We start from the raw sequence: 72,089 nt of genomic DNA on the forward strand, positions 1-72,089 counted from the left end.
TTATTTTTAAATTATTTATTTATAGCATAATAATAAATTATTAAATAAATTTATATAAATATATATTAAAATAACAAAAGTAATTAAAATAATTTGTGACAGAATTAGTGATAGAATTATGACAAAAAATTTTGTGACGGCATTTTCCATCACAAATTCCGTTATTAAATTAAAATAAGATATGTTAAAGGTTAGCAATGGAATTTTCCTTTAGTAAATTCTGTCGGTAAATTATTTCTGATGAATTAATGATGAAATAATGATAGAACTTTAGCGATGAAAAATTTTGTCACTAAATTAGCAATAGAAATTTATTCTGTCACTAATTCACTATTTTTTTTATAGTGAGTATGCAAGATATTCCTATATTGCGAATAGAAACTCTCTAATGGGACTTGAGAGCATGAGAAATAGCATAATTAATGCTTCTATGATAGATGACTCAAGAAAAATTTAAAATATAATTTAATGCTCCTATCCCATGAAAGATAAAAATCAATTAAAATAAATGAATAAATAATTTGTCAACCAATTAGAAAAAATATTCAATCACATCAACCAATGAAATAGTAATATCAATATTAGACTAAAATTAAATTGATTATACAAAAATCAATGGACTAGTAGGATAGAATAATTAACATTTGTGAAAAAATTACCTTCATTCAACAAGATTTGTAGATATATATTGATGATGATGATGATGATTAATGCTCCCGTCTTGTGAAAAGGTAAAATTAATTAAAATAAATTAAATTTTGTAAACCAATAAAAAATTATTCAATTAAATCAATCAAAGAAATAGTAATATTAATATTAGACTAAAATTAAATTGATTATATAAAAATTAACGGACCAATGGGATAGGATAATTAATATTATATTAATGTATGTTGAACAATGGGAGAGAAGAAATTTCTGACCAATCACCTTCATTCTACAAGATTTGTAGATATATATTGATGATTGATTGCTTGATGATGATATTGATGATTCATCAAAGCTAAGGAAAAAAACAAAACACAAAGACCACCCAATGATTTTGAAAACGGCAAGGGTTAGTCTCAGGAATTCCTTATTTAGTAAAAACAAGTATACAGATAAAAACAACCAAAAAAAAAAAACTTAATCGTCACCCAAAACAAAGCACCTAGAGATCCACGTTGCCCATTGCCTATATTCCACTACAATTTACAGATAAACAAACCAAAGAAAAAAGTCATCTTCATAAACTCTAAAGGGAAATATCACCTAAAGACCCATGTAGCTTTTTAAAGACCTTAATACCCCTGTTAAGTGAACATAAAACATAGCTGAATGAATTTCCATTTGTTACTGACATATGATTACTTGTCAATATGAAATGGTTGCTTATTTACTTAAGACCAACATTTGCACAATTATTACATATTGTATCAATTTTTTTAAGTTATTCATGAATGAATGTGTGCTTATTATTTACAAGTGTTAGCTCTGGATAAACAAGCAACTATGTGAATATTGATAAGTAAACATACGTAAATAATAAGCACCTAGTTGTTAATGAACAAAACTTAGAAAAATTAATATGACATGTTTAATTATCCAACTGGTGGTCTTGAATAAACAAAAAACCACTCAGATTTTATCAAGTAATTATACATAAGTAACAAGCACCTATTTGTTTATGAATTACTTAGAAAAAATATAGGACATGTAATAATTATACAAGTGTTGTTCCTAAATAAACAAGCATTCGAGTATGAGCAACTACCTATATATTATTAACAAGTGAATATTCATTCAGATGTGTTTCCCAATAACTTAACAGGGATCATTAGGTCTTTTTCCTTCTAACTATTATTTTTAGTCGAATCCAGGGTATAGTAATATTTCCGAATTAGCGTTCTCGGTTATTAAAAAGGTAATGGTCCTTAGGTAATATTTTTCCCATTTTCGATAGCATATAACTTTGAGCCTCTAGTTTTCAAATTTTCGGCTAGTTGCCACCACGACGGACCCACGTTTATGTTTGTAGCCAAAAGAAAATTATGCAAGATGACCCCATGAAATATTAGTTCTCTCCTTAAAAAAATTTTAATTTTGCCTACCACTTAAAAAAAATCACTGGCCTCCTTAAAAAAATCCACTTTTCCCATTAAAATATTCGTAATCTAGAATTTTATCTATGTACTATAACCTTAAGTAACAACAGTTTTGAAATGGAAAAGAAATACTTTAGAAAAATTAACTTGTTTATAAAAAATTTGTAAAAAAAATTTCTTCCATGCAAAAGACTGAAAGAGGGTATATGTTTGAAATAAGATGAGCTGACAATATAAATTATCTCCCGCAAGGCACTAAAAGTAAATGGTAGATTATATTTGTCAATTTATTTATTTATTTTAAGAATAAATTATACCTCCACTAATTCAATTTTCTAGGTTTATCCCTGCTCATGACCGACTTCACTTTTTCTGTGTCAACAATTTTTTTTTTAGCTAAAGGGCAAATTTGCTATTAAATATTTTTTTTTTTGTCAGATGCAACTAATATCGTTAACTTTTAATTGGCTTAATGTTACCCCCAAAATTTTAAAATGGCACAATGTCACCCTCATATTAAAGTTTGACTCTGAACAATTTTGCCAAGAGTGAAAGAAAAATTTTGTTCAGAAAATTTTTCTGAATGAGTAATTTGTATCATAAACTTTAAATTACTGCAATATTTTTGGTTTATAATGTTCAAACCAGAAGTGAGATTCAACAAATAGTTATCAATTGTTATCAAATTTTTCTGAAGGCCATATCCAAGGTTGACTAAACGCAAGACTAACTTTATACAATAAGCACACGTTACGGACTTTCTCCTAAGCAAAGTTAGGACTTGTCTTTATTTTACCCATGAATAAAGCATGTGTCCATGAGTAGGTTTAGGCTCAATCGTGAACAAATACAAACTTTCTCAAACATTTCCATGGCACATTGACTAGTCCAAGGTGAGAGGGATGAATCAAAGAGATTTGGACTGAATATTTGTGGATCATGGTAATAAGGTCATTTACCACTTTTAAAATAAATTTTCAAGATGCGTTGAAAATTAACCAGTAAAAATTCTGCAATTGACAGCAACACTTGCAAATTTTGACAACTCAATCTCTAGTTATTATAAATCGCAGTTTTGAAATATATTTTCAAGTTACCTTAAAAAACTAACGTATTAGAGTTCTACAATATAATTAACATCAAGTTTCACAAGTTTTTACAGGTCAATATATGAATTTTGAGTAAACAATGACTTGGAAGAAAAATATTTGTCAAAATTAGAATTTTTGTTATTAACATCTGAACACTTAGTTGTAAGCAACGAAACAACATCTTGCGTTTATCTCAGGGGTATTTTAGATTTTTTACATTATAATATGTTTTCGCTACGGTCTTATGGGTTTGCAGAAGAATTTAAGAATTATAAGGGCCCAAAGTGCTATTATCTTCATTGTGGGGCCGCTCAATGACAATCTCCCTCTTTCTTAAATTAATGTTTACGTCTTCACTTGGCCTATCTCTTAAGAATCTTTGGCATTGACTCTTTGGCTAAACAAATCTGCAGGGAGAAGTTGATGAAGCTCAGAGAAATCATTCATATTCAGGCCAAAATCGTCTTCCGCGTAAAGGTATGTACCAGCCCCCACTCTCTATCATCTATATATTTATTCATCTAAATCTTTCCAGTATCGAAAAATCTTTTAATTTCTTGTCACCATTTTGTGTATTTGATTCACCATCTTCAGCGTTTTCTCTTTAAAATGAAAAGAAAACACACACACACACACAGAGAGATTATAAGGACGAAGAACTTTCTGTTCTGATTAGTGATAAATCTAATGAATCTTAGTCTGCCAGCGCAGGATCGAAGTGGTAAAGATTGTTTTTTCTTTGTTTTTTTTCCCTGCTATAACAAGTAGTTGATTTTTAAGACCTATGTAACAGATGTATTCTATGTTATATGAAATAACATCCTTGATTCCTGCAACAAAAAAAAAATGAGGAAGAAATTAATGGTGAGGAAGTTGGACTATCTCATGGATAAAATAGCTTCTTTTTTGTTTTTTGTCTCAATAAATCCTAGTAAGCGTTTGGGCACGATGACCTCTAGAAGAATACTTTGGTGATGAACTATGGATTTTACTACCTTAAAATTTTGCTCCATTTATTTTTAGTTCTGAGGAAGAAATATTTATTTCTTGCGCACAATAGAGGAGCTTGAAGAGCTTGAATACCGAAGGCTTTCCTACCTGTAGTTTTCTACTTCTCTTTCTAGTAAAGCCATGGATTAAAGGTAAACTTGCCCTTAAACTGTAGAGTTAAGAGTGTCTAGATCTTAAATTCATTTTTTATACAATATTTCACTTTAACATTTTAAAATAACACAATATTGTCTCCATTATTAACAAATGTCAACTTTTGACTATTGCTTGATAAAAATATTACAGAAAATGATCTCAAAATTTACAAAAAATGCAATAATTTTTTTATCCTTTTCTGTAATTTTTTATATCCCTAAATGTAATTTTGGCATTTTTGTAATTTTTTTAGTTTTTTATAATTTTTTAATCAAGTAACGGTCAAAATTAATATTTGTTAAAGATAAAGATAATATTACACTGTTTTAAAATATTGAAGGGAAACATTGTAATCAAAAAATATTTTCTGATTCCAGAGGCTTTTGAATCTGTAGTTTTGAGCCAAATTTACCATTTAATCCAAATACAATTTTGTCACCAATTAGACACAATAAATATTCATTCTCTTACATTTTCCCTTTTACAAATAACTTTTCCATGTACTAGGGACCTAGTTTGAAGAAGAAAATTAAAAATGAGGCTACAATATTGTAGGCTATAATTTTCTACAACTATTCCTGTGTTATACAATTTTATTCGATAATACAGATCATTTCATAGACTTCGCATAATTTACGGAAAAACATGTCAAGTTTTATGTTATTCTACATGGCCCACTATTTATATATTTCTCCATATTTAGGGCATATAGACTGCACCTGATGTATGCCTCGAAAACAAAACACAATCGGCCCGACACTTCAGAGACCGGAGGTTAGTATTATGATTTTCCTTTAACTTAAAGTTTATACTTAGTTTTAACAAATCTTAAGGATGTTTTCTCACTTGTATATATAGAACCTTCTAGCACTCTGTTTCAGTGGTAAAAAACAGAGGTCACTTTTATGTGGAGGCCAGTTTTTTGACGAACGACAGTAACAAAGATTCTCAGATTTGTTTTAAAAAAACAAAAGTAAAAAAAGATGCAGAGCACTAGTATTTCTAATGATCAAAAACATAACTTTAGATCTCTATATTTTGCTTGAATTTTGTTATAAATTTCTATACTTTTCTTTTAGTGTTCCAGGTTCCTACACCTTTCTTCATCTGCACCTTAAGTTTCTATAACACCATCAATTGAGGGATTTAAGATGCACAAGGAAAAAAGTTTAGCAAAAAAAAAAAAATTCAAAGACCTATAGCAAAACTCAAATAACAGCAATCCAAAGTTGTGTTTGCTCACTTAATTATAAAAGGGTGCAATATTGTGCTCTCAAACATTTTAAAACAATACGATGTTACCCTAATCAAGATTAGGATGCCATGTGCTCTTCTGCAAATAGTTGAACACCAAAAAATGTTCTTTAATCCCATAAGAATATTATTGCCTTGGTCCACAATATAGGAAGTAACATAATATTTTTTGGTTGGAAAAAAAAAGTTTTGATAAATTGAGTCTCAAAATACTATCAAGACCAGGGCATGCTTTCAAGCTTAATAAACATTTACATAAATACTTAAAAATTGTTTAATAATAAAGTTCTCATATAGCAACTGGATTCAATCTTAGGATCTTGTGTATTGGTCAAATTCTTACTAAGTTGACTAATTGAAACACCTGTAACTTAACATTTTACAGCGAACAGAATAGTTGGGAATTCAAAAACCATTTCTATGACAAATGACAAATGGGCTTGAAGGTTGTTGCTTTACCAAAAATAGAAAGTCTGACAAAATACAGGGCCGAACCCTTTTAGTCATCCAAAAGATTAATATAAATTGATCATGAAGGAATACTAAAATAAATAATAAACTGAATATAAGAAGTTGGATTAAAGTCTTACTAGATTTGGACATAACAGAATCTATCCAACTAACCACACGAGTTTATACTACTAGAATCTAGACTATAGTACATAGCAAATGCACTAAAGAGAGAAGAGAAGAAAAGTAACAATGAATTAGAGTACTGTTTGTTTTGGGGTGTATTCTATCTTCAACCACTTCTCTCTATTTGTAGTGGAAGGAAGCCACATATGAAACGAAAAATTCAATAAATAATAATTTGCCTCATTATAAAGGGAATAAATTGATTGGAGTAGTCACCATTATTGTGGAGGATTAATTCTCTTTTTAGAATTCAAACAAAAATTATTTAAATTAATTTCAGATTTCGTTAACTCATCATTACTGAATTTATGTCACATCTCATTGATAGCTCAACAAGGGCATATTTTATGCAAATTCTAACAAATAATATGTTATCTAGTATTTTAAGTTCCAAAACACAGCCATGTGCCACAACTTATAAGGAGCCCTCTATGGCTCACGTATGTCATGCCTTCCCTTGCATCCTAAGTTCTGCCGCCTTTGAAAATGGTAAATTGATATGATGCGATCAAATTCTAGTAACATTTGGCACTTTCTTAATCATACATTAGCAAACTAGTAAAAACCACAAGTATAAAATGAAGTAAACCCATTAGTTCGTAACAAATCCTTTCTCTCACAAGCATTTGAGGCCAGTTCAAAACTTAGTTTACGAACATTTTCTCAAATTCTTAAATAAATCAATCATATAAAAACTCATACAAGTGATGCATAACTCTAACCATGCATTATATCTCCCTTCTAACTAGGTCTTACAGGCTAAATTCCTAGCCTAATGATACACCCAGCCAAAAGTGCTTATAGCTCACATAACTATACTATGAACTATACTCCTCTCTAAAAAAAGAAGTGCATTATGTCCCAATTCCCAAACAAGGGGAAAAGGCCCTCACTACAAAAGAACAGATTTTTGACGGCAAAGTCCAAAAGTCGCTGTTAAAACTTTTAGCGGTGAAAAGGTCGTCGCTATAACAATCGTTACTAATAGTTTTTGGCAGCAACAATATATACTTTTAGCGGCACCATTTTTTTTTTGGCTGCTAAAAGTATTTTTGGTAACAACAAATGCAGTCACTAAAAAGATTTTTAGTGGTGACAAATAACTTCTTTGAAGAAATAATAATTTATTTTATGCCACATTACTTTGCCATGTGTGTATCACATGATGCCACGTCACTTGCCAAATATACAACAAATAATGCCATGTCACTTGCCATCTTATACCACGTCATAGGCCATGTGTTCAACAGATGATGCCACATCACCTCGTCATCTCATGCAATGTCACATGCCACCTTAAGCCACCTCATGCGCCACATCACTATCACGCGTCATATCACATATTTGTTGTAAAATATGACAAGCTAAGGTTTGAACCCTCAACCTCTCCCACCTCTAACCCTTAAGCCTTCCTTCTTTATCAGTTAAACTGAAATGTACCTATAATTATCATATGCAAAATTAAATATATGTTATGTAACTACATACACATATATCAAACAATATATTATTAAAAAGATATACATATATTTTATTGTATTTTCAATTATTAACATGACAAAATGATTTATATGAATATTTAAATTATAATTTTAATAAAATATTATTTTCTACCAATTAGTATTATTTTCAAAAAAAAGGAATGGATTGAAGAAATAAAGGTAAAAATAAGGTGACCAAAAGGAATGGTGAATTACATTTTTGAGAGAGAGGGGCAATTTAATTCATGAAATTAGGAATCATAATTTATGAGATTTTTAAAGGAAGTAATGATTCTTACACTTATAGTAAATCTTAATGAGTTTTTTTCATGCTTATCATAAGGGATGACGGTGATTTGGTTCATTTTTATATTGATTTTTTTAATCTATTCCATTCCTTTCATTTCCAATAACCAAGCGGGACTGAGATTCTCAATTTTCTCTAACTAATCAAGCTCTAGGACCAATATAACCAAATTCCCATTTGTCCATAACTCCATTAACCATATCTAACTTATAGAATTATTTAAGTTCTTGATTTCCCCAAAATCTCAAATTCTAAATGTAAAGTTGTTCATCCAATTCGTCGAAATGACATAATTTCACTAGCTCTAATCAAAATTCTAAACCGATTAAACTCAAACTCAACTTTCAATACACACTACTAAGCCATAAAACCACAACTTCATTTGCATAAATGTCATTATCTAATTTAAACCACAATAATTAACCAAACCCTAACTCCAATATCTTTCCAAATAATAAAATTATGAAAATATAAATCAATTAAACTCTTGATCTAGTTGCGGTTAAATAGTGCTCACTCATTCTGTTCGTCCCTAGAGTGTTCTATCTTCCCGAGGAAAAGTCCAATCTAGCCCTGAGGATCTTTTATCCTATTACTCTCAATGTCTACCCATTTGGACCTATTTCCTAGCCCTAATTCAATCCCAATCTATCACTACTCGTAGTAAGTTCTTAAAATTAAAATTTGAACTTTACATAGGACACTTCTAACATGCATCATGCATATCAATAAAATTGAACTGTTTTCAAGATCTCATGAAAAATTGCCTTATTTTTTAATTGGAAGAATCACTTCTAGAGTCCTCGGGAGGAAAATAATTGCTCTGCAGGCCTAATACAATATGATTATGCTTTGGAGGCCCAAAGATGAAAGACCTCATATGTCATTAACTTCGAAGCTCAAAAGACTAAACTGTCCCTAGATGAAAATAGAACCCATCAGAAAATAGAAGATTCATACTACCCTTCTCTTCATTTTCACAACCTCATGATTTTCATCTTCAACCTTCATCATCTTCATCAGATTAAATATCGATGTCATTGTCAAACATGAGAGATTGTTTATAGACATCAATTTCTGATTAGAGTCAGAGATACTCGTACTTACAAAAGCATTCTTCGATTACTACCTCACATTTTAATTAGAAAATCATATCGTTTGAGTTAAATCATATCAAAGGTGGTGAAGCAGGGCCTAAAAAGAAAGGGATGAACTTTCTTCCATGTAGGAAGGCCAAGTGTATGTGAGCTAAGTGGCTCTCTTCTCCCTACACTTGGACCAAGCAACCCTCATCATCCTCTTCCATTTTCTCATTCGACGATTCGGAACCGCACACCTTCAAGAAGGTGGATGTGATTGGCAAAGACGACAACGACTCCACGATGATGAAGGACGATTGTGATGAGTTGGAATTGATTTTTAGTGAGTAAACCTCTCTGCTAGAGATTGGTCCTGACAATGAGACGGATCTTCTTGGGAGCATGTATTACCAAAAGGAAATTGCAGAAGATGCAAACTCTAATTTGTTACTGGGTAAAACATGCTTGGACATACTGTTCCCCTTACAGCGTCACGTATCCCCCAAAGCTCATTTCTAATCACACCATCCCCGTGTCATGGAAGATGATGACAATTAGGTAATTTATTTGCTTCTCTTAACTTGATGAAGATGAAGAAGGTTGAAGATGATGACAGTCGGGCAATTTCCACTTGCAAGAATCATGAGACGATGACGGAGGTCAATGATGAAAATCATCATGAGGTTGTGAAAATGAAGAGAAGGGCAGTATGGATCTTATGCTTTCTGATGGGTTCTAATTTCCAGATAAGGGCAATCAGTCTTTTAAACTTTGAAATTAATTGCATATGAGGCCTTTAAGGCTCCAAAACATTATCTGCAGATTGTATTGGGCCTGAAGTTACTTTCCTTCTAAGGGTCCTATATGCGATTTTCCCTTTTTAATTTTACCCTTATCCACAACTAGCACTTACAATTCCCCATGTGTCATTATTTGTGCACATTAACCAATATAAGGGTAAAAAAGAAACGGTGTTTCTTAAAATTATAAAATATTCTATATTTTGAAGCAATAATAATTTGTAAAAATAGTCCTACATTATTGTTCAAATGGAATATGAGGTGGGGATAAATGATTACTTTCTTCTTGCCTGACTCTCTACTTCAGCTCGTATATAGGCTCGTATAAAATTCTATGATGGCAAGGACCATTTCTTAATGAACTTTAGAGAATTAAAAGAATGAATTAAATAAAAATACTACCCCCAGGCCTATTTATAAGAAGTAATTTACAATTAAAGTTTCATATTATTACTTTAAATATAAGTTGTTATATAAATAGGCCTAAAGATAGTAAATTACAAGGATCAAAATAATTATTGAAGTTAATTACAAGGACAATGATTAACTTGCTCCTATATACTATTTGTATGTATATATAGATACAAACTTATCTGCCGACTCACACATTACATAGTTTTTTGGTTCAAGGGAGGGGAAGTAAGTGATTTTAATAGAAGAGAAGAAAAGGAAAGGATTTTAATGTTCCATTATTAAGTTTGGATGAAATGAAGGAGAAAGAGAGGATTTTCGATATTCCTCCAAACCTCCCATTTTAAAGGAAAGGATATTAACATAAAGGGGGGGGGGTGAAGGGCATGTTTGGCTTCTGTTTTTAAAAACTAAAAATATAAAAAAATTTGTTTGGGAAAGTAGTTTGGATTTAAATATTTTTTAAATTGTTCTCTTTTTTGTTTTTAAAAACAAAAAAAATATGAAAATAATTTACAGCTGTTTTTGTTTTCTTTTTTATTTTTAAAGTACACTAATTTGATTATTATAAATTATATTTAGTTATGACTAACCACTATCATAGGCTATCATCATTAATTAACTACCGACAATCATCACTGTTGACCTTTTTTAAACCTTAAAATTGTTTTTAAATTAACATAGTCAAATGAAGTTTCATTTGTTTTATGTTTTGAAAAATAATATTTAAAAATTTGTTTGCAAAATAATTTTTAAAAGCAAGAAACAGAACAAAGCCAAACACAAGCTCTCACTTTTGCGATCAAATTAGAAGAAGAGAGAAAAACCCTTCCCTCTCTAAATTCCCTAACCAAACAAAACGTACGTTAAAGAAAGGCATAAAACAACATTCATTCCACCATGCCAGTTTTTTAAATTATAAAAAAAAAGGGGCCTAACCTTCATTTTACTATGCAGGTCAAGTGGACATTGTACCCGGCCTAGGTGAAAGAATTGCCAAAAAGAGAGATAAGGTAATAATTTTATGCAATATTTAGAAGATACAAAAGTTATTTTCTGAAAAGAAAATGAAAAGTACCTATTCCATTTTCTATCAGATATATTTTTTATTTTTTTAAAAAAGTATTATTTTTTGTATTTCACAATGCAGTTAGTGTTTACTTTCTTTTTCAATGATATTATCTCGAAGTCATTTTTTGAGTTTTTGTTATGGGCACGTTCACATCTTTTAGGAAGTATATATATATATATAACAAATCCAATTTCCTCTCCTGCAACAAAGAAGACCAAGTTCTAGTTTTCTATATCAAAGGAATTTAGTATTTAGTTATCTTCTCTAATTAGAAAATTTTAATTATATAACTTTTGCATTAGCTCATAACCCAACATTATTCTATTCCATTGCTCCTGATCACATATAATTGTATAAAGAAATGGCACCACGCGCACACAAAGGCATAATTTTTTCTACGTGTGTATTAACTTAGCCAAATATTTGCAATATTTTGTAAGTATTTTTATCAATATTTATTTTTTTAATTAATTTATAAATATTTATTAGAATAACAACTTGAGGAGCCTCTAATATGCATGGTAGCCTGCGAAGTTCCACTTCTCAAAATATTACGTTTTAAGATCAACGTTGCGAGGTCTATATAAATTACTTATTTATAATGGGATTGATTAGCATCATGGTAGCGTAAATACTCACCCATTTTAGAAAGAATGTTTAACGAAAACTTTATGTATAGGAATTTGAAATGCAGATATAGTCACCGCTCAAAATATCAAAGTACAAATATGGAACAAAGTTTCCTTGTGAGCATATGGAAATAAACATTATTCTGATATTAATTAACATGATTTATAACATTATTTTTCGGTTAAAATGAAAAATTATATTTATAAAGTGAGCTCTTCATTTGCAGGTTAGAATCAAGTGCCAGATTTGTAATAAGTCAGGAGATGTTGAAGATGAAGGGGATCCTTTTGAACTGACTTTGGGTGAATATAAACATGGCAAAGGTACGTCTAGCTTTCGCCAGCCAGTATGATCTTCAGAACAATTTTCAAAATTGGGCTGAATTGAATTTGTTCCTCTTATTTTAAATTTATCCATTAATTTCTTTACGCAGCCATATATTAAATCTTTAAGGCCATTTAGGCCATTTCATAAGATAAGACCCCCCCAAAATGATTGCTTATGCCATTCTTTGGTTGGTCTTTGTGCGATCTTCCTTTGAATGCCAAAGCCCCTGAAATATTTATAACTTCGTGCCTAAAGAAAGCCATAAGTGCGGAAGAAGTTTGAATATTTTCTATAGTATTAAATCAATGTTTTTCCCTATTGAGAGCTAATTTGAATATCTCTTTTATAATATGCAATTAAATATATTTTTTAATCAAAAAAATTAAAATTTAGAATGATAGAAAACATAAGTACATAATAACTAGGGTTAATAAGGTACATTATTGTTTCTGAACTATTTGTTGAGGAACACCCAATGACTTAAACTATTTGTTGTAGTAATTTCATCCTAAAAGTAATTAAAGCATAGCATATTTACCCTTGACATTAAATATCTTAATTTTGACCATTAAAAACATTGACTAGGACAAAAGTCTAGCCAAAAAATGCCACCTATTATGCCAAGTGAATTAGAGTTAAGGTTCATTACATTTTTGGCCCTAAACTATTTTTGTGGAAAATCCAATGTCTGATGCACACAAAATGTTTCACCGCAAGTGTACGGGTCAAAGTGCAATATAGTAGTGCGTCAAGGTCGATCCCACAAGGAATCAAGCAAAATAGCAATTAGACAATAAAGTTCTCATTTTTGTTCACGTTAAGCAAAACCAACTAGAAGCGATTGATTAAAAAAAAAATTAAAAAGTGAAATGAATAAAATGCAATGAAATTTCCAATTCAACAACCACAAATGTCCAATGCAACCTAGAGTCACTAATCCCTTGCTAGCTTCATAGATCTTGCTTTTTACCCAATTAATTAATTTTAATGCTAATTTTGTTAATCTAGAGCATTAATGGCTATAAGGGTCTTTCAAACCTCAAATAACCCTCTCTCAAATTAATTATGTTATTTCTAACAAAATTCTTCAAGAGGCAACTTTAATTCCAACTCACTCTAATTTGATTATATGAGGCAATTAGGTATATTATTTCTATCCTAGTTACAAATTAGATCATAGTCTAATCTCATATTACTCAATCTAAAGGTCTGAATGAGATTCCCCTTTGTCAAGGAAAAACCCCAACACCCAAATTCATATTTAATGATGGCCAAACATTAAATAGACAAATTAATGCAAGATTGAGCAACCAAAATTAACATTAAGCATAACTAATGGGTAAAAACAAGCTCTAATCTACTAACAAGTTCATAGTTACTATAGGTCAAATGTGTTCAGCCACTAACAGCCATTAAAATAGCATGAACTAAAAATATTCAGCAAAAGATACATCAAAATGTAGAGAAAAGGGAGAAGAAAGCTTAGGAAGGATGATTTCTATCACAAATCACAAGACCCAAGCATTCCTCAAGCTTCTCCAACTCTTTCTCCACCTTAGAATGCTCCTTGGACGTGCAGCTGCTGATTGAAGATGAACTGGAACTGATAGGAGGTGCTTCTAGCCCTAAAATTTGTTAAGAGTCAAAACTGTGCGTTTCATTAAAATTGTGCTTTGCTGCAGCAAAATGCGTTTTTGCTGCAGCGAACATGACCTGTTCAGATTTTCTTTTTAGTTTTAATTTCTTTGACTTGGGCTCCGAAATTCTCTTGTTTGGGCCCCTAAATTGAGCTTCCCTACATGTATAAAATCCAGAATAAATGATAGAATTGGTCCACTAACTTTCAACTTATTTCTAAGCCCATTTTCACACACATTCATCTTTTCAATCATATTTTTGCTAACAAATTTTCAATAAATGACTTCCAATTATATTAAAAATCCTAATAAATTAAATAAAATATTGGAAGTCATCAATGTCCCAAACCATTTGCAATGTAGCAATTTTATCTCTAAAGTAATTAAAACATAACATATTTTTGAATGTCCTTGAACAGTTCAAGTGTATACCTTTTCTATCATTCTTCCTTATTTTTAATTAAAATACTACATTTAATTATGAATGTTCAAAAAGAAGAAGCCATCTAAGCTTTCATGATAAATTGTAGAGGATAGATAGAGAAACAATATGGGAGTACATTAATTATTAGGTGGGACCTCTTTCTCTCACCTTGCCATTCCCATCATCTTAAATTATTGCCAACTTATGCATTCCACTATCAATTAGCCGCACCTATCCATTCCCTCACTAGTGGTACACATGTTTTCTTACAATTAAAAGGTTATCTTCCCTCTCCAATTTGAAGCTGGTAGTTTGGACATGCTGAACTTATTTTTGGTTTGATTAAACTAAAAAAAGAAGGGCAGAAAAGGAATTTGCCTAAGTTATTTATAGATGTTCAGAAATATACTTTATTTTAATTACTTTAGGATGAAATTGCCGTACTACAAATAGTTTAGGACAATGAATATTTCTCAAGGAATAATTCAAGGGCAAAAATATAGCTCAACTTTGATCCACTTGGAATGACAAGTGGCATTTTCAATTAGACTCAAGTGCCAAACAGTATTTTTAACAATCAATTTTGGGGCATTTAACATGAAAAGCAACTATACAACATTTTAATTATTTTATAGGTGAAATTAGAATGACAAATAGTTTAAGATACTAAGTGCTCCTTGAAGAATAGTTCAAGAGCAAAAATGTACCTTAACCCTAATAACTATAGATCATTAAAAACGATGACAGCAAACTCTATCTCACTAAATGAAAATTAGCTACATGAATTATACAATGACATTGTTCAATAACAAACTATTTAGATATATCATTACTAATATATCATGTAATATTAAATAGTTTCATTGAGTGCTCTGTTTTTTTTTTTTTTTTAATCTTTCTTCACCTCTCTTCACCGCCTGTTCAATCATCCTCATCGATGCTTCCATACACCTTCAGTGCCATTTTGTATTATTGATCCCAAATACATGAACTTTGATACTTGTGATATGATCTTCAATAATTTTGACATCCATCCAAATCATTTATAACTCCTGCCTCCTGTTAAAATTATAGTGCATGTATTTCATCTTACTCTTATTCAAACCAAATCCTTTTACAATGCAAGTTTGGACTTCTTCTCTTGACTTTGCAATTAGGACTATATTATTTGCAAAAAGAGCTCGCACCTAGAGATTTCCTCGTGGATGTGCTTATTTAGAACTTTCCATATAACCATATTAAACAATTATAACGACTCACGGATGATTTCTTAGTGTAAACCAATCCTCATGAAAGTCCTTTGTCTCACATCTTAGTGTACTCATACTATTTGTTTCTCTCATTATTCAACACGGACACATTTCTTATGCTAGGATTTTAGTGTTTCGCTTGATTCTCGATTATAAACTCTTTTCATGTCAATGAAAAGCATATGTAGGTCTTTTTCTTTATCTTGATGCTTTTCCATCAACCCTTAAGAGATAAATAGCCTCTATTATACACCATCTTTCCATAAAGTCAAATTTGTTCTAAAAAATACATGTCTCGTTTCATAATCTATGCTCAATCATTATTTCCTATAATTTTATGGTATGGCACATAAGTTTTATTGCTCAATAGTTTTATCTTGTGTGTCTCTGTGTGCGCGCTATGACATTTCCCCCCTTAATTTAGCTTTTTCTATAGTCACTGTGATTTCGCTATCTTTTTTTTTCCCATTATATCTTTTACGTGGAAATCAAAACACCGTATCATATCACGCTCAGCTCTTGTTTTAATAAGATGCTTGGGTCTGCTTTAAAGTAAGCATAAGACAAGCATAATGACGATGCATTAATGCAAAGATAAAGAAAAATTGCTGCAGAATTTGACGAAGGCATCTATGGAATGAAAGTCGACGGAACTAGACAACTTAAGATCCCACCAGGACAAGGTCCTGGAAGTGGAAAAGACACTGGAAAAGTAAGTATTTCGAAACTTGAGTGCATTCATTTTGTTCATCTACTTTATAATTAAACTAGTTCCCATAATACTCTTCTGCTCCTAGTTATAAGTCATTTCTTTTAATATGTTTCACTGAAACTAAAAAAAAAAAATTAGAATTCATTAACTCTACCTAAAAAATTAATAAGTTATCTACTTTACTCCTATTAAATATACATAGTTTAACAACACATTTTATCTCACCAACATTCAATAAAGAGTAAAAGTATAAATTTGTGATGAAAATTTATTGACATAACTTATAAATATGAAAAAAAAAAATCTTCTTTGCTTATAAATAGGACCATAGGAAGAAGTATTTACTCTAATTTTTTTTTATAGGGAGTTACTCTAAATTTTTAAAAATCTATTGACTTAAATTATACTGAATTATGACCGATGAATCAAAACTATATAGAGTACATGATTAAATTGCTTTCTTTTTAATTTAACAATAATCCATGACCAAACTTTTTTTACCCAAACATTCTCTTGAATTTCATTAAAAAAAGAGGAAAGTCCTCGGAACAGTTACAAAGTCACAACGAAAACCAACCAGAAGCAGCAAAATAATCAAGAAATATCCACAGAAATGAACACAAAAACCAGAAAGAAACTAAACTGCAAAGAAACTAAAAAAATTCAATGTTGCTCAACCAACACATACACTCAACATAATTATTCTTGGATATCCTGCAATAAATAACATTTCCTGACTTAACACATGCAAATAGTTGATCTGCATTACATCAGTAAAATTTCCAGACCAGAAAACTGACATTCTTTTGAAACTTGGCCCAACATAATTATTCTAGACGTTTTTCGCGGACTTGACTAGCCTTTCATGATAACAAGATAATGGTTGCTTCATACTAATCCAAAGCTTAATGGCTAAGATTGAGACCGTTGTAAAGAACGAGAAGATAGAAAGGAGGCAAGGAAAAATATGAAAAACAAGAATAAAAAAAGAAATAAATAATAACAGAAAAGAAGGAGGGGAATTTTAGAGTACTATACATACAAGCCCATATGTAATGAAAACAAAAAAAAAAACACAAGTAAAATAGCTTATGATGAATTGTGAGGAAGTAGCTGGTTGGCTAGCTTAAGGTATTTTGATACGATGGCTAGCTTCAAGTACAACTATGAGTATGTTATTTTCCTGTCCGGGCTCAACTATAGTTGGCGATCGATGATATCATTATTACAGGGATAATATAAATTTTAATTCCTAAATTCTTTTGAGATTTAATACTTTAATTTTGACTTAATGTAATTTAGCCTTTGTAGTTTATTGAGTTAAGGAATTTTAGGAATTGAGTTATATCAAGTTAAAAAAATTATAAAAATTGAATTGTTTTGAGTTAAGAAAATACAAGAGTGATATTTGAAAACAAGTTCACGAATACAATTTTTTTTTTTTTTGGCTATCATAAAAAGAAATCTTTTTCACTGTTACTTCATTGCTCCACTTTCCTTCTTCTTGTTTTTTTTTTTTTTTAAAGAAGCTGCTCCCACTTTCCGTGTCTTTTTTTAGAAGGGATGATAATTTGTTGTTCATTTTTATATCTTGAATAAAATGATTCACATGTTCAGGGGGGTTTTAAGACTTATCGTGTGGCACTTCTTGCTATTTTCGATCCCCCGTCAAGTTCCGGAAACTAATCAATATCAAGGACAGCATTAGAGTTCGAAGCCATTTGGTTTTAAGCTTCCTTGTTGTTAATAATCACTATCAGTCATGCAGAGTTTAAGACCTTCCTGTGTTTATTCTGACAGAAGAATTTGGTTAGTATTAAACAAGAGATTTCAATTACAGTCTCCTGAACCAACAAGTGCTTGTTGTTATGATGAAATAAATACATTTTATGCTACACTTGCGACTGGCCTTTATTGTTAGCGAGATATGCGATTTGTGGATATGTAGATATATCTTCTTAGTTAATATTTTATTATTTTGTAATCAGGAACATAAACGATTAGATACTATAGGATTCGTATAGATATTCATGATAGATATAGGAAGATACTCTCTTTCTATATATATATTGTGATCTGAGTACATGAAAAGATGAATTATTCCCTTCCACATTTGACATGATATCAGAGCCAGGTTATGTAAATCCTCTCTGTATTGAATCTCGAACCATCAAATGAATCACCAAAACTACATAGCCATGATGACTTCTCTTCCGCAGCCTCTGTGAGCCCATCGTTGTTAACAAAAACAATGCTCCTTTCCCAATCACCATAACCCTTGACGAGACAAACCCATACACTCTGGGCACAACTGATGGAGATGTGAATTATAACACGCAACAATGGTAGACATTATAATGTCCTTCCCAACATTACCAAACTTATCCACTCATATTATACAAAGGTATTTAGAATATCTTGTATCTCTAAATTACTATTAAACACAAATAAGAAAAATATAAAAATCAATTCTTTAAAAATAGTTGGGATCCCAAAAATTATTTGAAAACAGTTCAAGTCATCCAAAAATATGTATTTATATATAATAGAAGCATATATGAATGCATAAATATCATATAATTGAAAATAGGGGCACAATAATCATTTTTGCCCAAAAGAGACCATATGCTGCAGCTTGTGCCACATGTGCCATTACATATCACACATAGAACCACTTGCATGCCTTTGTGTCTGTAAATGCCTCAAGAGGAGGGTTGAATTGGGCTAATTAAAAATTTAAATAAAATGCGGTAATAATAAGTGAGATAAAGGAACGGAAGCACCAATCACGAAAGTTGAAGGAATAGAGCTTGACATAAATGATTTATCCTTGTTCAACTCCTACCACTTGAGTCTACGTCCAGTCCCCAGGAATCTTCTAAGATTTCCAACTATATTATCAAGATCAATTCAGGCTCTTGGTTGCCATAGTACATAAACAGACATTTTAATAAGTCTGAAACTCTCTCCTTTACAAAGGTAATAATAAATCCCCTTAAGCTCCCTGAGCTTAAGTTCTTCTATTTTGAAGATATAAAACAGGGATAAATAGAGTACAAGAATGAACTACTACTGCTTTTAAACTCTCTTTTAGAGTAGATATATAATCAATGAAGCTCTCTATTAATAAATGATACACAGAAGATAGGTAAACTTTGATAATCAAAATAAATGCAGAATATTCTTGTTGTTCTCTTTGTTCCTCTTCTTCTTTAGGTTTCATAAATGAGTCTATTTATAGTTAAGATTTATAAATGATCTGTTAGACTTATAAATTTTTTCGTTGGAGGTCGCTTGTGATCTGTTTCCTTCTACCTTAGAGTTTCCTTGGATATCCGAGCTTCTTTGAAGTTCTCCAGTGGATTAGCCAATGTAATAGTGCTTTACGACAGAGACTTTCTCTTCTATATAGTAACGACTAAAAACATTAATGCTTCTAAAAAAGTGGTTGAAGCTTATACATTTTGATATAACAGAAAGAAAGCTCAGTGACCAAATCAATCATGAGCAACCAGAATAGCTTTATGGAAATCATTGTGTTAAGATATCATTTGGTAAGGATATAGAGTGAACACAATTGATTTTAGATGAAAAGAAGGATTAAAAAATGAGTTATGATGACCTTCAAAAGACATACAAAAAAAGTACAAAGATTCATAGTAGCACCGGTGTTACTATGATTTAGCACCAGTGTTATAGTCATGAGCAGCTACAGAAAGAAAGTTATAGCACAGGTGTTGTCCTTGTAGTATCGATATAATCCGATACTTAAAAGATGAAGATTTTTGATATTTTTGGAAGAATTAAAATATTTTTGAAAAGATTATTTAGCACCAGTGTTAAAAGGAAATAACCCCAAAGTAACAATTAATCAGATCTCTTCATAGGACAGAAGAAAGGACAGTACCGGTGTTGAGGTGTTAGCACAGGTGTTACACAAATTTAAATAAAACTTAGTACAGGTGTTAATCAAGTAATGTAGGTGTTGACATAATTCAACCAAGGATGTATGAAGAGTAAGACTAATGTTAAAAAGATAGTAACAGTGCAAGAAAAAAGGTTTGAAAAGAGAGACTCAATTGCACAAGTTTAACACTAGTGTTATAATGAGTAGGACTGGTATTATATGAACCATGAATTAATAGAATAGTGAAGATAAAAGAGGTAATATTGGTGTTAAGGCATCCAGTACCAATGTTATCAATACTTCAAAATATTTTTTAACAAGACAACTTCAAGTACAAAGAGTTATATTTAAGTCAAATACTTAACTAATAAGATAGCATACCTTCTATTCGTATAAACTCAGTCAATTTTAATGTTAACCCTATTATTTTAGTTAAGAAAGCCTAAAATGCATAAAACTTTTCATTATTTTATAATTATCAAAACCAGGGTTTAATAATGTTATGCGTCGCAATGTACTTGTCCATGACATAACTTCTAATGTGCACTATTTTTTTCATATGATATCTGATTAGAGTGATTCAAGTATCTATGTAAATCTTATTTCAAATGCTAACTAATGACATAAATTTCATCTCAATCCAATTTTTTTTAATATTTAGACACCCGGATGTACAATAACCATTTTATGACATTTTCAATCACCTGAACATCCCAAACCACAACCTTGTGTCATTAGCCTTTTTAAAGGCTTTGACCATATCCAATAAGACATTTTTCACTTGATTGAGCATATATGACATCAAAAACATAGACATAATCAAATTTGTCCACAAATACACCTTTCAAACACATAAGGGCCCCTTTTTCACATAATCACATAATTTCACATATATGGCCAAATTTCAAACATTTAAACATTTACCCACATAATCTTGCACTCGTACTAGTAACTTAGCATTCGCTATCACTTTTCGCATGAGTTCATGTCATTTCATCTCACAAGGCTAAGATACACACAATATTCACACAAGCGCAACACAATGCATAGATGTATGCATTCCTACGGTTACTTATAAACATATTATTATTACAACAAACAAGTTCAATACACACAACTTGAAGGGCTATCATAGAAGTCTTGCTACTCTTGGCCCAAGTCTCTTGCTTTGTTGCTACCAGTATCAGAACATGTAAAATAGTAACCATGTGGTGAGATAGAGTTCTGGTAACCAAAATAATTCAAAATTATCTATTAATACATAAAACCATAAACAAGTAAATAAAACATTATTATTCTCAATTTCATTATATATATATATATATATATATAGATATTTTCAAACATAATCATATTTGCATGAATGATCATCCTATTCAATAGAACCTCCATACCACCCCAACTGAACCCATAGGCTCTATTGGATCAATTTTGTATGCATTGATCTGAGCACACCTTCAGTGATAGAATCACTTTGCTAAAGGCATTCTGTCCCACTTACAAACTATGGATTCCCCTTATCTCACACACAATTGGGGTGTTGTTACTCTAACACTGCACCCTTTCGGGTATTGAGAGCTCAAATAATGTAATGACTGCTCGGATACCCCATAGTAACAGTCCCTCACATGTTGTCATACTAGATGTCCTATGGTATCAGCTTGATCATATGAATTTTTCACACTGCTTCCCCTAGGGTAAACTCTCACTTTCTATCATGATCATGCCTATTGTCCATAATAAACAATCATATGTTAACATATACCACAATTCACTTATTATTTTTCTTTTTTAAAACAACTCCCTTTCTTAAATTATCTTATAAGTAAAATCACTTTTTCATTCAAAATCATTCAAGTTTCAAAACATGCTAATAAACAATATCATATATTGTATTACTCAAATTTACTTATAGATAGTTAAACTAGCTAATAGACATAATGAATTATTCTAGTTATCTCAACCCTTCTGTTTCTAAAAAAAATTACCTGTGGTACATTTTCTTTCTTTTCTAATACTTTATCCAAACAAACACATGAGCCACATCTATGTACACAATTTAGCACTACAAGTCAATTACTAAATTTTTCTTATGTGAGTTTTCATTTGCTTTCATGTTATGTGAGTTTTCATTTTATTAGCCTTCTAAAAAAAGAGAAAAAATACCTAAAAATTCGTGCAAAAAAAAAAGTGTTAGTGTGTTAAAAAAATCCAAAAATTCAAAAAAAATTAAAATATATATATATTGATTGAGTTGTGACTGTAGAAAAAGACTATTCTTAAACTCCAAGTCACTAAGAGGTTGCCTAAAGAGAAAAGTCAACTTGGGAAGTAAGAAAGTCTTCTACTTTGACGACTTTCTTATTTTTAATTTTTGGTAGCACTTTTCAAATCTCTACTCTCCTATTTTGCTATTTGTGCTACTCTCCTATTCTATTTGGCTTCCTATTTTGTCTTTTAGTATTTGACTCTTTGATGTTCATTTCTTTTTTTCCTATTTTTGATTTTCACGTGTGGTTTTTCCTTTTACAAGCTTGATTTTATTTGAAAATTTTGCTTTCCTATTTGTTTCAAAATTTCAAAAAAAATTGCAAAAAAAAAATCATCTTTTCATCTTGTACTTGTTTTTTAGTTTCCTTAATTTAGAAGATATTCACTTAGTTATTTTTAGTTTCTTGATTTATGTTTGGTTTCACCATTAGATTCTATCCACAAGCTTAGTGAGTGGTAAAGGCAAGTGTGTTTTTCATCATTAAAAAAAGCCATTATTTTTTTGTGAAACATGAGTGACTTTATTTCTCTTGAGAGTAAACACGTGAGTTTGTGTGTGTAAGGATCCATTTTTATCTTATATGGTTTCTAGTGCTTCTGTGAATATGAGTAACAAGGATGAATCCCCTAGTGTTAATATGAACTCTATTTTAGAACTTATTAAAACACAGTTGCAGTAATTTCACTTGGAACTTAATCATAGGTTTCATGAGGAGGATAAAGATGAGGTGGAGAAGTCCTCTTCTAAAGAAAAGAAGTGTGAGACCCCTAGTAATGATGAGGAGTATGAAGAGCCCCCTTCTCCTAAGGGAAAGAAATCCTCAAAGCATAATATTGACTTACCGAACTAGAAAGTAAGGTATCCTTCATTCAAGGGTAGCAACAATTCAAAAAAATGCCTTAATTGAGAAATAAAGATGGATCAAATCTTAATGACTCTTGATTTGTCTGAGTCAAGGAAGGTAAAAACTTCTTTAAATTTCATTGATTATGCTATTTATTGGTGGTAAGATTTACAATACAAAATTGAGAATGTTTTCTCAAGGATCTACGACTGTAGAGGAGTATGTACACGAGTTCAATATCTTGAAGTTTCATGCAAACAGTCAAGAAAATGAACGTGAAGCAATGTCAAAAATTATAGATGGCTTAAGGCCAGAGTTGAGAGATAAGCTTGACTTGTACACTTTTGTGGACAAGGAAGAGCTCATACACAAATCTATAAAGTTAGAGCAGAGAAATAAGAATGAATGTTCCACGTCCTCTTGGAAGGACTCCAAGGCAACTTCTAAATAGAAGGATTCTAAGGCTGAAGATACATCTAAGGCTAGGGAAGAAATGAAGACCAAGTATGAGGTTAAAACTTCTAATCCTAAACCTTCTTCTTATTCATCTAACACTTCTATTAAGTGTTTCAAATGCCATGGTGTGGGCTACATGGCAAGAGATTGTAGCAATAAAAGAGCTATGATCTTGAGAGATGATGGTGGCTATGATAGTGTGCATGAAAGTAATAAAGATGATGCTGACAATATTGATGATGATTCTACGTCCCATGAATCAAATGATGAGCTTAAATGAAATGGTGTAGTTGACTCTATCTTGGTGGCAAGAAGAGCTCTCAATATTCAATCAAAGGAGGATGATAAACGTGAGCAACGTGAGCATATTTTTCACACTAGATGCTTCATCAAAGAGAAAGTGTATAGCATAGTAATTGATGGTGGTAGTTACACTAACATAGCTAGCACTTTACTTGTAAATAAATTTTCTCTACCTTTAATTTCACACCTTAAACCCTATAAATTGCAATGGTTGAATGATTGTGCTGAAATTAGGATTTCTAAGTAAGTGTTAAGGTTTATACTTGTGATGTATTATGTAATGTAGCCCCTATACTTGCTGAACACTTGTTATTAGGTAGGCCTTGGTAGTTTGATAGTAAGGCTACCCATGATGGTTTCAAAAATTGTTACAAGGTGCCTTTTAAAGGTAAGACTGTTGTATTAAATCCTCTTAGACCTATCCAAGCCTATGAAGATCAACTGAAGATTGCTCAAGATTATAAGCAAAAGAAAGATCTCCTTCATTATGTCATGAGTGAGAGAGAAAAGAAATAGAGTATTACTTTACCTGAAAATCAATAAAAGAAGAGGAAAAAGAGTAGTGAGAAGGTGAGAAAAGAGAAAAATAGAATGGTGGGAGTAAAAGAAAATGGTGAAAATAAAATATTATTGTGTGGGAAAAGTGAGATTCAAGAGGCTTTGATGAGAGAGCGAGCTCTTATTGTAATTTCTAAGAATATTTATATTTCTACTGACACTCTTGACCCTACTTTGCCTTTTAGTGTTGTCTCTTTGTTGTAAGATTATAGAGATCTATTCCTTGACGAGATTCATAATGGACTTCCTCCCTTAAGAGGAATTAAGCCTATGATAGATTTCTAGCCCAGAGTTGCTATTCCAAACAAGCCTGCTTATAGGGCTAACCCTGAAGAGACTAAGGAGATCCAATGCCAAGTAAAGGAATTGATGATAAAAGGCTTTGTGTGTGAGAGCCTTAGCCTTTATGTTATCCCTATTATTATGGTGCCAAAAAAGATGGATCTTGAAGGATGTGTGTTGATTATAGAGCAATCAACAAAATCACTATAAAGTATCATTATTCTATCCCTGGACTTGCTGATATACTTGATGAGTTGCATGGTGCTTCTATCTTTTTTAAAATTGATCTTAGAAGTGGTTATCATCAAATTCATATGAATGAGGGCGATTAATGGAAAACTGCCTTTAAAACTAAATTTGGATTATATGAATGGTTAGTCATGACTTTTGGTTTGACTAATGCTGCTAGTACTTTTATGGCATTAATGAATTATGTTTTTAGAAAGTTTATAGGCAAGTTTGTTATGGTTTACTTTGATGATATTATGATTTATAGTAAATTTATGACTGATCATGTGAATCATCTTAAAATTGTGTTTGACACCTTGAGGGAATATAAGCTATATGCTAATTTCCAAAAGTGTTTCTTTTGTATAGAATCTATTATCTTTTTGGAATTTGTTGTTAGATCATAAGGAATCTGTATGGATGAGGAGAAAGTTAAGGCTATTCATGAATGGCCAACCCTTAAGAATGCAAGTGAAGTGAGAAGCTTCCACAGCTTAGCAAGTTTCTATAAGAGATTTGTTAGGGATTTCTCTAGCATTGTTGCCCCTCTTAATGAACTTGTTAAGAAGAATGTGACCTTTATGTGGGGTGAGACACAAAAAAGGGCTTTCCAAACCCTACAGGATAAATTGACTAATGCCCCTTTACTTGTTTTGTCTAATTTCTCTAAAGCATTTGAAATTCAATGTGATGCTTCTAGTATTAGTATAGGTGCTGTTTTAATGTAGGATTCTAAGCCTATAGCTTACTTCAGTGAAAAACTACATGGTGTATCTTTGAATTATTCCACCTATGACAAAGAGCTCTATGCTCTAAAGAGGGCCTTAGAAACATGGCAACACTATTTGTGGCCTAAGGAATTCATTATTTACTCTGATCATGAAAGTTTAAAGTTTCTCAAGTCTTAAGGTAAGTTGAACAAGAGACATGCTCGTTGGATGGAATTTATTTAGACCTTTCCTTATGTGATTAAGCATAAACAAGGCAAAGAAAATGTCATTGCTGTTCCTTATCTCGAAGGTATACATTACTTTCTTATTTGCATGCTCAATTATTTGGCTTCGAGATTCTAAAAGATCTTTATAAAACTGATTCTGATTTTAAAAATATTTAAAAATCTTGTGAAAAATTTATTGTTTCATATTAGTTATTTATAAACATTTATTTTCTTGATTATATCATCATTCGAATTCTTTTTGTATATATTTATTAGTTGTATAATTTTTGATAACCTATAAAATTTCAAAATTATTAGTTTATTTCATGGTTATATTATTGAGAAATTTGTCATTTATTGTTAGTTAACATATGTGTTTTAATATTGCATTGATTTATTTTGAACTAAATTTTATTAATTATTACTTTTACACGTCTTATCTATAATTTAGATCAAGACGTTATTCACCAAAAAAAGTTTTTAGTCTTAGATAATGTAATTGAAACTACACATCTTGCTAATCATTAAGGGGCTTTATTGTTTTTGGACGATGGAAGCACACTTCAATCATTTAATTTAATATAAATATTCATTATATTATACAATGATAGTTAATGCTCCATATATACTGTAGTTAGATTCTAGTTTTATTTCATTGGTACGTAATTTGTTGGTGTGGAACCAGTCTCCTTTGCTGGATTAGTTAACAAGTTTTGTTATTATAGTAATTTTGAGAGGTTCAAATTATAAGGGAGACTCTGTCGAAATTTCTACAAAGTATTTAAAACTTTACCAACTTTATTATTATTTTATATAACTTTTATATCGATATTTTAACTTAATCTTTGGCCAATCAAGGCTTATGAAATATGAATTCACCACATATTTCATGCCACTCATGCCCTTAGTGTCGAGATGTGATAGCTCTTCTATCAGAAACTTATCATCTTCTCTAACTCCATTATCTATTATAAATAGCTAGGGAACTAGGCACAGTAACAACCAGGCTTGTGATCCATTTTACTGTCATTTCACCACTATCACTACCACTTGCAGCCTCTTTGGCCCTTGTAAGATGGTCAAAATGAGTCCAAATACCTTGTTATCACTGTGTGTGAACTCTAAAACTATTTTATGTCATCAAACAATAGAAAAGATGATGAGTCTATGATAGAAGGATGATTTTTCTCCTAAAAATATTGTTTAGGGGAATATTGTCCCACCTTTTAGTATAAGGGGCCTAGCGTTCTAAAAAAAATTAAGGAAAAAAATGAACTTTAACTCTGTAAATGAAGTATCATAACACACTTTTCAAGGTTTTTGGTCCGGCAATCATTCATATTTTATCTTGATAGATTAGGACTTAAAAAACAAGAACTCTTAAATGTTTGAAATCAAATTGGCTATGCATATATTGATAAACAATCAAATTTTATTTTCAATAAAATAAGATATCTAGAGATATTTATATTATCTTGGTTATCTTTATTTATCTCTTTTAAAATTAAGGCTAGGATTTAATATATTATTTTTAATATTTCTAAATCTCTCTAAATAATTTTAGGATTTTTTAGTAAAAGCAAAATTATTTTGATTGATTCAATAAAGTTTTATGCATTTTTCTTTTTCTCCTCCCTCTTCTTTCTCCTTCTGTCTCGACATTTACTCTTTTTCTCTCCCCCTCCCCCCTCTTGTTTCACATAAAATTGGTAGCCAGGTTCCCACTCTTATTTCATAGCTAAACTCGTTCAGGCTGATAATCCTAAACCGGAATTAAAAAGTTTTGAGTTAATTTTGTCAGTACTCATATTTCTTATTTTTAGCATTCATTTTTCACATTTTTAGTAATAATCTTTAGCAATTTTAGCAATGTTTTAAAAATCAAACTAGACAATGAATCAGAAAAGTCAAAGAATCACAGTGTTTATGGTTTAATCATTTAGACCAATAATTGAATAAGTGACATAATAATAAAATAAAAATAATATTTATGTGCACATATATAACATTAAAACACCCACAATATCATTCATGGTTCAGAGTTGTTCGGTCATAACATATTAAATTTTAAATTCCTCATTTTTTTTCATTTGTATGTTTTTTATTTACCTGAATTTTAAAAAAATCAAATGAGTTTTTGATATAATGTCAATAAATAAATTATGCACTCAAGATTCTACTATAAAACCTAGAAGTACATTGATATTGATTAACAATTTCAAATTAAATAAAAATTTTATTATTAACATAAGAATAAAAATTGGTTCAAAACTGTCCAACTAGTTCTTGAAGTTTGAAGATCATTTGATGGTGAAGAGTAGCCATGATGGCATCAGGCTCTTGTTCAACTCTATGAATTTGGATATGAACTTTTAGTCTCATAGAAAGAGTTTTATCGGTGAGCTTGATATTGAAATCAAGTACTATAGTGAAGACCACACTTCCTTGGTTAAGGGTAGTCAACATGGCTCTGATTAAAGCGTTGCCATATGACTTGAAGGTGGTATCCAACAAAACAACTCTGGCTATGGCTGCCATACCCTTTCTTCCACGAAAAGTGAGGATAAGGCAGATAGTTCCAACATGAAGGTGTGTGTAACCATGGTTGATCCGATCAGGGGTTGAGCAATTTTAAGAGTAATGTACTGTTCAGCTATGATGGCAGGAATGCCACACTAATCTAGACTAGAAGTTTGGATTGCCTCCTTAGGTTGAGGTGGATTTGAGTGTATAAGGGTCCTAATACCTCGAGTGAAAGAACTTCTATGATGGCATAGTTTATAAGGGTTAAGAAAAGGAAGTTGGGTAGTTGAGACACGAGCATATGCAAGAACAACAATGTATTCCACAAGGTTTCTTATTTTTGGGTAAGGGTTCTCTTTACAGTAGAAGGAAGACAATCAAAAGAAAAGGATGAAGAAAGATTTATAGGGTCAAGAATAGTAGTAGGGGTTTTTGAAGAAGAACTTTTTAGAAATCCACTCGTAAATATCTAGCATTTGTCAAAAAAGAGTATGGCTCTGATACTATAGGGGTGGGACTCATGAGCACTAGTCCCAGAGATCCTTGTGTCTTAGTGTTACAGGGTATATTGATCCAATTACCTCAAACGCCTCTCCTAGACAAACTCAAGCCACTTTAGGATCCTCAATCCCTTGACACTTTAACCCACAGATCTCTAAGCATAGTGACATAAGCTCATACACATAGATCATTGGTCGAATTATTTTTGATGCACAGGTTCCACGGTGAGGCAAGTGCAGAGAATACTTGAATTTGAGTATGATAGATATTGGATATTAGAGAATCAGGCTTTCAGGAGAGAGAAAGGGCTTATAGAGACATGATTAAGGAACACACAAGATTTTTTATTTCAAAACAAGTTTTGCCTTATAAGAGTAGCTGAATTCTCCTTATATAGACATAGAGTGGAGGATGAAGACAAACATTTCATGATTACAAATAGACAATCATAATCACATGTCTGATAACTTTTGACAGGAAAAAGTAAAAGAAAAGGTAAAACAAACTAACATGACATAAAGTAGATAGCTTTGTCTAAAAGTCAAAAGTGACTTTTGTCAATATTACAAAAAGATAAATACATAAAATGTAGAGATGACTTAAAGCAAATTCCTTCCATGATTAACACAGGCTCTAATGGATGCACTCTTGATCATGTGACAAATTGAGCCATCTTTTTTCTTTTGTTCTACATTTTCTAGCCACAAGGCTGTTACGTCTGAGTTGTTATAGCTGTTCTTCTTCCCAAGAAGTTTGGTCCTTATCTTCTTGAGTGGGTGTTGATGTAAGTGTGTCTTTTAGTTCTGGAAATAACTAGTAGGTTTGGGTCTCTATTTGATATAGGTCTTGGCTGTTTGATGGAGGTGTGGATGATGATGCTCCATAATAGGATTTCATCCAAGTAGAGTATCCTTTTTGCACAACAAGGCTTGTGAGCCATTCAGGAAATCGATATTGGACAGATGGAAAAGGATTACTTAGTAAGATGGGCTGATGAGGGATTGGAACCAGGGAGGTGCACTTTAGATGTGGATCAAGAACAAGATAATTATTCATTTCACATAAAATTTCTTTTAATTCAATTAAAGTAGAATTTTTATGTATTGTCCAATTAGCGATGGTCTTCTATTGGCAAACTTAGTTGGCCACATAAAGTTTTTCTTTACTATTGAGATGATAGGGGTGATAAAGGATGAAGAAGGAATATGCCTTTTGCTCATGGAGAGGGACATTCCATAGTAATTCTTTCTGAACTACTTTAGAGAGTTCTCTACGCCATTTGGAAATAGGTGAGAATCATTCAAGGAGCTTCCACAGGGTTGAACTTTCAGTAGCTAAGTCATACAGATAATGATACATTTCCAAAGGGGGAACAGTTATGACACACATAAAAAGAGAGGATAATGACCAAATACATCACAAGAGTTCTTTTAGAATAGGGCCTCTGATAAATGGGATGGCAAGGTAAGGTGCTTGAATATCAAAATATTCAAGTTGAGGTTGGATATGTGATTTCTGAAGGAGGATGTGAAGTCAGTAGAACAAACTTCTTCTGGCTAATTTTTGGACTTCTGGGACAGTCATTATTGATGAAAGTGAGAAGGAGAACTTTAGAAATATGAGTGGATTTGAAAACCATATACGAAAAAAGAGGATATCTCATGGATTTAGTTGTTCTTTTTACTCCAACATTTCAAATTATCACTAAAAACAAAAAAAAAAAATAATCTGGCATATACTTGCACATGGGCTGGAGCCGTATGAAATAATTGAACGCAATTGTTCTTGATTCTTACTAATTTCTTATGGTCAATAACTGAATATAAGTAACTGATTAAAGGAGAAATTGGGGAATAAAGGATCTGGATTATAGAAAGTAGAAGAAAATGTGCATGATTTTATTATTGAAGCTAACCTGCAGAATATGAAAGATCAATTGTATACTTTGAATTATGTCATTTTTCTCAATTAAATATGTAATAGGGTAATTATCCCTAATGTTCCATTGATTAAAATACAAGTATCGCCGACGAATAAGCGCAAGTCCAGCCATAAGAAGTTAACATGAAAAAATGATAGACGTCTTAAAATTTTGTTCGTTGCCTTAGCTTGGAGGCTTGGACTAAACTACGCGTAAACGCGTGAAGAAAACCGAAAAATGACTTAAATCAATGACCGGCGGTTTTTGTTTAATCAAATCTATATCTATATATTCAAACCTTGAAAGCATTGATATGTAATACTCCCTCAGTTTTTAAATATAACAAAAACTTTATCCCTTGAATTTAGATCCGGCTAAAGTACACCCACTCAACTAGTATTTCATGTGGCACGATAATAATGGCTTGATTCTATTGAATAATAGCAGTTAAAGATTTTGTTATATAATACTCAGAAATATCAAATCTTAAGTTTTTGAAAGAGACATCATACGTAAAGAGTTTTTTGATTGTGAGGAATATTCTAAATATTTTGGAGAATATATCTTGATAAATTTTAAGTATTGATAAAATCTTGTAGCTGTAATTGGTAAGTAGACTTAGGCTACTCACTGAATCTAAATACATGTTTCTTTGTTTTTATTTGTAAGCAAAACTATAAATTTCTAGAAGCGTTTGTCACATTACTTCCTAAATTGTCTCATACAGTCAATATTTATTTTCAATAGACAAATTTATTTCATTAATTACAGGGATAATTGAATCCAATTTTTTTTAATTTCAGCCATAATTATTTTACTTAATCAATTTTCTCAAATGATATGAATAGGCCATTTTCTTCTATATTTAAAAACAGAAGTATAGAAATAAAATATGTTAATGGATAATATAAATAAAATTGATACAGTTGTTGTAGAATGTCTCGTAATATTACCCCAAAAAAAAGTCTTCTTACAATGTAGATACGAGTTTTGTTTTTCTGAGGATAAGTATTTTTAAGAATATTCGGTAAATATTCTGTTACTTTACTTTAAGTTATCATAATTGTACTTGTCAATATATTATAAAAGTACCTTTTCTGCCGTATAATCCATGCTTTTAATCAATTAAACAGGATTAAACTGACCAATTCAAGTCTTCAACATGCAAGTGGCCAATAGTCCAGTCTGGACGTGTATCGAAGCCCGTGCATAAGCAAATTGGTTAATTAAAAAACGGTCAACCTAGGGTTTAATTGGCATTTCATAATAATAATAATAATAATAATAATAATAATAATATCTTTTTTTTTTTGGGCCGAACCACGTACTCTCTCCAATAAAAAAATATAAGCCTTTTTCTCCGCTAATCTTAATTTAAAATTTAAGCAATTCGATAGTTGTAGATTTATTTTTCATTTTATCTATTATATTTATTATCCTAGATTTTTTATACAAATTTATGATGTTCTTATCATTTATCATTGATAATTAAAATCAAAAGTAATATATATATATATATTTTTTTTTTTTGTTGATATTCATATTATTGACTGCTTATATTTGGCACTCCCTTCTGTTTATATATTGCTCCTTTTTAAAATAATTTTCATGTAAAATTCATAAATTTTAATTTTTTTAATTCAAAGTAATGTAATAATTGTACATAAATAATTTTTTAATTATTAAACTATTTTTAAAATCATTAATCTTTTAAGAAAAGAAAAAATTGGTCCCCTAATCCGATGTCCTGGTTCTGCGGCGCAGCGCTAGAGGGGGGAAAAAAATGATAAAACTCTATTTGCCCCGCTATTAAATTAAATTTGCATTTGGCCCATAGAGTTGTTTCTAAATCCATCCCCGCCTAGGCAAACTCATTACCTGTTCATTCTAAAGCTCGAAAAACCTAACATGTTTTTTAAAAGAGATGTTTTGGTGCCACTGGATGAAAACGCCCTTGGCAACCTAGGGTCTAGTTAGTTAGAACCTGAGGTTTACTAGTTACCGGTCAGGAAAAATACTATTTCCAGACTTCTATTTTCGTGAGGGAAATACTGACACAGATCCAAGGAGGAGAAAACACGAATAAGAAACAACAAGAAGTAGAGCCCATCACAAACAATGAAAGGGAAAGAAAACGAAGGAGGAGAAGAAGAAGAAGAAGAAGAAAGAGATAGAGAGAGAGATAGACCGACTGTAGCTTTGTCGTCGAACATTAGAGTATTAAGCACAACGCAGAATTTTACCTCGATCTCCATAGTTTCTGGTCTGATCAGATCTGCGGTATAGTGACATGACATGAAGTGTTGGTGCTTGGAGAAATAATGGCGGAAAGGACATTGGCGGAGAAAGGTAGAAAATGATATGAGTTGAAAGATTAGCGGCTCTGATTGCCTTCTTAGAATGACCACTCATCCATCTTCTACACTCTCCTAAATTCATACATTTCTTTATTTAATAAAAATTAAACTAAATATAATTATATTTCTTTAACTTTAAGCAAGATTTTATTTGATTTAATACCGTTAGTTTCATATAAAAATTATTGCTTCAATATGTACAACTTATACGCCGCCGCTTGCTTCACCGTTCCGTCCTTAGATCCCGAGAACACCATTCCGACCAGCCAGCACTCCGCCCAGTTCACCGCGCCGTCTTGCGCGTTGATCAATTCCAAGCACATGGAATCGGACAGTCTCCACAGCTTTGTGGTTCGGTCCCACGAAGCCGAATACAGAACCGTCTTGCCCATGCTCAAGCACAGACACGGTAGTGACAGGAGGAAGATGTTGTGGATCAGAAGAAGAGGTGGTGGGAGGTTGGTGATAGTAAGAAATTGCGCTGCCGAGCTGAGACTGGAGCTGGTTTTGCTGCTCGGGGAAGGCCTGCATCTGGCGCTGGCGGCTTCAGGATCTGGAACCTGTAGAAGACGTTGGCGTCCCGACGGAATCGAACTTCTTGAGGAGCTTTCAAGAGGTTAAGCACGTGAGGAGAGAGCTGCTCCAGGGTCGTCTTCTTCGGTGGGGTCGAGCAAGAGAGGAAAGAGAAATGGAGTGAGAGGAGAGCCGGAAAAGGGTGAGAGAGAGAATTAAATTTATGGGCTCGCAAATTAACAGAGTTTACGTGAAATTAAGGACCAATTTGCTCGAAGGATTTTTTTTTTTTTTTTACCAGCACTCTAAGTTTAATTGTTCATAATTTAAAATATATCAAACACGACTTTAAAGTTTAAATTATCTTTTAGCTTATAATTTAGAATTTAAATTATCATTTAACCTTATATTTCTATTATATAAAATCACAACCACCACAACATGACAAGTCTTATTTTTCTAGGTTAGTTATTAATAATATATTTTAAAATATTTACATGTCTTGATTTAACCAAAAAAAAAAGATATTAAATATATATATATATATATATAATATAATATGTTAGTCATATACTCTTTCTGTCCAAAATATGGCAATTTTCTTTCAACTAATATTGAATCAAAATATAAATAACCTAGTATTTATAAAATATTTTTGTCATTTTACCTTTTGTATTTAATTCTTGTATCTATGAATTTATAACCTTGATAGTTGATGAATATATCATTGATATATTATTCATGAATGAGGCTTTAGTTAAAAATTAAAAAAGATGTCAAGAAAATGATAAAGCATTAAGACGTATTTACATTAAATTTAAAAGATCAAATGTTAAAAATAAATATAGATAAATAATACAATGTAAAAAAAATTAAAATATAAGCTTATATATTTTTTAAAAAAGTACTTTAATATGTAAGAAAAAATCACAAGAAACAAATAAAACCAAAAAAAAAAAGAGAGAGGAAGAATGCAAAAAATTATGTTGTGAAATATGCTGCCATAGATAATGAAATATTGAGTTGGCAGCTATGTAGATTAATGAAAAGAAGTTCAATTATTTGTGAGGAAGGGAAAAGGAAAATAAACAAAAGATTTTTTAAAAAATAAATGAATACAAAATAAGGGAAAATAAGAACAACAATAAAATTAAAAAAATAAGGGGAGAAAAGGAAGGAATTGTGAATCAAATTATTACTATGCGTTATCACTTAATTGATTAACAATTATTGATTATTGACTTGACTCTAGGATATATTTTATGTTTATTCGGCTTGTTTTGCGTGGAGAAGGGGTGGAGTATTTTTATTCCATTTGCATTTTTTAAAAAACTATATACTGAATTTTGGAAAAAAAAAAAAAAAGAACTAATGTGTACTGAATAATCTAATATATAACAGCGCGATGAGAAGGAGATATGGTCGAAGTGATTGGAAGCGTTGGGAACTCAAAGGTACGCAAGTCTCTCAGCAAACTGATCAGCTATATCTTTTCTACCTGTTCAAATTAAAGTGTTTAAGCTCACCATCGTCCTATTCTTTTTTCATCAAACAAATTTTGATCTTGTCTTTTAGGTTTGTGAGTCTCAATTCTTGTAGCCTTTGAACGTCTCGCTATTATCCTATTACTCTCTCCCTCTCTCTTTCTCCCCCCTTTTTCCCCTTAAATACAGGTATACAGCTAGCTGGTATCTGGGAATAACTCTTATGTTTTTAATTTGCAAGGTTTTAAAGCAAATTAGAAGGGAAGGCTTATACACTTAACGTTATATAAATTTGGTAAGTAAGATTTTAATTTTCTATCCTCCTTAGTTGTACTTGGAGCTATCCGAGTAGCTTTTCTTTCTTCTTCAAAAGCATATATACAATTTTTGGTTTTCTGTTTTTTGCCCCCTTCATTCTTTTCCCCCATATGTTTTTACTCATGGCTAGCTTTTAGGCTCTGATATCATGTTGAGATTTATGTAATATTTAAAGCAATCCGTTAAACAAAAAAACCAAAGCTATTTGGTTGGATTTACTACAAGCATATAAATACCTTTAATCTTTTTCAATCTTTTCATATTCATATTAAGAGTCCCAAATTAGGGAGCCTTATAAGAAAAGTGAAGTATCAAATATAAAGAGAGTCAAGATTGGCTTCGAGTTGAGTAAATCAGATATCTTGTCCCAAGTTACATTCTTCCATTCTTCCTAGAACATGCTTCCAAGAAGATAAGATAAGCTTGTTTATTAGTTTAAAAAACTTTCTCACCCAATGTATGTGATAAGGGACGCAGAAGCAAAATTGTGCTAGTTTAGGGACAGAACCCTGAAACACAGCAAAACACAAGAACAAAAAGAAAGGGGTGAAATTTATGATGAAAATAAAGAAATAAATGAAATAAACAATGGGATAATTATCAAGAATAAGATCTTCTAGAACACCTGCTTCTAGGAACCTCAACCTTCAAAGATACCACAAGAATTAATTACGCTTTTGATCACGTTTGTTTCTCACATGGGATGCCAACACAAGCATTAAGGCTCACAAGATTTATAAACTCTAAAATAAATAATTTCATTCAACTGCTCTTCCATTTACAAGAAGGAACATGCCTAATATATATAGGTTCATAGAGAAGACTATTTCCTAAAATTAAAATCCTAATTTTCTAATAGTAAAAGAAGAAAGAAAATAATATAAAATACATATTAAGCCACATAATTTAGGAGATATGATCTTAAAATTATGGGATTACAAAACTTAAAAATTAAAATAATATAATTAATTCTAATTTTTGACTAGACTCAAAATAGGAAACTATGACTAGTCTTGCTTCTTAAGAAAGAGAGTCAAGTCAAATGACTATTAAAATAGGAGACAATCAAAGGATCATAAAGGATTTAAAATCACGCCACCCTTGACTTCTTCACTAGGGTTTCATACCTCCTTACTTGCAAGAGGCTCAACTTATAGTCTTTCTTACATTAGGCTAAGGTTTGCATTTCTTGGGCTTGACTCTTTGTGGATTTGAATCTTAAGTACATTATGCACACTTAGAGGCTCTCCTTTAGGCATAAGAGGAGTGCCTCAATGCTCTTCAAGCTCTTGGACATTTTATACAAGACTAAACAAGGCTTACTTCATGGCTTTGGTTCAGGCTTTTGTCATTGGACCTCCAATATATTGTAAAGGATCTTTAAGCACATTGGATTGGAGGTGTTAGGCTCGTTGCTCCTTGCCTTAGGCTCCTTTCATGCCACCATACTCATGATTACCTTCCTCAAGATTTGTTGTCATTAACGCCATGTCACTTGTGCCACGAGGTCCATCAGTATGAATTTTTTAAAATAAGCTCTCCATTTAACCTCTTGCTTGTAAAATTGGTATTTTTATTGAGAGGCTAACATCATGAAAAGGACTATCTACAAAAAGTTTAAACTGAGAAAAGTGTTATAAAATAGAGCTATCATAAAGGTCAACTTTTGAACGAGGACATTGTTAATGAGTCTTATATTGAGAAGCTTTTGGTCTTTTGCATTAAAAAAAAATGGTGAACAACAATTAAGTCCTAAAAGAATGAATTAATTACAGTTAGGCCATCAATAAATTTTTTTACAAAATGAATTATAAATACCAATTTAAATAATTATAAATAAAAATTTCTGTTGCAATCTAATAATTATATTTGACATTTAAATACTTACTTGTAATTGAAACTCATGAATTTGCAATAATTTGGATCAATATTTTCAATTTATTTTTCAAAAGAATTTGTCAGAAACTTAACTGGTATTAATTCAATATTTTGAGACCTAATTGTCATTCTCAAAAAAAAGAAAAAAGAAAAATAGAGTTTGTAATTTTAAAAGACTTTCCTACCCAATATGCAAGCCTTCAGAAACAAATTCTTAACTTCTTCTCATAATAATGTGATGTATCATTATTATCTAGTATGATGTTGTTGTTAGTATATGAATGTAATATTTAAATAAAGGAGATTTTAATGAAATATAAGTTGGGACGCTGTCCGCTTACCTGAAAATTTTTCAAATAAGTAACTTACTTCTAACTGGTCCTCTTCTAGTAATGCTTGCTCTTTAAGTCCTAGTGTCCAAGAAATACCATTGTTATTTTCTTTTGTAGATCTCATCATCATCATCATCATCATCATCATCATCATCATCATCATCATCATCATCATCATCATCATCATCATCATCATCATCATCAGTCTAAAATAATTCGGAAAGTAACACAGACAACTCTTAACTTTCAACATTTTTTAAACATTTCATAGACATTCTAATGACTAATATTTTAATAACAAATTGGCTTTTGAATTACTAATTCATAATATTATTTTCAAACTACTCTTATTTCTAATTTCAACTTTTTGTATAGAGAATAATTCTCTTTCATAACAATTTAATTATCAATAATACAATCAACACATCTATTTCCCATCATCCACCAATATTCATCCTTTCCAGCATTTTGTTAAACATCTTATAAGCACCAATTTTTAAATTTTAATAGTAATTTCTTCCTTCAAATACCATCCCATAATTTATTCAACAATTCTACAGCATCAATATAAAATTTAATCTGCCATCTCAAGTTTATTTCTTCAACAAAATCAATATAAATTTAGTTATACTCCAAGCACAAATAACATCTTCAGACAAAGATTTTTGCTTGGTTCAAAAACCTACTACCTTTCTATAATCACGCACAGCAGTAACCTCACACACCAAATAATATTATCTCCACTAAATAGACACACATGCACACAGCCAGCAAAAAAGAAAACTCAATGCTCCTCACCTGGAACCAGCATGACCGAGCAAAGAAGGAGATGATCCTAGGCGAACAAACACGGAGGAGGAAGGAAAAAGAATCTGCAACAGCATGAACGAGAGAGGAGCGAAGATGTTTGCAACGAGAAACAGGGGAGGATGAACAAAGAACAGAGGGAAATGAACAGCTCCTGCTTCCTCGAACGGAAGAAATGGAGAGTTTGTACCTCACTCACCAATACATACGTGTGCACAGAATCAAACTAGAGAGAGGACAGAATCAAGCTTCCATGGCTACCCATGAGCACTGCCACAACGCATACAAACAGAGGAGGAAGGGAAGCACAGTCGTCAGTGATAACGCAGCGGTCGAGGAAGGAGAAGATGCTATTGCACGAAGGAAGAGGGAGAGGAACGAACTCTACTCACAGCATCCAGACGACGCCAACGAGAAAGAGAAAAACAAGGAATCAACAGTGAAGCTTGAACAGAGATGGAGTAGGTAGATCTTGAGCGAAATCTTTACAGCGGCGAACTCATGGTGAACTCGACACCCATGCCGATGATCAATTGAAACGGAGGAGGCGAGAATGCGGTGGAGGTTTGATCAGAAAGTTCCCTCTCACTGGATTCTTGAAGATTCGAGAATGGAAAAAATGAAAAAAAAAAAAAAAAAGTTCGGCATGCGTGTGATTTATATCCGACTCTGTTTCTGTTTCTGTTTCTATTTCATTTTTTTTTGAGAGGCATAATGGTAATATCATGTAAATCAGATAAAATAAACAAAAATAAGAGAAAAAAAATGAAGACTCCCTTTATTCACCATAAGGGTTTGAACATAGAACCTAAAACTAAACATAAATAGTAGTTATTACTGAACTATTAGAGTATTTTGACAAATTTATACCAAAACTAATACAAATACCTTAACTTATCTAATTTTAGATTTTTTTATTTACATTATTTTCCTGAATCATTACAAAATTAAATTCAAAACAAATTATTCCTACCGTTTATGTGTTAATTGCTAACAATTATATACACCAAATTAGCCTAAACGTGGTTCGCCATGGTGAATGCATTGTTGGTTGCGGTGAACAACTCATAATTTTATAAAATAACTTGGTTGCCCTTTTTTTTTTTTCCCAAACAATTGATATATCATACTTTCATATACTTTATATCTCTGATTTATACTTATTTTGAATAATGTTTATTTATTTAATGGTAAAAACTTAAGATCCTATTTAAAAAAAGTTTAAATATCAGAGAATTTTACAGATGATAAATGCGAAAGCTAACAATGTCATCAACGGATTTCAAACCCAAATTAACCAGTTAATTAAAATCTTAAACTTCTTTTCAAATAGAGTCCCAAGTTTTTACCATTAAATAAATAAACATTATTTAAAATAAAATTAAATTAAAGTTATAGATTATATAGAAGCATAAGATACCAATCATTTAGAAAACATTACAAAAAAGAACAAAAAATGTTACTTCACAAAATTATAGATTATTTGTTGTAGCCAATGATGCATTTGTTGTGGCGAATAATGCTAAGTCTAATTTAAACTATATAATAGTTAGCATTCCATATATAAATGGTGTGGATAGTTTGTTCTAAATTTTAAAGTTCAAAGTCTAATATATTACTCACACAATAGTTTAGAATATATAGCGCTCATTAAAAATGACACATTAATAAAAAACCGCCACATCAACATTTTAACTAGGCCCCACTTGATGAAAAGGAATGGCATTAACAATGATTTATTGGTGAGATTTAATTTGTTATAAATTTAAAAATTTAGAATCCGTTTTACATATTTTAAGAGTTTGGAGTCCAAAGCACTTTACGCGCAATACTTCAAGATCTAGAATGCTCATTAACCCTTAATGATATTACTCTTAATATAATGGAAACATCATTATTTGGGAAAAAAAAAATCTTTCAAAAAGAAAACGCGGAAAGGAAATAAGAACTTAAGAATTAGAAAACAAAGAGAAAGCAAGAGATACATGAATCCTGAGTAAATTCAGTAATGTCGTCCTCAAGAAGACCAAGATTTTTCTTTCTTCAAAGGATCCAAGGTGGATTGTTTACAAAACTCCGCACTCCTTTGCAAGTCCTTAAACAACTTCACAATTTTCGATGCTGGGACCTATCTAACATGGCTCTCAATCCCACTAGCCAAATTTGCATATGCATAGAACATACAAAACAACATTGGCCCAGGTTTGTTAATGCGTTTATTAGCTGAAATTTTTCTTTTCGTTTCTCTTCTAATCTTCAGTCTCTTATATCAGCAGTGCAACAATGTGAGAAGTCATGGATGTTTGTTACATGCATTTCCCTGCTCTTGAACTGATGTTCGTGACAGCTCAGCACTTAGTTTTCTCCCTCTACTTGTTGTTACTACACCAAGGTTTTAATTTTTTTATTTTTTGGGATTGGGGGGCAGAGTTGGCACCCAAAACTATCAAGTTACCAAATTCGAAGAAGAGAAAGACCCCTTAACCGTGGTTGATTACATAACTAATTTTCATGATGGAAGGTTTCCACAGATAAAAGCCGAATTCCCAAATCTAGAAGTAATTCTAATTCTTTTTTCAAAAGAAACAAAATCTCAGCAGAGCTATCCCAATACCTTAATTTGGACAGTTTATCACTGAGATCAATCATCATCGTGTAAATTTCAATAGAAGTTCATAAACAAATTTTAGCCACTTGAACTTATAGAGATAGGAAGAGAAGCACAATTGAAATCAAAGTACACAGGTACAACATTATTCTACATCTATCTATTATCAGTTTGTGGCCTTAGAGCAATGGTTTGAAAGTATTTCAACTGAGTCCAAATTTCCCTTAGTCAAATTCCATACATCATAAATCATAATCTAGTCAATCACTGCATCCCAACACAAGCATATAATATAACTAGAAAATTTAGCTGTACATGTCCTGCTCCAGAAGCGCATAACTCCAAAGAGTTTGACTGCTGCCTTCACAATGGCAAAAAGGCACAGCTAACAAAATTCATTTGTAGGAAAGCACTAGATCCAGGACTAAAAAAGAAAGCATTCATGTCGACCAATTCAGTGATCCTTACTTGTAAAAAGGAGTAAAAGCAAAAGGAAAACTCAGATGAGTTCTGAATGAAAAATATTATGTTAAACAGAAATGAATTAAAAAAAAAAAAAGGAAAGAAAGAAATATCGCTGCATATATCTAATTTTAACTATTCTCTATGTCCATACCTCTGTAAGCATGCACCTTTCTTTATGGATACAATTTCCTGACAGAGTTAAAAGCACAAATTTTCAGTTGTCTAGTGGTGGAGCCATTTCTCTAGGAAGTAAATGCATGGCAGAAAAGATTTCAAGCAAAAGATTATGAGGGGGGGGGCTAGTTTCCAGATGTTGATACACTGAAAGTTCCTTAACATAAAAATGCTGCCAGACTACCACATGTAAAGAAGAAAAAAAAGATTTCAGAAGAAAATTGCTTAAACCAAATGTCTTGTTTGCTTCAATTCCTTAGCATCCCAAAGAATAGTCTTTCCCCAAGTAATCGTATGTTCCAATGTAAGTATATTTTTTATGATTTCTTCCAATACAATCATACTTGATTGACCATAACCATATGGGAATAATCTCTCCCATGATAATCATCACCCCTTAAAAATTGGGAATACTTGATACAAGCTAATTCTCATGCCCACCTTTCTACTAGTTCACTACCTTTTTCTTACAAAAATCTATCCATAGTCATTCTAGTAAGCTCAAGCACCTCACTTTATTCCATTCATATCCCTTCTAAAAACAAAACAGGCTTTAAATATAAGTATAATTATAATAATTATAACCAACCTAGCAACAGTAATATATCAAATAACATAACAATACCAGAAATAACGAAGCTCAAAGGAGGATTGGAACGAGCAAACCAGAATTGAAGGAGGATTGGAACGAGGAAGAAGACGGGAAAATATGATCAAACTTCACCAACTCCTTGACGACTCGGACGATTCACTAAATGGTCCTTTTCTCTCTTCTCTGGAATGGAACGAAGAAGGAGGAATAAAGACGAAATCGAAATCAAACATCAAACAGAAAATCAGAACCAAACACAAAAAGCGAAACTCAGACTCCATCACTTGAACTCGATTAATCTAATTCTTAAGGCTACGAAAATGTGAGAAGAATAAATGCCATCACATGATGAAGTCGAGCACAACGAGGAGGATTAGAGATTTAATACAAAAGAAAACAGACAATGGGCCACTAAACCCGTTGGATGAGAGTTGAGGCCCATGATACATGTCGACAGTGCATTACAACCAAACTTGAGATCAAACAAACTTACCTTAAAGCCCACAAGCCGAAGGAGGATCCTCCACGCCAAATGTGATTCACCGATTTGCATCCTTTGATGAGGTTGTTTTTGTGTGGTCTACTTATCACATTTTACATATAATTATAAAAATCAATCTGTTTGAATTTATTAATTAATGTAAATCTATAAACAAATATTCCAACAATCAATGATTGCCTAACTTGTTAGTATTGGAAACATAATAGTTAATGGAAAACTTGATTGTGAATGCGCATGAGAATCTTGAGAGAGTTAGGGTAGTCAATTATCTTAGATAATGTTTGGATTGGTATATGTGGATTTGAATTTTAGATATAAAATCTTACATTTCAAATCTTATATTTAAAATTCATATATTTAAATTTTTTATTTAAGTAGTTTACAAATTTTCCAATGAAGAATAAAGATGAGTAGAGTTACAAAACGAAAATGAAAAATTGAAAGTGATGAATTTACCAATATTTTTTAATTAATAAAAAAATAACGAAAGGTACGAAAGTCATAAAGGCATCCAGTAAAAACACGAAGAGAATGTGATATTTGATGTAATTGAAATTTCAAATTATTAGAGCATAGGAGAAATTTAAAATTAGAAAGGAAATGTAATAAGAGATTGATTTGGAAATCCAAATCCATAAAATTTTATTTATCCAAATAAGGGATTTGATCTAAATCCAAATTCAAACCCAAATTATCATCAATTCAAACATACCATTAGTAAACTTGCCATTCAAACAAGAGGTGAGGCCACGGAGAATGTCCGAGAATTTTTTAGATGTGCTAGGGTGGTAACTAAAATAATATTCAAGTAAAACCCTTTATCCAATTACTTTTGTAATGACTATAAATTTTGAATTAAATAAATTTCTTTTCTAATTGATATTTTATTTAATTATTCCAATTTAACAAGTAGATGGTGGTTACTTATTGAAACTTAAGTTAGCAACTTACTGGAAGATTCAAAGTTCAAATTCTCTTAAGTAATAGACTAATTTTATTTTATCATGGTTATGAGAAAATTTTAAAAAAAAAGGAGAGAGAAAATGCCTTGTCTCTTATATTATAATATATAAAAACTTTGGGTCCATCCTTGTAATTTTCTCAATCCTCCCTTTTTAAGTCAGATTTTTCTTCTTTCTTTGTTATTTTTAACGAGAGAACCAACGAGAGAGAGGGAGAGAATTCTAGAAACTTTCATCTCTATCTTTCTTTGTTCCAGCACGTTCATCGGCTTGGGTATGCAATCACCATGATCAACTGATGCTAAGGGTCCATATGTTGTCTTCTCCATCTTGTTTCACAGCGTTCACTATTGGTAATCTTTGCCTAACTCGTTCGCCCGTTCTTCATCCGCATCGCCAACTGTTCTTTTTCTTCCCTGCTCTTCTTTATTTATGCGACGGCTTCCCTTCTTCTTGCTTCAAGTTGCTGCTACATTCGTGGGTATGGGTGTGGTTGTGGGGGCATCAAAATCTTCCTTCCATGCTTCATGTCACCACTATCATCTCCCCTATTTTGCATCATAGATCGCTCAACTTAGCTAGTCGTCTAACTGGTTCGTTCATCATTGCAAGTGGTTTCGGTAATTAGAGTAGCAAAAAGGCAACTGAGAGATGTTCAAAAGGAGCAAATTTTCATCTTGTGAGCGTTTTAGGTAAGTGGATAGCGTCCCAACTAATTTTTTTTCAATCAAAATTTTCTTTACTAAAATATTACGTTTTTCTGGAAATTATTTTAATAGCATTAATGCGACTATTGGATATTTGTTGATTAACTTTACTTTATTTTGAGAAATTAGCTTTACCAAATTTGAAATGTTATTTGATCAATTAAATCAAGTTTGGACTTTGATTATGAGATTTTTATTTTATCAAATATTAGATTGATACAGAGAATGATTCATGCGAATTTGACTTTGAAATTTTTTTTGATTATTCAATAAATGCAAGCATAAGCATTGGATATGAAATTTTATTTTGGCAAGTTTTAATGCTTAAAAGTATTCATGCGAGTTTGATTTTGAGAATGAGAACTGTATCTTGAAAGTGATGATTTTCTCACATGTTTGAAAATGGTTTTTCTAAAAAAATGGACTTTATATGGAACACTGGTTGCTAACGACAATTCCATTAGCCCTTGGCACGCCATGGTACAACTAGCTAGCAGGGTGTTTATAGGAGGTGCTAGCCCCGTGCGATGGCCAACGCACGTGGAATAGAGGGATGGTTATTCGTGAGCATCATACTCATATTTGTTTTATGGCTTCAAGCCACATTTGGTTAGCATTACCCTCGTGGACTGTGTGTTTACGTTTATTTCATAGCTTCGGCTGCATTTAGTTACTTACCTTCATGGACTGTGTGTCCATGTTGTCTTCGTGGCATAAGCCACATTTGGTTATCTACCCTCGTGGACTATGTATCTATATTTATTATTTGTTCTGATAAGTCCCTATAATTATGAGTTTTTAATTATTTGATAGACCTATTTTTCATTGATTTTGATTAATGACATATTTATAATTATTTTATGCAATTATTTGCTTTATTAAAAGTATATGATAATGATGTTTGATATGATATTTTAATAAATTAGGGATTTATTTAGAGTTACATCAAGTCCTTTTTGACGAAGTTTATTATATATTTGTTTGCAAAAAATTTTATTTCTAGCACACATAATTATGTTAAACTTCTTTTTATACATATTTAGTTATTTATTGTTGGGATACTATTCACTAGAAACTTATTTAGTTTCAGATTCATTAACTGGCATTGATCCTACTGCTGACATTTAAAGGGCGAAAAATTGTTTTGGGTGGTGGTATTTCACTTAGCATTATCTCCTTTTGACATAAACATTTGATTGTTGTATTTTATTTTGAAAGTAAGGTTAGTTAGCTCCACATAGCCTATAGCTAGGTTTCTATTGTGATATATGTTGTTTGCTGGTTGGAAGGAGTTAAGCTCCTGGTTGATATTACTTTTTGTGTAAAATATTGATAGATAAAAAATTTTGGAAGATCTTATTTACTAGGAAGATTCCACTTAAATTTCTATAAAAAATATTGAAATTTTCAATACAATAATTTTATTAAACATGTTATAATTTTTAGTACAGATTCAACTATGTTTTAAAATGAAAAAAAAAATCTCAATTTAGGGCTTAAGGGATGTGTGATATGGTCCACATCCCGTGCCGGTCACTTTCTATTTTCGGGGTGTGACAACTTTATTCATCTTTAATAAGATCTTTACAATCAGCATGCCATTAATGTTCATCAAATCATTAATATGTAATTTAACTCAACCTACTTTAGAAGGGCACCATTTAGTTTGTAATTCTTCTCATCCCAAAATTAAAGAATTCATCCTTGATTCAAGCTTAAGGTTGTTGATTATGTGTTGGGGTGCTAATGAAAGCAATGTTTCCATTGAGGGTGTCATCTTCAAAGCAGAGGCTTTTGCATCCCACTTTTTAAATGTTTCAACAGACATGAGCAAAATTTTCTACCAAAGAATTTCTCATGTAATTGAATTCCATACATCTTTCTTTGCATTCCATGTTATCCAAATGTGCAAGGAAAGAAAAAATAGCTTTAAAAGCTCAACCAATTTTATCTAGATTTCCTATGCTTTTCTATAAGAATGAAAGATATGGATAGAGCAGTCTAGGGAGTTACAGCTAAAAGGACAAGTTCTTTGGTAAATTCTAGTTCATTCTATGCTAATAAATTTGGTTTGAATACAATTCCACATAGCAAAAAGACTTTATTTTATCATAAATAGGCAATGTGGTTTGTATTTAAGCAATTTTTTTAAATTTATTTGTAAATAATTTCTTTACATGGGACATATCTTTAATTTAAATGTTATGAAAAAGTACTAAGTTGAATTTTAGGGAAAAAAACTTATATACATAGTCTTATATATCTAAGGTGCTTGTTTCTAATTAAATCAAAACATGTGAATTTTTTAATATATTATTTATTCTATAAGAAATTCTTGCTTTTTTAAAGTGTTAACATACAATTCGTACCCTAAACTATAGGTACAGAAGTGATTTGATCCATAAACTCATATTTGATACATTATAAACCCTGAACAATTAAATTTAGGACAATTTCATCCTACTATTAAATTAAACTAAACTTCCATTACTTTTTTAAAAAGGGGGCATAATGTGTAGTTTTCCTCAAATTCTATTGAACCAAGTGTTTTGATGATAATAAAACTAAGAAAAAGGTGTATGTTACTTGTGCATATTGAATATCAAGAACCATGCAACAAAACAACAAAATGTTTGGACAATAACTGTCCATGCTTGATTGACACACATATGCAAGCATTTGTGCTTCACATTGCTTCATTCATGGTTGGACAATAAATGGCCATACTTAATTGACATACATATATTGCACCTATGCTTCACAATGCATCATTCATGCTTGGATTGTGAGTGTCCCATGCATGATTGATTATATTTTTGTGCATATAAGACAAAGAATTTCATTCAAGCTTAAACCATAAATGGACTTACTTGAATTAGAGAGTCTAAAGTGAAGATATAGCACTGTATACTAATTCATGCTTGGACATTTCTATGTCCATGCTTGATCAGCAAGAAAGTGTGAAGAAATATCTTGGTTAAACTTCTGTAATCTGATTTAAGCTTGGCTGTTATTTTTCCCACACGTGATTGATCCTAAGTGTCAGCTTGAGATAGGCTTAAGAAGCAATCCACACTTGGATTTGAAAAATCCATAATTGAATTTTGAAAAATTCACACTTGAATGGATGAACTTGAGCACTAAAAAAGCTTTACTTAAAATAAGCCTTAGCACTGAACAAGCTATTCAAGCTTAGTTTAGAAGTGGCCCAAGAGTGATTTTCATCACAAAGAACCAAAATCCTTTTGTATAATCATCCATGCTTAGTACTCAAATTATCCATGTGAGATTGAACTCACATAGAAGCTTAGTGTTTCAAAACACATCATTCACGTTTGATACTTATGAGTAGCCCACGCTTGAATCATTGAAGTGATTGGTGAGTCTGTAATATCTTGATTTTTAGATAATAAATAAATTATAGGTTTGGTGACTTATTGATGATTTAACAAAAGGAATTTATATTATTTTGAGGTTAAAATTAAAGAATGAATTTGTATTTGAGGTTATTTGGGTTAATAACATGGTTAGGCATTTAATTATGGATTAAATATGGCCTAGAGTCATATAAGATATATTTATTATCCTATCTTAAGATAAAATTTAAAGACAAAAATAATAAAATATAATAGGAAATAAAATAAATGAAATATGCAAAAAACAAACAAACAAACAAACAAACAAAACAAGAAGAAAGACAGAAAAGAAATAGAGAGAGGATAGAAATAAAAAAGAAGAAGATTTAATGTAAACAAAACTGGAGAATGTTGGCTGAAGAACCAAAAAGAAAGAAAGAAAGAAAAAATGGATGTAAAAAAAAAAAGGTGATCGTGAGACCCACTTGCTTATTAAATATTCACACCCCATTTGCATTTCAAACATATTCCTTCAATTTTTCGCACCTGCATTTGTCTTCTTGTTCTCTCTTCTCTTTGTTCACATCATCAACCATTTTCAGGTGAGGTTGAGCTCTTTTCAGTTCATTTATAAGTACAAAATGACTCTCATTCTCTAAATTTATTTTATAAATATCTTCTAATCAATAAAAGCTATCTAACCATTGCATTATTTTGAGGAAATAAGCAAATTTTTTGGTTAGGGTTTTTCAATAGGATAGTTAATATGAAGTTATGATGATTTAAAATGAATATTGAGGTTGTTGGAGGTATAATAAATGCTATAAAACATTTCTTTAAGGTTGGAATTTTGATTTTAGAATATTTTAATTTTGAGTTAAACCCTAGATCTATATGATTGAGTTTATATTAAATCTGAAATATGGGGATGAATTTCTAATTATTAAATATTTATTTGAGTCTGAATAAATATTTTTAAGACTATGGAATGATGATTTAAGGCTTGAGGATAATTTTTAAATTTTTAATTTATTTTTGGAATATGGATTGATGAATTTGTGAGATTAGGAGTGATTTGAGACTTAAATATAGTTTGTTAGAGTATGAGAATTTTAGGAGGAATTTTGGAAAGCTAAATGAGGCACTAACGTTGAATTAATGTTCATATTAGTCTTAGGCCTAAAACTTTCTAAATCTTTAAATTAGAGTTATTTATTAATTTCAATGTAAAATTATTATGGGATGATTATGAAGATTGTATTGACAAAGAAAGTGGTGAAAAAAGAGTTGTGAAGAGAAATTTATTGTCCAAGATATAAGGTAACCATTATTAATGTGTTGTGATGGGTGTGTATGTGATTGGTTACGTGTTATTTTTTGCCTAGAAAATTATAATTTATTTGGGAATAAATACTTGTATATAATTGTTTGAAATTACTACCAAGTGGGTTAAAATTTGTATATGTGTATTATGATGAGATATTATTGTTGGTTGTTTAAATTATACATGACTTGTCAGGGTATTTTAATATATGATGCTGTTGGAAATTTCTGTCTAGTTAATTATTACCACGTAGTACGCGCTTATTAGACCCAATTAGTGGCATGTAGCTTAATCTAACTTACTTTTGTCAGTAATTTGGCATTCGGGCATGGCGAAATGAGGATATAAGATGTAGTCATGCAATTAAATATTTGTTTGGTTTTTTTGAAATATTGTTCAGTTAAATGTTCTTATGTGCCCACTTAGCAATCGCATGATTAGTTACATCCACATGTATCATTATATATTAATTTTTGGTTCTTGAGACTTTTAAGTCTCATTCCCTGCGGGTAATATGTTTTTTAGGAGCAAGTTTGGTTAGGGAAGCACCAGAGGCATAAATTTTGGTGTATGGACACCACTTTCTTATTGCCTCTTATTTTGGTTTATACAATGTATATTGTGCCAACTTAAGACATATATTATTTTGTAGAGCATATAGTTTGTAATCTTTAATTCGACACATCTATATGGTTAAGAGGATTTTATCTCTCATTCTTGATTCTGATTTGATTTGAAGCTTATGTTATGAGGATTTTTTTATGTCCCTTAAGAATTTATATGCAAAATATTATGCTTGACTGTGAGGATCCTGTCTGTCTCTCATAGTCTTAATTACTTTTTGGGATATTATTTATATAACTAAATTCACTTGTTGGTGTTGATTAGTTAATAAATGTGTGTTTATGTTGTGGACAAGTCCACATCCTCTAGCTATTTTGAAGGGCGAATAAGTGTTGAACTATGGTGAAATCATGTGTGGACCCACTTTGAGCATTACTAAATATACTATTACTTAGAAGATATTACAAAATTTCAATATGATATACACTTAAGTTATATAGTCATACCAAGAACTTATTTTTAATAATTGTTTGGGATCTTGTCACCTTGGGATAGGCTTCTGTGCTAAATTTTGATTTTAAAACTATTTTCCTTGATGTGAATAGTTGCACATTGTCTTCTATTAAGGAAAAAATTATTTTAACAGTATCTTAATTACCATGATAGAGCTTAATTATTTTCTATCATGGTAGAGTTTAAAAGAAGTTTTGTTATTCACTACTGAAGATCCTTTTCTACTATGGTAAGGGTTCATGATTTAAAAATGGTTCATCAAACTAATAATTTTGTGAAAAATCGATTTGAAAATTAGAGTGTTATATTTTGGTATCAGAGCCTCATGTTTCAAGACTCTATTTTGGTGATATAAATTTAAGCTTTTGTTTGGAAGTAGATTTGTTGTTTAGATTTAATATGTGTTTATTATGTGTTGCTATATCATATGCAATGGTTTGATTAGTATTTTATTAGCTATGACACATGAAACACATTGGTAGACCTGCTGACTAATGCCAATTGATAAGCCATTAGTACAACCTTCTTTAAAAACTCAAAAGGACCCCTATACCAATGAGACAACTTTTAGACCAAATCGAGCAGCCAACGCACGTCAACGAGGAAATCTTGGAAAACACATGATCCCTAACCTCAAAAGATAGGTCCTTATGATGATTATCTGCATACCTTTTCTATTTACTATATTCTATAAGAAGCTTTTATTAGATCAATTTAATTTTCTCTGTGGTCCCATCTACCACATCTAACCCATCAATGTCCTCTTACTCAACTCATACCAACAAAGAAGTGATCTACTCCTTCCACCATATAGTACCTCATATAGAGCTATCTGAACACTGGCATGATAACTATTATTGTAAGCAAATTTCACCAGAGGCGAATACTTATCCTAGCTTCCCTAAAGCTTTAGGGCACATAATCTCAACATATCCTCTCATGTCTGAATCGTCCACTCAATCTATCCATCTATCTATGGATGATAGGACCTATTGAACTTCAAATCCATCCTTATAGCCCTCTATGTAGCCTACCACAAATTTAATGTAAATTGAGGATCACGATCTAAAACAATATCCTTTAGTATCCCGTGTAGTTGCACAATCTCCTTAATATAGGTCTTGGCATACTCATCAACCATATAAGTGGTCTTGACTAGTAAGAAGTGTGCTAACTTAATCAAACAACCTACAATCACCCAGATAGTGTCAAAACTAGCCTGATTTTCGACAGACCATATACAAAATCTATTAAAATATTATCCCATTTTCATTTGGGAATCTCTAGAGGCTGTAACAACCTCGACGACTTCTAGTGCTCTATCTTAACCTTTTGACAAGTCAAACATATTAATAAAGTTTGTGACATCCTTTTTCATGCCTAGTCACCACCACTAACACTACATGTCATGATACATTTTAGTAGTACTAGAATGAAGGGTGTAGCTACTATAATGCGCTTCATCCAATGACCGCTTTTGAATAGACTCATTGTTAGGAACACATACCTTATCTTTGAAAACCACATACCCATCATCACTAAACTAATAGTCCATTATCTCACCATTCTCAATATCTTAACTTATCTTTAACAAATTGAATCTTTAAGTTAAGCATCCCATATCTCTTTCCAAAATTCATTGAAAATATTCATAGTCTTAAGACCATTTAAGGACTTAGTCATATCGAAGAAGTCTCAACCAAAGACTCCATCAATTTATGCTCTCGAACCATCAGACAAGCCACATACAAAGTTTTGTGATTAAAGCATCCACTACCACATTTGCTTTCCCGAGATGATATTTAAATTTGAAATTATAATCTTTAAGAAACTCTATCTAATGTCCATGTCTCATGTTCAGCTCTTTTTGATCTACTAGGTACTTAATTTTAATTTATGATTGCTTAATTTTATGATTGCTTAAGACCTTCAACTCCATTCTATAACGATAATGACGCTAGATCTTTAATGCAAAGACTATTGTAGCCAACTCTAGATCATGCATAGAATAATTCTTCTCATGCGGTCTAAGCTACCGAGACACATATGCCACTACTCTCTTATATTGCATCAAAACACACCCAAGAACTTTATGAAAGGCATCAGTATATACGTCATAAGGCTTCTGAGGATCTAGAATCACCAATATTGGAGATGTCATTGACCTTTCTTTCAACTCAAGAAAAGTTGTCTTGCACCTATCATCACAGATAAACGGCATATCCTTCCTTATGAGCCTAGTCAAAAGCATCAAAATTTGGGAGAAACCTTAATAAAATGCCGATAATAACCTGCTAACCCTAGGAAACTATGGATTGCTATAATTGGCTTTAGTATCTTCTATTGCAAGTCCGCTTCAGCCTTATATGGATCAACCACAATACCATTTGCCGACATGATATGTCCTAAAAATCAAACTTCTTTCGTCCAAAACTTACACTTACTAAGATCTTGCAGAAACCTTAAGACAATCCTTAAGTGTTTGGCATTATGCTCCTTATCTTTGGAGTAGATCAACATATCATCAATAAAAACCACTACAAACTAATCTAAGAAAGGCCAAAAGATATGGTTCATATAGTTCATGAAAACTATAGGTGCATTAGTCATGTTAGGAACTCTTGTTATGTTTGTTGGGTGAAAATAGTACTACATAATCTCAAGAAACTAAGCCAATAAATAGTTAATACTCCTCAAATGATGATGCTTCATTTGGTTTTATTACTAATGTTATTAGTCCCTCATGATTATTGTATTTGTTGCAGTACTCTTGTTCCCTTTTGGTCCCACCTTATGTACTCCTTATTCTATTAGTAAAATTTTACATTCTTGTTGTTTATTTTTTACAATATATATATACTTCGTAATTTGATACAATTGAGTATGAAATATAAATGTTTGAATCTTAAGAAAATTATGTGGCATATTTTCTTGCAAGATAATTACTAATTGAAAAACTAATTGAATATGTATAATACATTGATTTATATGTTAGGCAATAGGTAGAACTTGAAACTAAAAATACAAAATTCAATAAATCATTGCCTTCCAAATATTATAGCAATTAATGATTTTTGCCATTGGTTAAAATCTATAAAAAAATGGCAATGGTAAAAAGTTGTTGTGTAAAGACTTGGCATAGCAAATAGTTAAAAATTGTAAGTATAGCTTGGCAATAATAAAAATTGTTGCCTATTTTTGAATCCTAAAATTGTTGCCTATTGTTGCCATAGACCAAAAATGTTGTAGTGCTCTGTGTCTCCCTGACTAAATTTGTAGGTTACCAAAAAGGATCAATTCCTAGTAAATAGTCCTAAGTTCACCTTCAATGGAGGGAACTACCCAGCCAAGGTCATCCTTTACCATTTTAAGACTATGGATTCCCCTAACCACAATTTAGGGTGTCATATGCACCAAACCTATCAAGTGCTTTTTAATTGATTTAGCACATCATTGATCCACCCTTATTCAATCATATCTACTCCCACCCTTATTCAATCATGTAATTCCCCTAATGTAACACTTTGCATTTTCCCTAAATAGTTAATATAAATCCCTCATGTAAAGTCCCTTATCTCATCTGGACTTTACCATCAAATTCATACACATCACAATACCATAACAATACAACATTAGAGTAATAGCCCTCAAATTGTTTTCAAAATGCGGGATCCCAACTTTATAAAAAGATATATTCAAATAAGATGGCTAACAAAAGTGCAACATAAAATTCATGACTTAAGAAACACAATCATTTTTCCAAAAAAAAGGGTCATGCACTGTGGCTCTCAACACCATGCGTCGCGGTATATGGTACAGAGCCACAAGCTCTTTCTTTTTTATGCCTTGCACTACAGCGTGACACACAATATGGCACAGTGCATGTGACAACAACTTTTCTTGTCACATTACAATTCACAGGGCTAACTTCCATCATGTGCCAATTCCATATTAAACATCCGATTTGATTGATTCAAGTGCCCACACGAAGCTTATAACATATTCTATCTAATGAGATAAGTTTGGACATGATCCAATGGTCTGATATAAAATTAGACACCCAGAGTGCAAAAAGCTACTTTTTCTTTTAAAACTTGCACCCTAAGTATTCAATTCTTATTTCTTATCCTATCGGACCACTTCGGGCCTTAAACACAATTCAAGAGGACCATATACACTAAATTAATACATCAAATCACATATATCATATCAAATACTTGATTTGACCTTTCAACGCCATATTACATACTTGTGGGCTTATATGAGACACAATACATATAACTACATACACATATATACTTATTTCACTTCAATCGTCTGACTTCCTCATATGGGGCTAAGCCTCACTATATTGTTGGGTATCATAAATATACTCGACTCCTGTAAATGGAGCTAAGCCTCACCATTTGGGTCAAATTCTCGCATATATACATAATTTCACATAACAAAATCACATTCAATACAAATGGAACAAGTTATACGATAGCATACACTTGCTTGATTGGCATCTAGGCCTACCTACTATTATGGTACCCTTGGCGAGATGCATAATCATATACACAAGTAAGTTTTCAACCACAAAACAATACATATTCATATATTTATATTCATATATACTTATGTATTCTAGTTGGCAACTCGAATTTTTATTTATAACTTTATACATTCATTACATATAAGTGGTTATACCACTACCAATTGAGACTACCCTTTCCTCGCTTCCTTTCTCAGCCTTCTCATGCACTCTCCACTTATATACAAAGGTAACGGAGTGAGACATACATCCCAATAATTTGAATATAACCCAAATACTGGTTAGTGAGCAAAATCATAAATAAGAGATAAAGTAGTATCATTTTATAAAATAGTAAAGCATACATTCATAAGATATCATTCACAATGATAATATGCTTATGCACTCCTAGTTCTTCCAAGTAAAGTAAGCTCTATGTTTAAACCAAGACTTCCAGCCTTATATGAAACAGAGCCCACCATACCTTTGTCATGTTAGACCAGGTATCCTTATCATGTATGAGTGGTCTCTTGAGTCCTACCTAGTAGAGCATTCTCAATACTTGGACTATTAGGACTTCTTAAACTTACACAAAGTAGGACCATGACCCCCTACCCTAACTAGGGTATACACGTGGATCATTATGTTAGGTCCTTCCTAGCGAAGTCAAGCTCTAAGCTTAAGACCTTTTGGATCTCCTAGGTCCTTCCTAGTGGAGTCAAGCTCTATGCTTAAGACCTTCAGGACTTCCTAGCCTTGCACAGAGTAGGGCCACGACCCCCTACTCTAGTCTAGGATATACTCACGGATGCAATGCACATGTCTCTTCACATTCATTTCATGCATTACTCACACACCCGCTTGTGTATTCCTTTCACAATATTGCTACTCTATTAGTTCATAAATCACAATGCATATAGTTTTACAAAATAATTGTAAATAATTTTATAAACGAACAAGTAAAAAGATTACTCCAGTTACCTTTTTACCCTTTTTACTAAGGGTACCAATCATATTAAGCTCCCAAGGGTGTAGATTCTCATGAGCAACATCACAATTGATCAATCTACGCAATATAATATCCCTCACTCAATTCTCAACACTCAATAAAGGCATTAATTTAGCTAAGCTAAATTCCTTAATACATAAAATAGTTTAATTAAAGTCTTTTGAATCTATATAATCCATTTACCATAGTCATTGGCCATATAGGCTATTTAAATGACCTAAATACCCTCCTAAACTCATTTTACAACTTAATTTGTCCTTTTTAACCTAGTCCTTTAGGCTAAGTTAAGCCTATATCCTTGAGGTTTAACCATTAAACTTTAGACCAATTGTAAAACCTTAGTTTCACATTCAAAAGCCTTTTTTAAACCATTCCCTTAGATTTCAATTCCTTAAAATTTCTTGATTTAATTTCTCTACTAACCAAAATTAGAGAAAATAGGGTAGAAATGTCATGTAGGGTTGTACAATACTTACCTGATAAGTCACTGGCCAAAATGAACTCTCAATAGCTGGATGATTCGAGCCTTAACAAATCCAAACTCCTTATCCTCTCCAGATACATTTTTCCTCTCCCTTCCTTCTAATTTCACAAGCTGAGACTAGTTCTTAAGTAAAATTTTATGCCGTGTGCCACGGCACATGTAGCACATGCCGCAGCGTATGGAACAATGAGACAATTCTCACTGTTGCTCCTACATTACATCTAGAATTACCGTTTTATGATTTAATCCTGTCAACATAACAACCAATCGACACAAAATATCAACTTAACATCCAAACCATAATTAATCCACTAATTACTATTTTACCCCTGATTTTAGCAACAAGTTTTCCTGGATTGAAATTTAGGATGTTACACCTCATATCTCATACTAACCAAATTTTCCTTATTTATTTAGTTTGATAAGTCCATTTTCAAAAACATATTACAAATCCTTAACATACCAATTCCATTATGATCAATTTTGTCATAAAATCCTTAGCACACTTTACAAGTTTCTAAAAATAATTATTACATTTATTTAAAAATATTTTTTGCATATAACTTGCAAATAACTATACAAGCCAATAAACCATATGATTAACTATAATGTCCACTTGACGTTACCAAATTATCACACTTAGTCCGCACAATACAATTAGAAGTTCCACAAACCTTTCGTGTTAGCAAAGTAATAATTATGTAAAGATATTGAAAATAAATACTTTTAAAATACTCGAGATTCCAAACCTTTGAAAGTATATTTTATTGCTTAACAGAAGCTTATAAGTTGCATAAGTATCACATAATGTAAAAACCAAAGCAAAACAACACATTACAGGAAAATGGCCATATGCTGCAGCTCACGCCATACGTACCATAGTATGTGGTATAGAGGATGTAATCCACGCTTTATGACAAACACCATGGCATGCACACCATGTGCCACGACACAGATATTAAATTTTGTTGTCAGTGATATTGCATACAATATGACCACTTTTTACCATTTTCACCTACCTCGAGTGTCCCAAATTTAACTCATGCACCATTAGTCACTTTTGATAGCTTGACCATATCTAATGGGACATATTTCACCTAATTAAGCAATAATATCAATAAAATCACACATTCACACAAATTTCACCATCAAAATGCCCTTTTTTAAATGATGGGCTTATTTTCACAACTTTATATATATATATATATAGCATCCTAGCCAAATTTTTCACACAATGACCATAGTCATAAGCATTATACATTCATATTCTTATCTTAGCTCAATAAGTTACATTTTACCACATATACACACCATAGTTCTAAGATACATGTATGGATATGGTGTTGGAGAAAATAGGCTAAGATACCCCAAGCCTCTTTGAGTATGATCATAATTTTAATTAGCTTGATGAGTTTAACAAGTTTTCTTTCTTGTCATAATCTTGCCAACTTGAATGCATATGATAGAATCTAGTTGCTCTACCTTAAGATTAAAATTAAATCAACCCTAATGCAATATAGGGCCAACCTAGGTTATCTCTTAAGGAGTGGTTTTAGCTTAATCAAAGGTTACCTAATGCAATAAATCGCCTAAAGTTGGAAATTGATTACCTAATTGTCTATCTAATTAACTAGTTGGCAAGTAATTAAAATGATAGCTAAGTAAATGGAATGGACTTCCCTTTTAAAGTAGGAACCCTAGGGTGTTGTTCATGGAAGACTCCTAGCCTCTAATTAATTATGGCAGCTCACTCAACTCCTCTTCCTTCATTGAAAATGTGTTTACTTAAGATAACCATCTCAAGTAACCTAGCTTCACTAATTCAATTCCTAAGTGCTATTACAAACCCCTTAGGTAACTTCACTAGCTTGGCTTAAGAATTAACTGAGTGTTTAGTTAAGATTCATCCTTAATTGCCATGGCTTAAAGTTGTACTTAAGCTCAAGACTATGAAACTCAAGCAACTCATTAAGCATTCACCACACAATTACATGCTAAGTCAATACAAGACATTCACCAATTGAAATCATAAATTACAATGGAAAATCACAAAGTGGATGAAATTCCAGCAATGAAAAGGAAGTAAAATTTAAGTCAACAATCTTGTTTCAACATTAACAATTACAAGCAACAAAGAAACTAAAGTCAAATTAAAGTAAGTTCAAGAATAAATTACTTTTGTTAAATACTCTCTAAAAAGTTGATTCACAATCAATGAAGCTCACTAAAATGAATATAAACATAGAAAGTTGGTGAAATAATAAATGAAATGGCTGGTGTAATAACTTGATTGTTCTTTCTCATTCACCATCTTCATAAATGCATCTTTATATAGGTTATTAATTAAAAGATCTGTTAGAGTGATGAATATAGCCCTTAGAGTCATTGTCTTCACTCTTTTAAGCTTTCTCCGTAATAGAGGTAATGACACAGTGTTTTTTGGTAGAATTTCTCTCTCATTGCAAGTAAGGGAAGTAATCTTTCTTTAAAATAAATCTTCTGATAGAGTTAGGTGAGAGATTATTTCTGAAGAAGAAAGCTATTTAGGAATAAGAATTTTTAGAGTAAGAGTAAAAAGTGCTCAATCCAACACAAAGTTGTGTTTAAAATGATTCTAGGATGTTTAACTAACTAACACAACTTACAAAAAGTGAAGGGAATAAGAATTAATGAAGCTTTGAAGATTCCTAAAGCACATTGTGAAAATAGGCATGAATCTTCATGCATATTTTAGAATAGAAAGTGTATTTTGAAATAGTAAAGAATAACCTAATAGAGTTTGCAGAGAGGGTTCTTTTAGAGTATAGCTCTTATATCGAAATAAGTTTATGCATACCATTAACTGAATATCTTTATTAGAAATAAAGGAAGTTATTCTTGAATAAAAGGATGTTTCAAAATGGTGTATTAAGAAATAGCTTTGAAAGGGAAAATACTATTTCTAAATAAGGTCAACTAAAAAGGAAAATACTACTTTTGAATTAGGACAACTATTCCCAAAAAAGCTACTCCTAAAGATGCAAAATGTAACATCTTGATTTCCTACATTTTAAAACTAATTGCAAATTGAGGGTAAATTAGTAATTATTCAGTAATTAGGATTGTGGATGACAATTTGGTATTTTGACTCTTTGGAATGTTAATTAAGCAGATAAGGGTGAAAGGATCACATTTTAAAAAGAAGCGTGTACGAACGGTGAGGATTTTCCTTATTGTGCCATACGTCACGGTGCAAGCTACCTGCGCCACAGTGCACAGTATATGTAATGACCCAACAAATTTGGTAAAATAATAATAAAAAAACTATGATAATTAAGATATTTGATTTGAATTTTTATTAATTCTAGAGTTATTACATCAAGTGGGAATGTTGGTCTAGTGGAAATTGTGTTATCACTCCCCCGTCAAGTCTTAAGTTCGATTCCTTGAAGGCTTAAGGTAGGAATTCAAATTTTTAATAATACCTGTCAGTTCTTGAAATTACCAAACTACCCAGCTCCTGAAATTACTAAACTGCCCCCATTCCATCAGATTTTTATTTTCTCTTCCTTACTTCTCTCTTCTGCGATTTGTGCTCTTGAGTCGGTTCTACAGAGTAAGAGAGAGGGAAATAGAGAAATCTAGAATTCTGGCATGAGTCATCTCTCCGTCCTTCTGTATCTTCATTTCTCCTATCGTTCCAGTGGTCGTCGGTGAGCAAGGAGGATCATCGCAGCTCTAGAATGTTTAGGATGTTTACCTTCATAGCTCCCATCTCTATTCTTACTTCCGTTTTCTACTCTGTCTGTGTTGTCGTGCTTGAGTTGCTACTGGAGTAATAAACCAAGTCACTGAAACTGTTACTAGTGCTATCATAGGTTGGTCTATTGCTGCTGACATAGTTTTTCTCCTTTTTGGCGTGCTGTATTCGGTTCTCCCTCTCCTCCGTTCAGCGTTCAAGAACCTCCTTGCTCCTCTCTGTTGTCCGCCACTGTTCAGCCTTGCTAAGTTGAGTCGGTGGAGAGAGCTTGAGTATTTGGTACCAGAAGCTTCGAAGCCTCGTCTAGCTCCTCTGGCCTCTCTCATCATCTCTGTCGTTCAGCTTGTTACCGGCAACTCCATGAATGCCGGAATCTTCATTATGGGAATGTAGAAAATGGGCCGTCCGTTGCTTGTGGCTATGAACTCGTAGGAATTTTTTGTCCTCTTCTTGTGCTGGAATCATGTAGCAGAAGAAAAAAAATCCTTTTCCTTCCCTGTTCGTGCATTGTTGGTCTACTAAAGGTAAGAAACGTGATCTCTTTTCCTTTCCTTAGAGAATTTCTGTGTGTAAGTGGGTGAAGTCATGGATATCAAATTTCAACTTTTCTCTTCCGGTTCTGCTACTGCTGTACTGAAAAAAATGAAAAAAATGATGATAATGAAAATTCAAGGTTGAGTTAGAAGTCTATCTTAAAGTTTATATATATGGGTTTGAATTTTTAAGCTGAAGTAATTTCATTTGATTGATTGATTTTGAAAATTTGGTAGGATAAAATTGTAAGAGAATGGCTTAGGCATGAAATTTAAGATCGGTGCTTATAAAGTGTTCAATAAAATGCTTGTGTGAAGAGTTTTGCTTGGTTGGGATTTTCCTGAATTCTATTTACTGTGATGAGAGATATGACTAATTCCAACTATATATAGGTGAGTTTTAATTTAAGCATTGCAAAGGATTTGATTCTTAAGTTATCGTATGGTTAGTTAAAGTGGTGTTTTATTATTTGATTCTGAGGTTACATTTAAGGTGCTTGAAAAATGGGTAAAAGAAGTGTGATAAGTTTAATTATAGGTAATTTAAAATTTTGCTCACAATGTATTCGACATAAGGTATGAGAAAACCATATCTCATTTAAGTGGTGCTTATGATTAGAATGTTATGGGATAAATTGGTGGTAAGTGATGATGCTTGGGAAATCATTAAGATATGAATATTGGTTTTTGGGATTTTGAATGCTTCCAATTGGTTAGAATTGTGTTGGTGGTGAAATAAAGTTTATATTACTATAGGAAGCCAATTGAGGTTTCATTTATACATATTCTTATAGGGTATGTGGAGGATGCATCCCTTGATAAGAATTGAGGAAGGAAATCATTGGGATTAAAATTTAGTAGGTAAGTGAATAGCACCCCAGTTAATTTATTAGTAAAAATCTTTCATTAAGATTATTATAGTTTTATGTATATTGTTTTTATTAGCAACCATGATATATATATATATATATATGTTGGTAATCTTGTTAATTAAATTATCTATTTTTTTATTATAGAATGATGTTAATGGATACTTAAATTATGATTTGTATTAGTATTTTCCTTGAAAAGATATGCTTTTAAGGTTGATGAAAGAAATTTTATTTATTTATTCATCGAATTCTTGAAAATTTTAGCTACTCAACAAATGCAAGAATGGACATTATTTATGAAATTTTATTATGACAAGTATTGAATTGAAGTGTAAAATAATTCATGCGAGTTTGGTTTGAAAAAGAAAAATTGTATTTGAAAATGATTACTTTTTCGCAAGTTTGAAAAGTAAACTTTTTAGAGGACTTTAAGCAGAACACTATTGCTAACGTCAGTTCCGTTAGTCCTTGGTGCGCCTTGGTCAAAAACTAGCTAGTTTGTTTTGTGGGTTTTGTTCTCACGTTTGTTATTCGTGGGCTTTGTATCCACGTTTGTTTCATGGCTTCGGCTGTGTTTGGTTAGCATTACCCTCGTGGACTGTGTGTCCACGTTTGTTTCATAGCTTTGGCTGCGTTTGGTTACTTACTTTGTGGACTGTGTGTCCATGTTCGTTTTTGTTGCATAGGCCACGTTTGGTTATTTCACCCCCGTGGACTGTGTGTTCACGTTTGTTATTTGTTCTGCAAAGTCCTTAAATCATTGGCTTTTGATTGATTTGTGCATACACATTTCATTGATTTTATTTAAGAAGGGATATTATTTTTATTTATTTACTAAATCCATTTTATTTTACAAGAACAAAGCGTTAAGACATGTTTTGTCATTGTAAATTTAATGGTTTAGTATTTTTGAAGTTACATGGAATTTCTTAATTTTTAAGTTCATAATTATATTATATCGATTGTTTTCAGTTTAGTATATTTGAATTTTCAATGTATGTAGTTAGTAAGTTGTTACCTTTATTTAAATATGAATAAATTATTCTCTTTAAATCTATCAAAATCAAGTAATTTTAAGTCCTTTATGCTTTATTATTATAATTGATATCTCTAAATTTTTAGAGTTATTATACTGAGTTATTTTCCTTGAAATCATTTTATATAATGGTGAGTTTATTATTTTGCTCTTTAAGATTCTATTTTGGGGATGCTATTCACTAGAAAATATTTTGGTCTCATATTCATTAGCTGATGCTGGACCTCCTGCCGATTATTAAGGGCTTGCAATTGTGCTGGATGAATAATTACCTTTGTAAACCTCTTCTCTTTTGATGTAAATATTCAATTATGTGTTTTATTTTGATATTTACATTTAGGTGCTCCATGTTAACTATAGCTAGGATCCTGATTTTTGTTTTATTAAGTTAACTGTCTGTGGTTGGGGAACATAATTCCAATTTGTTGAATGCACATTATAATATTTTCTATTTTAGAAATTTCAGGAGATCCTATTTATAAGGAAGGCTCTGTCGAAATTTTTATAAAATATTAAACTTTCATTAAAATAAAATATTATTAATTATGTCATAATTTCAATCAAAAATTTAATTATGTTATTGAAAATGAAAAATTTTCTTGATTTAAGGCTTAAGGGATGTATGATTCAATTCATGTCCTATGCCGGTCACTTTATATTTTTGAGGCGTGACAGTATAAAAATTAGCTAATAAAAACATGGTCAACTTGTGAAAAATAGAGAAAAGAAAAGAGGAAGCATGAAAGGAGATGAGGAGAAGACAATTCTCTACTAAGGCAAGAACTCCTAAAAGCTTGGGAGTCATTTCAAGCCAGTAGCTTGCCGAGTAAGTTTCATAACTGCCCTTAGCTCCAATTTTACACTAATTTCTCTTAGTTTAAGTTATAAAGAAATTGAATAGGGGAATTTTAAGGGGTTTATTTCTTACCCTTTTGTAATGAAAAGGTTCTTGGGAATTAAATTTAAGGTTTTACAACTAGTTTAGTGTTAAACGATAAAGCTTTGAAGTTGTAAGCTTAAATTAGCTCTAAACTAAAAGAGAAATAAGAGTGAAGTTGTGAAAGTAGTGCATTAAAGTTGATAGAAGTGATTAAAAAGGCATAATTGGTTTGCAATGAGCCTAAATTGCTAAGTGAAAGGAAATGAATAATTAAATATGGTTTTAGATGATAATTAGGGCTTGTAGTCAATTTGATTAATTGACTAAATAGTTCTAATTATGTGTAGATTGTGGCATTCCGTATATTACTAAGAAAAGAATCGAGTGAAGACATTGATTTTATGAACACTGTAAAGTCCTTACTCAATTCGCACTTTACCATCCATAAATAAACAATTGTCAATCAATAATCAATTAATATCAGAGTAATAGCCCTTGATTAATTTTTCAAAATACGAGATCCTAACTTCATCAAACTATGTTCAAATAAGAGGGCTAACAAAAGCGTAAACACAATTCTATGACTCGATGAAAACACAACATTTTTCCCTTGAAAAAAGTACTATGCATCGTGGCTTACACCACCATGCGCCGCGACATGTGGCACAGAGTAACGTGCTCTCCTCTTCTCTGTGCCATATGCCGTGGTATGGCACACAATGCATCCTGACGCATATGACAGCAACTTTACTGTCAAATGACAGTTCACAAAGCAAACTTCTACTATGCTCTATTTCCACATCTAATGTCTGATTGGAGCGATTCAAGTACCCACATGATATAATGCATTCTATTTAATGAGACAATTGGACTCGATTCAACAGTTCGATCTAAAATTGGATACTCAGGTGCAAAAAGCTACTTTTTCTTTCAAAACTTGCACCTTAAGTGTTCAATTCTCATTCCTTGTCTCATTAGACCACTTTAGGTTTTGATTCCCATTAGACCACTTTAGGCCTTGAACTAAAGTCTATAAGGACTATGTATACCTGATTGACTCATCATAATACAAATATCACATCCAATATTTAATTTGACCTCTCAATGCCACATTACACAATTGTGGACTTATATGAGGCATAAACAAACAAGTACATGTACACATAGACTTGTTCTACTTTCAACCATCCAACTCTCACATATAGGATTCTACTTCACCATATGGTCAGGAATCACAATATACTCAACTCTTTAAAATGGGGCTCAGCCTCACCATTTATGTCAAGTTCTCATATATACACATAATTTCACATAACAAAATCACATTCAATATAAGCGAAACAAGTTATACAATAATATACACTTACTTGATTGGCATCTAGGCCTACCCATGTACCCACCACTGTGATACCCTCAACGAGATGCAACATCATATGCACAAGTAAGCATTCAATCATAACCTATATGCACATTCACATATTTTTTTTTCACATATACTTATACATCTTAGTTGAAAACTTAACTCTAACAACACATTATACATTCATTTACACAATTGGTAGTTATACTACTACTATGTAAGGCTACTGTTTCCACACTTCCTTTCCCAGCCTTCTTGTGCTCTCTTCACCTGTGTACAAAGGTAACGGAGTGAGACATACGTCTTAGTAACTCAAATATAACAAATACCTTTCAGTAAGCAAAATCATAAATAAGATATAAAGTAGCATGTGTTTTAGTAAAAACAATATAATATGCATATATAAGAATTCATACATAGCAATCCTTCATGCTCATGCTCATGCATTTCTAGTTTCAGCTAGTAGAGCAAGCTCTACGCTCAAACTAGGACTTCTAATCTTACACAAAATAGGGCCCACCACACTACTATTTAAACTAGGTATCCTCATTGCGTCTGGGTGGTCTCCTAGATCTTTCCTGGTGGAGTCAAGCTCTACGATCAAGACTTTTAAGACCTCCTAGCCTTACATAGAGTAAGACCATGACCCCCTACCCTAGTCTAGGGTTATACTTATGGATAATTATCCTAAGTCCATCATGGCAAAGTCAAGCTCTATGCTTGAGACCTTCAGGATCTCTTAAGTCCTTCTTGATAAAGTCAAGCTCTAAGCTCAAGGACTTCTTAGACTTACACAGAGTAAGGTCGCGACCCCTACCTAGTCTAAGGTGTACTCGTGGATGAAATGCATATGTCTCATCTCATACATTTCAATCAATACTCACATACCCGCATGTATATTCTTTTACAATACTGCTACTTTATTAGTTCATAACCTAATATACATAGTTATATAAATACTTGTAAACAATTTCATAAATGCACAAGTAAAATGTTACTCCAATTACATTTTAACCTTTTTATCAAATGTTACTATTCGCATTGAGCCTTACAAGTTAGTCTAGCTTCCTCAAGAAACCTTGGATGCTCATCTACCTAATAGATGTCCCTTAGTCAATTTCTAACATTTAGCATAAGCATTGATTTGCTAAGCCAAATTCCTTAAAAACAAAATAGTTCAATTTACATCTTTAGAATTTATAAGTCCTTTATCTATAGTCATTGGCCCTATGTACTATTCAAATAACCATATCACCCTTTCAATTAACCTATTTACCAATGTCCTCAATTTCACCCTAATTCTTTACGCTAATTTGAGCCTAAACTCTCAAAGCTCAACCATGTAACTCTGGACTAGTCATAAACCTTAATTTCATAATCGAAAGCCTTTTTTGAACCTTTCTTTTAAACTTCAACACCTTAAAACTTCCTGATTTGATATCTCAACTAATCAAATTTAATAAAAATGGGGGTAGAAATGAAGCTTAAGTCTATACAAAATTTACCTAATAAGTCACTAGCTAAAGCAAACTCCTAATCACTAAACAATGTAAGCCTTAGCAGAGATAAACTTCTTCTCTTCTCAAAACACGTTTTCCCCACTTATCTATTTTTAATTTCATGAGTTGAAGACATAGCTTTTAAGCAATTTCTGTGCAATGTGCCATAGCACATATAGCTCCAGCCACAGTATATGGCACAATGAGTTTAATCTTATTTATGCTCACACGTTTCATCATGAATTACTATTCTACCCTTCAATCCTATTAACATAACAATCAACCATATCATATATCCATCCAACACTTAAACTATAATCAATCTACTAATTACTAATTTATTCCTGATTAGTAACTAGTTCCTTGAATTAAAATTCATGATGTTACAACATCCATAGGTAACCCTTTCTTGTGATAGAAGGGTTGAGGTAGCCAAATAACTTTCTCTATATGATTATCTATTGTAAATATTTGTGAGCATTATAGCTATTGCATTAAATGGCTTTAGATTATACTTGTTTTGAGAAAGTAAATAGTTGTACATGAAAATTAGTTTTAAAGAAATGGCTTTCAAGGAAATCAAATTATACAGATATACGACTGTATATATATATGGATTTTAATACAAATAAGTAATTTATATGTAAGCATGATTATAAAGGGTGGAAATTCACCCATAGGGAGAAGTGGTGAAAAGTCAATATGACATTATTATCCTTAGTGCTCGGCGGGGTGCAATGTTGGAGATTTTCTCCTTAATGCCCATGTGGGGTAAGGTGTTAGAGATCTAAACTTCTTAGCATCTGTGTGATGTGATGTTAAAGTATTGACATCTTAATCATGGTGTGATAGGTGGAAACCATAGTCTGGAAGTGGGACAGAACACCTTTGGCTAGGTGATTCTACCACTAAAGGTGTTGTTTAGGTTAATAAGTGTATGTTGGCCTAGGCCTATAGTTTCAGTCAGAGTAATATAGAGGTTTGAATGGTAGTTGATCATGTTAGAAGTGATAATTAGTTGTGAAAAGAGATTTTTGAAGTGAAATTATATTATATGCTATGTTTGATTATGTATATGCAATACTTGCTTATAATTACTTGTGATAGTTAATGGTAATGAGTTATTTTGTTACTAAGATTATTATCTCATCCCATGATTATATTTTTCAGGTCAAAGTAGTGAGCCGAGCAAGGGAAAAGACACCAACCTGTGTAGTAGTACTATAGCCATGTGCTCTTCAAGTTTGTATAATGAATTTGTTTATTTGTATATTGTAAATTAAAAGTTTCCATAGGACACATATGCATATGTTTTGTTGTGAAAAGTGATTATTTTGAGAATTTTGGTCCTATGTGTGTAGAAATATGATGCATATAGAGAAATATTTGATAAACAGGTTATGATTTGATTGTGAATGTGTTATAAATATGTAAGTAGTGATTTTGTAGTGAAATTATGGTGAATTAATGAATCCTAGCGCAAACATGATTTGTTTAACCCTTTTCTTATACTAGATTAGTGGCGGGACTACTGCTTGGTATATAGGGAGAGGTTACACAAAAGAGTGGTTACTTCTGAATAAGGATCAGATACACGAATAAGCTATTCTAGAATAAAGGAGCTATTCCAAAATATATACCTTGATACTAAAAAAATTACAAAGGCTCTTAGAAATTGGATTTTTGATTCCATGATCAATTGAGATACCTTTCAAGTAATACAAAGTATCTTTATGGAATTAAGATCAAGGAAATACTTAATTTTTTTTAGAAAGAAACTTCAATTGGAATAGATACTAAAATAGTTTAGGTTTCTTGGCTATTTAGGAGTAAGACACTTATTTGGAAATAAAGGTACTTATTTGGGAATAAGTGTATATAATGTCTACCTAACAATACTAAATTATCACGCTTAATTCCCATATAATACAATTAGAGATCCCTTAAACCCTTACTATTATCAAATAATAATTGTTTAAGAATATTGAAAACAAATACTTTTAAATATTTAGGATCCCCCAAAACACTTCAAAACCATTGAAAATCCTTTAAAAGTATATTTCATTGCTCAGCAAAAGCCTACAGGCTACATGAGCATCATATGATACGCAAACATAAACAAAACAATGACTTCAGAAAAAAGGCAATATGCCATGACATGTACTACAAAACAATAAGCCCACGCTTTGTGACATGCGTTACACACATATTAGTTTTGCTATTAGTGATAACTCACTGATATCAACTTTAGATATGCACTGTTTCTTCATACGAAGTTTGATTGGAGCGATTTAAGTGCCCACATGAAGCTTATTCAACAAGCTATCTAGTGACACTAGTTTCATTTCAATTCGATGTTTAATTGAAAAATTAGATGCAAAGTGACTACATTTTGTCATTTTCACCCAACCTGAGTGCCCTTTATCTAACCCTTATGTCATTAGCCACTTTTAAGGGCTTGACCACATCTAATGGGGCATATTTTCACCTAATTAAGCATTAATGACAATGAAATCACACATTCACATGAATTTGGCTAACAAACTGCCCTTTTTTGTACAATAGAGCCTAATATAACCTTTTCACATAATCATACATATATGGCCAAATGTTCATATATTCACCACCATCACACATCCACTATATTTACCACGCTATCTTAGCCCATCAAGTCTCATTTCACCACATGTCACACATTATCATACACTAAGGCTAAGATATGCACAAAAATTATACACATACACGTCAGATGCTATATGCTCATGCATTCCTATGGTAACTTTAAATTATGTATAATTTACAACATAACAACTTCATTACACAAACTCTTGTAGCACGGCGATAGTACTACTATGCCTATTCTAAGTCTTTCTTTTTACCTTACTATCAAAACCTCTAAAAATGTAACCATGGGCTAAGATAAATATCTCAGTAATAGAATAACTTACATCTATTAATTAATATGAATAATTGTAAATAAGTAAAACTTATAAACATACTCACACATATATACACATAGACACATCCATTTTCATAAAGCCACTTTTATACTTTAGTACGATCATTTTACCATCCAATCCTCCATATCACCTTGACTAAAACCAAGGGCTCCATTAGACCAATCACAAATGCTTGATTTGATCGCACCTTTAGTGGTAGATTTGCCTAGCCAAATGTGTTCTTTGCCACTTTCAGACTATAGTTTTACCCTATCACACATGACTGGGGCGTTAATACTCTAATACTACATCACACAATGTTAAGGAATATAAATCTCTAACACTGTACCCACATAGACACTAAGAAGAGAATCTACAATACCGTACCTATATAGGCACTAAATGTTAGATTCAGGGGTGCAACGAAAATGTTAAAATCAAAATTTAGTACCCTAGTCATGATCACAAACCAATCAAATTCATTTAAGTTTAGGTCAATAAAAAAATTACCTTTTAAATGTCAAACTTTTAAACGCCCTTCAAGTGTTTGGATCTCAGAAGCTGACAATGTAAATCAGCTCCTCTACCGATGTCCACACAAATAGCTTTCAATATAAACAACATGCTAGTGCTCCAAACGTTTATCCAGCTTTTTTTTTCCTTTAAGGTATGTTCATGGCTCTCACTATGTTTTGCCATCAAGACTCTTTCTAACTATTTTCTCTTAGGAAGCACATCCTTCTTTATATATTATATAAATTAAGGTTTTTGTCTTCCCTTATGCATTTTCAAAATAATCACAATTATTTCAAAAATCAAATCTTGAGCCAACAAAGTAAATTTAATTTATCTCATAAATTCAAATTATAGAACTAATATGATAACCCCTCATATCTTGTTAGTTATTAAATTTAATTTATCATATAAAACTAAATTTGAAATTAACACAATATAATCTAATACACACACACACAAATATATATATATATATTAAAATATATATATATATATATATAATATTACACTTTGAATTTTACACTTCATATAGATATATATATATATAAATATTTATCAGATAAATATTCAAATACATATATATACACATATATAATTTGTTCACCCTAGATAAATCATTACATTCATTGAATCTTGACACATTCTAGGTTCAATGAACTTGAATATTATAGCTCGAGTTGGGCTGCTCTTGTGTACGACCCTACAAGCCTATATGAAGTTAGTAGTAGGCCAATAACATTACTAGCCCATAAGTCATAAGTGACCTCTAGCAAGACATTGTAACTACCCAATTCATATAGGGATTAATGATCTAATGTAAGCGATCATATAACTATATCACATCTTTTTTATCACTTGATATTTCGGTCAAGTGTAAGACATGGAATTGTCATTCTCCTTTACCTAATGGTTACTTTCTTGATCCTTGAGTGCACTAACTATAATAATGGAAAAACTCTTTTCATTGTAATATAGCCATACATTTTCTCAGTTTTTCTCATTAAGGGGCCCAGTAATATCTCTCAATTAATGTAAGGGATAAGTTCCATCTTGACTACTTATATTCCTCTGCATGAATATTACTAAACTCAATCATAGCCTTTATGATTACCTAGTTAAAGGTGACTTCAAGTTTAGTGGTCATCATGTAGGAATCCATGATGATATCAAGTCAAAGGGCTTAGTGATATGCTTACATATGAAATAAGCTTATCACTTATACCATGCAGCTTTCTTATAATGGGTTGGTCTAGTACCTAAAACCCTTTCAAGTGTTTACAAATTTGATTTATATCTCTATAATTAATCAAAGTCATACTAGTCTTATTTCATGTATGATCCCTTATAGATGACTGATCAAGGACATTTAGGACAATCACTATAGTTTGTCTAAAGATACAATCATCATAGTAAACATGCAATTAATATGATAACAAAAGAGAAATTCATCAAATAATAATGTTCATAGTATAATAATTGGCTCTAGGGTACAATTTCCAACAATAAGGAGAAAAATTTTCTAACACTACATCTCGTTAGGTACTCAAGATCTACTTTCTACGAGTGAACTCCTACCCTTAATAAGATCTACTTCCCAACTGTAAACCACATGTTTGTAGTTTATGCCACTTGTATAACTACACATATATATTATCATAAACCCCTTTTCTTTAAAATCATTTCCAATGCACAATATGCCAATTTCACAAACAAGCCACAATTTTAAATCACACACACAATATGTGACTACTCACAAATAATTAATGGAAAAACTCTTTTCATTGTAATATAGCCATACATTTTCTCAGTTTTTCTCATTAAGGGGCCCAGTAATATCTCTCAATTAATGTAAGGGATAAGTTCCATCTTGACTACTTATATTCCTCTGCATGAATATTACTAAACTCAATCATAGCCTTTATGATTACCTAGTTAAAGGTGACTTCAAGTTTAGTGGTCATCATGTAGGAATCCATGATGATATCAAGTCAAAGGGCTTAGTGATATGCTTACATATGAAATAAGCTTATCACTTATACCATGCAGCTTTCTTATAATGGGTTGGTCTAGTACCTAAAACCCTTTCAAGTGTTTACAAATTTGATTTATATCTCTATAATTAATCAAAGTCATACTAGTCTTATTTCATGTATGATCCCTTATAGATGACTGATCAAGGA

General features: G+C 31.6%; 1 protein-coding gene and 2 long non-coding RNA genes across 5 annotated transcripts; 2 read left to right on the top strand and 1 right to left on the bottom strand.

Annotated features, from left to right (window-relative positions):
* Window positions 1-3,554: 3,554 nt before the first annotated feature.
* LOC129290675 (peptidyl-prolyl cis-trans isomerase FKBP15-2-like) lies at window positions 3,555-18,238 on the top strand. Of its 3 annotated transcripts, none has more exons than XM_054927535.1 (7): window positions 3,555-3,652; window positions 4,199-4,317; window positions 5,025-5,095; window positions 11,247-11,302; window positions 12,218-12,314; window positions 16,244-16,341; window positions 17,953-18,238. In XM_054927535.1, exons 3-7 carry the CDS (start codon window positions 5,044-5,046, stop codon window positions 18,025-18,027), a joined length of 378 nt encoding a protein of 125 aa, XP_054783510.1. In that variant the 5' UTR covers window positions 3,555-3,652; window positions 4,199-4,317; window positions 5,025-5,043; the 3' UTR covers window positions 18,028-18,238. The 3 variants fall into 3 exon arrangements, with proteins under 3 accessions (XP_054783510.1, XP_054783512.1, XP_054783511.1); XM_054927537.1 differs by having other exon boundaries at window positions 17,959-18,238; XM_054927536.1 differs by lacking the exon at window positions 4,199-4,317 and having other exon boundaries at window positions 3,571-3,652.
* A 17,427-nt stretch (window positions 18,239-35,665) lies between these two features.
* On the top strand, window positions 35,666-39,532 carry LOC129289783 (uncharacterized). The gene is made up of 3 exons (XR_008588232.1): window positions 35,666-35,722; window positions 37,087-37,252; window positions 38,723-39,532. It is a non-coding gene; the product is annotated as an uncharacterized LOC129289783 (long non-coding RNA).
* Window positions 39,533-41,438: 1,906 nt separating this feature from the next.
* On the bottom strand, window positions 41,439-42,931 carry LOC129289804 (uncharacterized). The gene is made up of 2 exons (XR_008588238.1): window positions 42,635-42,931; window positions 41,439-42,024 (listed from the first exon to the last, which is right to left on the bottom strand). It is a non-coding gene; the product is annotated as an uncharacterized LOC129289804 (long non-coding RNA).
* Between the last annotated feature and the right edge of the window lie 29,158 nt (window positions 42,932-72,089).

Source organism: Prosopis cineraria, unplaced genomic scaffold (assembly GCF_029017545.1).
Source record: "Prosopis cineraria cultivar Desert tree isolate PC_DT_omini unplaced genomic scaffold, ASM2901754v1 PC13, whole genome shotgun sequence".
Lineage (NCBI taxonomy): Eukaryota > Viridiplantae > Streptophyta > Magnoliopsida > Fabales > Fabaceae > Prosopis > Prosopis cineraria.

What these genes read in the sequence shown, in the direction of transcription:
- LOC129290675 (XM_054927535.1), top strand. Translation starts at nt 5,044, where the DNA reads ATGTATGCCTCGAAAACAAAACACAATCGGCCCGACACTTCAGAGACC. An exon ending in TTGCCAAAAAGAGAGATAAG is followed by an intron (nt 11,303 to 12,217) that starts GTAATAATTTTA and finishes CTTCATTTGCAG; the next exon opens with GTTAGAATCAAGTGCCAGAT. An exon ending in TGAATATAAACATGGCAAAG is followed by an intron (nt 12,315 to 16,243) that starts GTACGTCTAGCT and finishes AAATTGCTGCAG; the next exon opens with AATTTGACGAAGGCATCTAT.